Genomic DNA, 68,810 nt, shown 5'->3' with positions numbered 1-68,810 from the left:
ATTCTCGAGATCAGGCTGAATTAGTCCGGCGGTGCTCTGACTTTGAAGAAAAGTATTCTCAAAGTCAGACGGAACTAGCTCAGGTCTCTGCTGCCTTAGATGACGCCAATGCACTGAGCTCTTCCCTTCACGCTCAGCTTAACTCTGAAAAGGTGACTTATGAAACTGTACCTTGCCTTGTTGTGCTCCTATTACCTGCTTGATGTTTGAGGAAGTTGACTTTTGTTTGCAGGAAGAAAAACGTATCCTTGCTGCTTCTCGTGACAGTCTCGACAGATTGTATCGCGATTCTAGCAACTCGCTGACCATCTTGGAGAGGAGTCATCGCTTCACCATGGAAGAGTTAGACAACCAACGTTGTAAGCTGCAAGAATCTACGGATGAGGTGACCCGGCTCAAGCAGTTGATATCAGCGAAGGACGCCACTATCAAAGAACTCCGAGCTTCCAAGAAATCCATCGCCCAGGAGTTAGAAACTGCTCGACTGGCTGCCAAGGTTGCCAAAGACACTTCCGTTACTCTCAGAGCCCAGCGCGACAGAGCCATGGATAAGGCCATTCGGGCGGGGCAAATCTTGATGAGGAGACCCGGCGTGGTTGTTCCCGAAGATATAAGGGCTGACGTGAATGCTGCCCCTGATTCCTCGAGTCGCCCTTCCTCATCGATTGCTCCTGAAAAAAATATCACAAAATAGAGAAACATTTTGCGTGCTTTGAGCGCGCGGTTAGCATGGTCAGACATTTGTTAGAAGACATCATTTCAGTACTTGAACGACATTGTTATTCTCATATTGTTTCAGAATTCATCAGTTCGTAAATTTGCAGTAGTAAAATGATGTGCGATGGTTTTGAAACTTGTTTGCGGGATATAGAAGTCATCCCTATATGAATAATCATAAGCGCATCATATCGCCTTAAGTCGCTGCTGACTTAAGTCGATTGCTTCCGTTAATAGGGTGTAGTGGTCACCCTGTATTGCGTAGGCGCGAGCATGTTGCACTGGCTTAAGTCGCTGCTGACTTTAGCCAATCGCTCTGTTGGCAGGGCATAGTGGTCACCCCGAGTTAAGTAAGTGCGAGCATGTTGCACCGCCTTAAGTCGTTGCCGACTTAAGCCGATTGCTCCGTTAGCAGGGCATAGTGGTCACCCCGAGTTAAGTAAGCGCGAGCATGTTGCACCGCCTTAAGTCGTTGCCGACTTAAGCCAATTGCTCCGTTAGCATGGCATAGTGGTCACCCTGAGTTAAGTAAGCGTGAGCATGTTGCACCGCCTTAAGTCGTTGCCGACTTAAGCCGATTGCTCCGTTAGCAGGGCATAGTGGTCACCCCGAGTTAAGTAGGCGTGAGCATGTTGCTCCGCCTTAAGTCGTTGCCGACTTAAGCCGATTGCTCCGTTAGCAGGGCATAGTGGTCACCCCGAGTTAAGTAAGCGTGAGCATGTTGCACCGCCTTAAGTCGTTGCCGACTTAAGCTGATTGCTCCGTTAGTAGGGCATAGTGGTCACCCCGAGTTAAGTAGGCGTGAGCATGTTGCACCGCCTTAAGTCGTTGCCGACTTAAGCCGATTGCTCCGTTAGCAGGGCATAGTGGTCACCCCGAGTTAAGTAAGCGTGAGCATGTTGCACCGCCTTAAGTCGTTGCCGACTTAAGCCGATTGCTCCGTTAGTAGGGCATAGTGGTCACCCCGAGTTAAGTAAGCGTGAGCATGTTGCACCGCCTTAAGTCGTTGCCGACTTAAGCCGATTGCTCCGTTAGTAGGGCATAGTGGTCACCCCGAGTTAAGTAAGAATGCAAATCAATCATGAACAAACTGAGTATCTTTGAAGCCCTTTTTTATTGATGACATATTTCCATTTTACAGAGTACATCGTCGTCCCGATAGCTTTTGAAGTACAGCTAGGGATAAAATTTCCTGAGGTGTTCTATATTCCAGGAGTTCCCGACTTCTGTGCCGTCCATCTGAGTGAGACGATATGATCCTGGCCGAGTGACTTCTGCTACTATGAAGGGTCCTTCCCATAAGGGCGATAACTTGTGCCGTCCTTCCCCCGTTAGAATTCGGCGGAGGACGAGATCTCCTACTGAGAAGGATCGCTGCCGCACGGCCTTGTCGTGATAGCACCTTAGAGTCTGCTGGTATCGTGCTGATTGGATTACTGCATTCAGTCGTTCTTCCTCGAGTACATCAATGTCCTCCAGCCTGGTGGCTTCGACTTCTGTTATGTTTTCGAAGATCAACCTTGGCGCTCCGAACTTGAGGTCGGCTTGTAATACTGCCTCTGACCCATAGACCCTGAAGAAAGGAGTGTTTCCATGCAGAGCTCGGCTAGGCTGGGTTCTTAGGCTCCAGACGACATAGGGCAATTCTCTTATCCATTTTCCTGCGAACTTTTCATTCTTATCGAAGACCTTTTTCCTGAGTGCCTCCAGTATCATCCCGTTGGCTCGCTCAACCTGCCCGTTGGCTCTTGGATGTGCTACAGAAGCATACTTGATCTGAATGCTTTTTTGCTCGCAAAAGTCGAAGAACTCTGAACTTGTGAAGTTGGATCCTAGGTCAGTTATGATGCTGTTTGGTATCCCGAATCTGAATATTATGTCTTGTATGAATTCCACGGCCTTAGCTGAGGTCAAAGAGGCAATGGGTTTGAATTCTATCCATTTAGTGAATTTGTCGATTGCTACCAGTACATGAGTGTATCCTCCTTGAGCTTTCTTGAAGGGTCCAATCATATCCAGTCCCCAGCACGCAAATGGCCAAGTCACTGGTATGGTCTGCAGTTGTTGTGCTGGTAGATGTTGTTGCTTTGACAAGTACTGGCAAGCTTCGCACCTCTGAACTAACTCGGCTGCATCACTCTTCGTTGTTGGCCAATAGAATCCTGACCTGAAAACCTTCCCGACTAGTGTCTTGGACGCCGCATGTATTCCATATTGCCCGGCATGGACCTCCTCCAGAAGTCGCTTCCTAGTAGATGAGAGAATGCACTTCATGAGGACGCTTGATGCACCCCTTCTGTATAATGTCTCCCCAATGAGTGTGTAGTGAGCCGACTGTCTGGCAATGCGCTCAGCTGCATTTTTATCATCTGGTTCCTCTTCATTCTTTATATACCTGATGATTGGCCTTCACCAGTCATCAGAATCTGACTCGGGTTGACTTATAATATTACACTCTTCTGCTTGATCCATTGAGATGCTCGGCTGTAGTATTTCTTGTACAAAGACTCCAGGTAGGACCTGAGTTCGACTGGATCCTAGCTTGGACAACACATCGGCTGCCGTGTTCCGATATCTTTCTACATGATGAAATTCCAGACCCTCAAATTTATCTTCTAGCTTTCGGACGGCAGTGCAGTACTTTCCCATTGAATCGCTTGAACAATCCCACTCCTTGTTTATTTGGCTGATGACTACCAGAGAGTCTCCGTACACCATCAGTCTCTTGATGCCCAATGATATGGCGATGTTCAATCCATGGATCAGAGCTTCATACTCGGCTGCATTGTTGGAGGCCGGAAACAGCAACTGGAGGGCATATTTGATGTGCTCGCCTCCAGGTGCGGCGAAGAGAATTCCCGCTCCTGCTCCCTGTAGCTTCAGCGAGCCATCAAAATACATTCGCCATACTTCTGCAGTCTCTGGGTTATCTGGTACTTGCTGTTCAGTCCACTCTGATACGAAATCAACCAGTGCTTGAGTTTTGATGGCAGTGCGAGGTCGGAACTCGATGTCATGAGATCCCAGCTCGCAAGCCCACTTGGCTATTCGGCCAATGGCTTCCTTGTTGTGAAGAATATCCCCTATCGGAAAACCAGTGACTACTATGACTTTATGGTCATCAAAGTAGTGACGTAGCTTGCGGGCGGTTAGAAGTACTGCGTATAATAGCTTCTGAACTTGAGGATACTTTTTCTTCGAGGGACCCAAAACCTCACTGATGAAGTAAACAGGATGTTGCACTAGGTAGGCATGTCCTTCTTCTGCTCGCTCGACTACCAACGCGGTGCTTACCACGTGAGTCGTGCAAGAGATATACAGTAGCAGATCTTCAGCCGGTTGAGTCGACGTAGCTCGTCGTGGTGGCTTCAGCACTGGTGGTGTTGTCAAGAATTTCTTCAGTGCGTCTAGAGCTTCCTGTGCCTCTGAAGTCCACTGAAATTTATCCACCTTCTTGAGTAGCTTGTAAAATGGTAAACCTTTTTCCCCCAGCCTAGATATAAATCTGCTCAGAGCTGCCATACATCCAGTAAGTCGCTGAACCTTCTTTTGTGATCGAGGTGCTTCCATCTTCATGATAGCTTCAATCTTGTCCGGATTAGCCTCAATTCCCCGGTGGCTGACAATAAACTCGAGTAACTTTCCTGCTGGTACCCCAAAAACACATTTTTCGGGATTAAGCTTCCATCGATACCGCCTCAGACTGTTGAAAACCAGCTGTAAGTCTTCGATGAAGTTTTCCGAGTTCTCCGTTTTGATTACCACGTCATCCACGTAGGCCTCCACACGCTTGCCCCAGTGATCGGCTAAGCATGTTTGAATAGCTCTCTGATAAGTTGCTCCAGCGTTTTTGAGACCGAACGACATGGAGGTATAACAGAAAGCATCGAACGGAGTGATGAACGCTGTTTTTTCCTCGTCTTCCTTTGCCAAACTAATCTGATGGTATCCAGAATAGCAATCTAGGAAAGACAGCACAGAACATCCAGCGGTGGAGTCCACCACCTGATCTATCCTCGGGAGCCCGAAGGGATCCTTCGGACAGTGCTTGTTGAGATCAGTATAGTCGACGCACATGCGCCAATCCACTTTATTCTTTTTGAGTACAAGAACAGGGTTGGGTAACCACTCAGGGTGTAACACCTCTCTAATAAATCCAGCCGCGACCAAGCGAGCTAACTCGGCGCGAATGGCCTCTCTCTTGTCGGGCGTGAAGCGACGTAGTTTTTGCCGAATCGGCCTTGCCTGGGGATAGACCTTCAGTTTGTGCTCGGCCAGTTCTCTTGGGACTCCCGGCATATCCGCAGGTTGCCATGCGAATATATCTCGGTTATCTTGCAGAAACTGGACGAGCGCGCTTTCCTATTTGTCGTCCAGGCTGGAGCTGATGATGGCAGTCTTGCGTTCATCAGCGAACCCCAGGTTGATCCTTTTAGTTTCTTCAGTCGGCCGCATAGAGGTCGCGGCCTGAGCTTCGTTTGCCGGTACTGCAAGGTCCTCCTCAGGCTTAGAGTTCGCCTGTGTTGAAGAAATTGTCGACGGCTTGGTGGTGAGGGCTGCTTGGATGGCCACTCGGAAACACTCTGCGGCGCCTTGGAAGTCGGCGCACACAGTTATGATTCCTTGTGGTCCTGGCATCTTCAGTATCATGTACGTGTAATGAGGAATGGCCATGAATTTGGCCAATCCCGGCCTCCCGATGATGGCGTTGTACCCGCAATCGAAGTTCGCCACTTCGAACCTCAGGAACTCGGTTCTGTAGTTCTCCGGAGTTCCGAAGGTGATGGGCATGTAGATGTGGCCCAGCGGGTATTCCCCCTCAGTCGGCACGATGCCGAAGAAGGGAGTATCCGACTCGTGGAGCTCTTTGAGGTGAACTCCCAAGCCTTGGAGTGTCCGGGGGAAGGTGACGTTGATGCTGCTCCCCCCGTCCACCAACACCTTCTTCACCCTGCTCTCTCGGATCACCGGATCGACGAGGAGCGGGTATTTGCCTGGGTGGTCGAAGTTGAGCCATTGATCCGCCCGGGTGAAAGTGATCGGGTGCTCTGACCACCGGTACAGGGCGGGAGGACCGGTGGTCGCCACCAGTATCTGGCGATCGTTGAGCTTTTGTTGTCTTCTATTCTCCTGCGATCCGTGTCCGCCGAAGATGACGTTGACCTCCCTGTCAATGCGCGGGAAAGCTCCTCCCCCTCCCTCCTCCTGCTGCTGGGGTTGTCGTGGTTCTTCTGGTCCTCCCCTCGGCGGAGGAGGAGGTAGAGATTGGAAGGGTCGGCCGTGCCCGACGGAATGCTTGAAGTCTCGGCAGTTCCAAAGAGTGTGGCGCATGTCCTTGTGGTACAGGCACTGGGCGTCGAGGATGTCGTCCAGCGTGCGCTCGCCTCCGCGAGGTCCTCCCCGGGCGCGAGAGGCTGGTGGTCCGGCGGCGTGTACTTCTTCGCGAGGTCTCTTCTCCCAGCGTTTGTCGGGCTGCTGGTTCGCGTCGCGTCGTGGTGCTGCCGGTGTGGGCTTCGCTCCTCCGATGAGGTCCTGGGCTCGCTCGTCGGCGGTGATGTAGAGGTCGGCTTCCTGAAATAGCTCCTCGGAGGTAGTCGGCGCCTTCTGTAATATGGCTCGGACGAAAGCCGAGTCGTTGGATCCTCTGTAGAAGTCCTCGATCACGGCCGCCTCCGTGACCTCGGGGATACGATTTCTCATGGTCTGGAACCTTTTAAGGTACGACCGGAGAGTTTCGTCCCCCCGGCGCTTGATGGATTTGAGGTCCCATGGTTGCGCCGGTTTGTCGGAGAGGGACTGGAAGTTGGCGGTGAAGCGTCGACTGAAGTCGCCCCAGTCGTCGATGCAGTGTCGGGGTAGATGTCGCAGCCATTGCAGCGCGTCTTGCCCGAGGACAATGGGTAAGTACGCGGTCATCACGTCTTCGGACGCCCCGGCAGCTCGAGCAGCGGTGGTGTAGACGGCTAGCCAGCCCCCTAGATCCTGCTTAGGTTCATATTTGTCGACATTGGATACCTTGAAGTTAGGAGGCCATTGGATGGCCCTAAGGCGTGGAGTAAGAGCAGACACTCCACACGTGTCCTCCTGTCGTCGTGGATGATGTCTGTCCCAGGGAGGGGAGTAGTTGTTGTGGTTCCTCGACCGTCCCCGGGTGGTACCGCCAGTCGAGGCCGTTGCCGACTCAGTTCTGGTGGCCTGGCTCCAAGCTGGGATGCCATGATCCCTGTCGTACTCCTCCCAGCGGCGGATCTCGTTCTCGTGCCGTCGTTCACGCGAAGCATTGATGGAGCTTCGCGCGTCTCGGCGACTGTTGATGGCGTGTCGTAGATCATTCGGTGGGTGAGCAAGCGGTAGAAGATGGTTGGCTGCCTGGGTGAACAGTCGTCGGTAGCCCTCGGCGTCGGGAGTCCGAGGGAGTCCATCAGCTATCCGAGCTAGTACTCCTCCAACTTCGCTCGGCGTGTTCATGGCTCGGGCGAAGTCGGGATTCAGGTTGCGCCCAAAGAATGGATTCTCCCGGCGTTGCCTTGCATCTTGCTCGGCTTGCTCCTGAGCCCGACGGTGATCACGTCGTCGGGAGTTCCTTCGTTCTCTGAAGACTCGTTCCTCCGGAATTTCTCCTATCTCCGAGACCTCGTCCCGCGAGACAGGTTGCTCCGGATCCCGTTCTCCGGCCGCGTGATGTCGTCGAACGTTCCTGCACCGGTTTCTCCGTCGGCGGGATTCTCGTTGAGGTGGTTCTTCTCCGGGTGCGGTTGGCTCGTCGTCGGAGACGGGAGGTGACTCCACTCTCCCGATGAAGAGGACGTCGGGATAGAATGGTGCTGCTGTCGTGGCGACCTTCTTTTCATTCTCCTTTGAGGGGCGGAGGAATGGAAAGAACAATTTGCTTCCCCTTGGTCTCCTTCTTCCTCGCGATCTGTGTCCATTCTTTCGTCGGGGAAGTAGACAGTGGAGTTCTCCGGGTCAGCGGGCTCTCGGCCCCTGACTTTCTGAAGGCGATCTTTTCCCGGAGAACTTCTCCGATATCTTCGGAGTTTGTTGGAGGAGACTTCTTTTCCGGCGGATCTGCAATGCGGTGTAGAGTTCCCTCTTCATCTGCTACGGATGAGATTGTTCCGAAGCAGAATACAGATCCGGGACGGAGGGTGATCTTGCTGTGGAAGGTGACGGCCATTGAGCTAGCTTGGATCGTCGACACACCCCCTACCTAGCACGTCAGCTGTCGGTGTTTTGGGTCCGACCGCACACCCGGGGTTGCCCCTCAAGGTGTTTTTAGGAGTAGGACGGTGTCGACGACTGTAGCAAAATGGTTCGTGCCAGATGCACGAGGGACAGTGGACAATGTTTACAGGTTCGGGCCGCTTAGAGACGCGTAATACCCTACGTCCTGGTGAGTATGCTTGGTGGATGAGGTTACAAGGTGGGTGGCTGAGTAATAGGGTCGATCGTTCTGAAGGGGTGCCCCCTAGGCCTTATATACTCGACTGTGGGGCGATACACGTGGATATGATAACAATGTGTAGCTAAAAGATAGTGAACTGTTTTAGTTTATCTCCCTATAGTTCTGCCGACCTATCCTCGCATGGCTCCGTTGCATGGGGGCTCCAGCGCGGGAAAGTCGGATCTCTGTTGTGGTCGCTCGCTCGACGTTGTGGGCCGTCCGGGCTTGCACTAATCCGGCCTCATGTCGATCTGCTTTGCTGATTGTCCCTCCCCAGGCCCACGAAAGAATGACCTTACGATTTATTGGGCCCTTGGGCCTTTTGTGAGGTCTTTTACTTCATCTAGTGGACCCGGGGGATATCTGTCCCCCACACAAGTACAATTAATTCGTGGTGATCCTAGATATAAGCTAATGTCTCCCGAGGAAGTTATAGGAAAATTTGTGAGCTTTGAATTGATGATCAAAGGCTCCAAGAAGATCATCGAGCAGGGCGCCACCTCAACACCCAAGGTGCAACCCGTCGCCTTCAAGGCAACGGAGGAGAAGAAAGAAGACTCTACACCTAGTAGGGTCCCCATCGACGCCTCCAAGCTCGACAATGAGGAGATGACGCTCATCATCAAGAGCTTTTGCCAAATCCTCAAGCAAAAGAGGGGGAAAGACTACAAGTCCCGCTCCAAGAAGGTTTGCTACAAATGTGGTAAGCCCGGTCATTTTATCGCTAAATGCCCTTTGTCTAGTGATAGTGACAGGGATAACGATAAGAAGGGAAAGAGGAGAGAAAAAGAAGAGGTACTACAAGAAGGGCGGCGATGCCCATGTTTGCCGGGAGTGGGACTTCGACGAGAGCTCCACTGACTCCTCCTCCGACGAGGACGCCACCAACATCGCCGTCACCAAAGGACTCCTCTTCCCCAACGTCGGCCACAAGTGCCTCATGGCAAAGGACGACAAAAGGAAGAAGGTAAAATCTAGAGCTTCCACTAAATATGCAACTTCTAGTGATGAGGCTAGCTCTAGTGATGATGAGGATGATTTGCTCACCCTTTTGCCAACTTGAACATGCAACAAAAAGAAAAATTAAATGAGTTGATTAGTGTTATTCATCAAAAGGATGAACTCTTGGATAGCCAACAGGATTTCCTTATTAAGGTAAATAAAAAGCATGTTAAGACTAAAAATGCTTATGCTCAGGAAGTAGAAAATGTGAAAAATTGTCTAGTGAGCTAAGCACTTACCATGATGTTATTTTCAACCTTAGAAATGAAAATGCCAAACTAATTGCTAAGGTTGAGAAGTCAAATATTTGTGATGATTCAATTGTTAGTCTTAGAAATGATAATGCTAGTCTAACTACTAAGATTGACAATTTGAATGCATCGCTTTCTAGCCTTAAATTTGAGAATGATAAATTAATTGCTAAGGCTAAGGAATTAGATGTTTGCAATGTTTCTATTTCCAATCTTAGAGATGAGAATGACATTTTACATGCTAAGATTGTTGAACTAAATTCTTGCAAACCCTCTACATCCACCGTTGAGCATGTTACTATTTGCACTAGATGTAGAGATGTTAACATTGATGCTATTCATGATCACATTGCTATGATTAAACGACAAAATGATCATATAGCAAAATTAGATGCTAAAATTGTCGAGCATAAGTTAGAAAATGGATAATTTAAATTTGCTCGTAGTATGCTCTATAGTGGGAGACGCCCTGGCATTAAGGATGGCATTGGCTTCCAACAGGGAGACAATGTCAAGCTTAATGCCCCTCCTAAAAGATTGTCTAATTTTGTTAAGGGCAAAGCTCCCATGCCTCAGGATAACGAGGGTTACATTTTATACCCTGTCGGTTATCCCGAGCACAAAATTAGGATAATTCACTCTAGGAAGTCTCACTCTGGCTCTAATCATGCTTTTATGTATAAGAGTGAGGCATCTAGTTCTAGGCAATCAACCCGTGCTAAATTGCCTAAGAAGAAAACTCCTATTGCATCAAATAAACCTAATATTTCATTTAAGACTTTTGATGCTTCCTATGTGCTAACTAACAAATCAGGCAAAGTAGTTGCCAAATATGTTGGGGGCAAACACAAGGGGTCAAAGACTTGTGTTTGGGTACCCAAGGTGCTTGTTTCTAATGTGAAAGGACCCAAGACCGTTTGGGTACCTAAGAAGAAGGCCTAAATTTGTTTTGTAGGTTTATGCATCCGGGGGCTCAAGTTGGATCATCAATAGCGGGTGCACAAACCACATGACAGGGGAGAAGAAGATGTTCTCCTCCTACGAGAAAAACCATGATCCCCAAAGAGCTATCACATTTGGGGATGGAAATCAAGGTTTGGTCAAAGGACTTGGTAAAATTGCTATATCTCCTGACCACTCTATTTCCAATATTTTTCTTGTAGATTCTTTAGATTACAATTTGCTTTCTGTTTCTCAATTATGCAAGATGGGCTACAACTGTCTTTTTACGGATATATGTGTTACTGTCTTTAGAAGAAGTGATGATTCAGTAGCATTTAAGGGAGTGTTAGAGGGTCAGCTATACTTAGTAGATTTTGATAGAGCTGAACTCGACACTTGCTTAATCGCTAAGACTAACATGGGTTGGCTATGGCACCACCGACTAGCACATGTTGGGATGAAGAATCTTCATAAGCTTCTAAAGGGAGAACACATTTTGGGACTAACCAATGTTCATTTTGAGAAAGACAAGGTTTGTAGCGCATGTCAAGCAGGAAAGCAAGTTGGTGTTCATCATCCACACAAGAACATCATGACGACTGACAGACCACTGGAGCTACTCCACATGGATCTATTCGGCCCGATAGCTTACATAAGCATCGGCAGGAGTAAGTACTGTCTAGTTATTGTGGATGATTATTCTCGCTTCACTTGGGTATTCTTTTTGCAGGAAAAATCTCAAACCCAAGAGACCTTAAAGGGGTTCTTGAGAAGGGCTCAAAATGAGTTCGGCTTGAGAATCAAGAAAATAAGAAGCGGCAACGGGACGGAGTTCAAGAACTCACAAATCGAAGGCTTTCTTGAGGAGGAGGGCATCAAGCATGAGTTCTCTTCTCCCTACACGCCACAACAAAATGGTGTAGTGGAGAGGAAGAATAGAACTCTATTGGACATGGCAAGAACCATGCTTGATGAGTACAAGACTTCAGATCGGTTTTGGGCCGAGACGGTCAACACCGCTTGCTACGCCATCAACCGGTTATATCTACATCGAATCCTCAAGAAGACCTCCTATGAATCCTAACCGATAAAAAGCCCAATGTTTCATATTTTAGAGTATTTGGTAGCAAATGTTTTATTCTTGTTAAAAGAGGTAGAAAATCTAAATTTGCTCCTAAGGCTGTAGAAGGCTTTTTACTTGGTTATGATTCAAACACAAGGGCATATAGAGTCTTTAACAAGTCCTCTGGACTAGTTGAAGTTTCTTGTGACATTGTGTTTGATGAGACTAACGACTCTCAAGTAGAGCAAGTTGATCTTGATAAGCTAGATGATGAAGAGGCTCCGTGCGTTGCACTAAGGAACATGTTCATTGGGGATGTGTGTCCTAAGGAATCCGAAGAGCCTCCACAAGCACAAGATCAACCATCTTCCTCCATGCAAGCATCTCCACCAACTCAAGATAAGGATCAAGCTCAAGATGATGATGATGATGAAGATCAAGAGGAGCCACCTCAAGAGGAGGACAATGATCAAGGGGGAGATGCTAATGAAGATAAGGAAGATGATGAGGATCCAAGACCGCCACACCCAAGAGTCCACCAAGCAATACAACGAGATCACCCCGTGAACACCATCCTCGGCGATATTCAAAAGTGGGTAACCACTCGATCTCGTGTTGCTCATTTTTGTGAACATTACTCCTTTGTGTCTTCTATTGAGCCATACAGGGTAGAAGATGCATTAAGGGATTCGGATTGGGTGTTGGCGATGCAAGAGGAGCTCAACAACTTCAAGAGGAATGAGGTATGACATTTAGTTCCACGTCCTAACCAAAATGTTGTAGGAACTAAGTGGGTCTTCCGCAACAAGCAAGATGAGCATGGTGTGGTGACAAGGAACAAAGCCCGACTTGTGGCCAAGGGATATTCACAAGTCGAAGGTTTGGATTTTGGCGAAACCTATGCACCTGTAGCTAGTCTTGAGTCAATTCGCATTTTACTTGCCTATGCTACTTACCATGGCTTCAAGCTTTATCAAATGGACGTGAAGAGTGCCTTCCTAAATGGACCAATCAAGGAGGAGGTCTATGTTGAGCAACCTCCCGGCTTTGAAGATAGTGAGTACCCTAACCATGTGTATAAACTCTCAAAGGCGCTTTATGGGCTAAAGCAAGCCCCAAGAGCATGGTATGAATGCCTAAGAGATTTTCTTATCGCTAATGGCTTTAAAGTCGGAAAAGCCGACCCTACTCTCTTTACAAAAACACTTGCGAATGATTTGTTTGTATGCCAAATTTATGTTGATGATATCATATTTGGGTCTACTAACGAATCTACATGTGAAGAGTTTAGTAGGATCATGACTCAAAAATTCGAGATGTCTATGATGGGGGAGTTGAAGTATTTTCTAGGATTTCAAGTGAAGCAACTCCAAGAGGACACCTTCATTGGCCAAACAAAGTACATTCAAGACATACTCACCAAGTTTGGGATGAAGGATACCAAGCCCATCAAGACACCCATGGGAACCAATGGGCATCTCGACCTCGATACGGGAGGTAAATCCATAGATCAAAAGGTATACCGATTGATGATAGGTTCTTTACTCTATTTTATGTGCCTCACGACCGGATATTATGCTTTCCGTATGCATGTGTGCAAGATTCCAAGCCGATCCTAAGGAAGTTCACCTTAGGGCCGTAAAACGAATCTTGAGATATTTAGTTTATACTCCTAAGTTTGGCCTTTAGTACCCCAGGAGATCCACTTTTGATTTAATTGGTTATTTAGATGCTGATTGGGCAGGGTGTAAAATTAATAGAAAGAGCACATCAGGGACTTGCCAGTTCTTGGGAAGATCTCTGGTGTCTTGGGCTTCAAAGAAGCAAAATTCTATCGCTCTTTCTACCGCCGAAGCCGAGTACATTGCCGCAGGCCATTGTTGCGCGCAATTGCTTTGGATGAGGCAAACCCTTAGGGACTATGGTTACAAATTAACCAAAGTTCCTCTTCTATGTGATAATGAGAGTGCAATCCACATGGCGGATAATCCCGTTGAACATAGCCGCACTAAACACATAGCCATTCAGTATCACTTTTTGAGGGATCACCAACAAAAGGGGGATATCGAGATTTCTTATATTAACACCAAAGAACAATTAGCCGATATCTTTACCAAACCATTAGATGAGCAAACATTTACCAAACTTAGGCATGAGCTAAATATTCTTGATTCTAGGAATTTTGATTGATATTTTGCACACATAGCATATTTATATACCTTTGATCATATCTCTTTCATGTGCTATGACTAATGTGGTTTCAAGTGCATTTCATGCTAAGTCATAGATTGAAAGGGAAATAGAGTCTTCGGCGAAGACAAGGCTTCCACTCCACTCCATCGAATTATTCATCCTTCGCCGTCGCTCCGCACCGCTCTCCAATTTGGTATAATCTTCACTCATATATTATTTGCCAAAGGGGGAGAAAGTATGAAAAAGGGATTATATTTCACTCACAAGTATCCGTTTTTGGCGATTCATGCCAAAGGGGGAGAAAGTATTAGCCCAAAGCAAAAGGACCGCACCACCACCAATATCAAAAAATGAGGTTTTCAAACTTGGTTAAGAAAAGATTTTTCAATTGGTATCTTATTTTTGATATAATTTCAAATTGGTATACCCTCTTCAAAATTAATATCTAAAACCCTCTTGAACACTAAGAGGAGGATTTCATTAAGGGGGAGTTTTGTTTAGTCAAAGGAAAAACATTTAAAACAGGGGGAGAAAATTTCAAATCTTGAAAATGCTTCTCAAAATCTTATTCATATACCTTTGACTATTTGCAAAAGATTTTAAAAAAAGAATTTCCAAAACATTGCAAAACAAAACAAGTGGTGCAAGCGTGGTCCAAAATTTTAAATAAGAAGAAAGCCATCCATGCATATCTAGTAGAAATAACTATTGGTTTCATTCCAAGCAACCTTTGCACTTATCTTATGCAAACTAGTTCAATTCTGCACTTTTATATTTGCTTTGGTTTGTATTGGCATCAATCACCAAAAAGGGAGAGATTAAAAGGGAAATATGCTTACACCTTTTCCTAATTGATTTTGGTGGTTGAATTGCCCAACACAAATAATTGGACTAACTAGTTTGCTCTAGATTATAAGTTTTACAGGTGCCAAATGTTCACAACAAACCAATAATCCCGTTGAACATAGCCGCACTAAACACATAGCCATTCAGTATCACTTTTTGAGGGATCACCAACAAAAGGGGGATATCGAGATTTCTTATATTAACACCAAAGAACAATTAGCCGATATCTTTACCAAGCCATTAGATGAGCAAACATTTACCAAACTTAGGCATGAGCTAAATATTCTCGATTCTAGGAATTTTGATTGATATTTTGCACACATAGCATATTTATATACCTTTGATCATATCTTTTTCATGTGCTACGACTAATGTGGTTTCAAGTGCATTTCATGCTAAGTCATAGATTGAAAGGGAATTGGAGTCTTCGGCGAAGACAAGGCTTCCACTCCACTCCATCGAATTATTCATCCTTCGCTGTCGCTCCACACCGCTCTCCAATTTGGTATAATCTTCACTCATATATTATTTGCCAAAGGGGGAGAAAGTATGAAAAGAGGCTTATATTTCACTCACAAGTATCCGTTTTTGGCGATTCATGCCAAAGGTGGAGAAAGTATTAGCCCAAAGCAAAAGGACCGCACCACCACCAATATCAAAAAATGAGGTTTTCAAATCTGGTTAAGAAAAGATTTTTCAATTAGTATCTTATTTTTTATATAATTTCAAATTGGTATACCCTCTTCAAAATTAATATCTAAAACCCTCTTGAACACTAAGAGGAGTATTTCATTAAGGGGGAGTTTTGTTTAGTCAAAGGAAAAGCATTTAAAACAGGGGGAGAAAATTTCAAATCTTGAAAATGCTTCTCAAAATCTTATTAATATACCTTTAACTATTTGCAAAAGATTAAAAAAAAAGAATTTCCAAACATTGCAAAACAAAACAAGTGGTGCAAGCGTGTTCCAAAATTTTAAAAAAGAAGAAAGCCATCCATGCATATCTAGTAGAAATAACTATTGGTTTCATTGCAAGCAACCTTTGCACTTATCTTATGCAAATTAGTTCAATTTTGCACTTTTATATTTGCTTTGGTTTGTATTGGCATCAATCACCAAAAAGGGGGAGATTGAAAGGGAAATAGACTTACACCTTTTCCTAATTGATTTTGGTGGTTGAATTGCCCAACACAAATAATTGGACTAACTAGTTTGCTCTAGATTATAAGTTTTACATGTGCCAAAGGTTCACAACAAACCAATAAAAAGACCAAGAAATGGTTCAAATAAAGAGAGCAAAAGACAACCGAAGTGTGCCCTGGTCTGGCGCACCGGACAGTGTCCGGTGCACAAGGGAACTTGACTCCGAACTTGCCACCTTCGAGAATTCTGGGAGCCGCTCCGCTATAATTCACCAGACTGTCCGGTGTGCCAGTGGAGTAACGGCTACACAGCGCCAACAGTCGTCTACAATGAGCAGTTAATGCGCTACAGTGCGTGCAGAAGTCAGAGCAGAGCCAGAAGGCGCACCGGACTGTCCGGTGGCCCAGTTGTCAGAAGCTCCAACGGTCGGAACCCAACGACCTGGTGACGTGGCTGGCGCACCGGACAGTGTCCGGTGGCGCACCGGACTGTCCGGTGCGTCATACGACAGACGCCCTCACCAACGGTTCTTTTGGTGGTTGGGGCTATAAATACCCCCAACCACCACACTTCAATGCATCTAAGTTTTCAGCCTTCACACCTCATACAAGAGCTATACCATTCAATACAAGACACAAACAAAGAGATCAAATCCTCTCCCGAGTCCGAGATCATTCCAATCAAATAGTGACTAGTGAGAGAGATACTTGTGTTCATTTGAGCTCTTGCGCTTGGATTGCTTTTCTTCTTCCTCTATTCTTGTGTTCAACTCACTTGTAATCAAAACAAGAGACATCAAGTTGTGGTGGTCCTTGTAGTGGACTTAGTGTCCCATCTGATTGAAGAGAAAGGCTCACCCGGTATAGGTGACCGTTTGAGAGAGGGAAATGGTTGAAAGAGACCCGGTCTTTGTGACCACCTCAAAGGGGAGTAGGTTTGCAAGAACCGAACCTCGGTAAAACAAATCACTGTGTCATCCGCTCGCTTGTGATTTGTTTTTCGCCCTCTCTCGAACTCATTTATATTTCTAACGCTAACTCCGGCTTGTAGTGTGTGCTTAAAGTGTAAATTTCAGATTTGCCTATTCACCCTCATTAGGTGACTTTCAGTTGGGTATAAATATTAAATTATAAGAGTTTGTTTTATTGAGTTGTGTATGTGAAAAAAACTGTTATAGGTTGTGTGTTGTGAGAAAAGCTGATGTGAGTTTATAAAGCTAAAAACCGTTTGACAGAAACCACTAAACTCGTTAAATATTTTTCATATATATTTTCACAATTACACTCGAAAGGCACTAAAAACATGTTGAAAAATGCTTTCAGTTTTATACTGCGAGAAAGACGGTTTTTATAAAAAGCTGCTTTCTAGATCTAGCCAATGATTTAATTTTTAAGAGATAAAAGCCAAATATAAAAGTAAAATCAAACGCACCCTAAAACTAACTAGGGAGCTACAGTGATGTTCTTTTCATAAATAAATGTTATTTTGTCTGAATTGCGTACCCATCGCTGCATTGGTATTAACGGACCCGTCTGAAAAAACCGAACGAACACACACGAGCGTCCTCCAAAGGCGAGGCGGCGACGGCGCACGTGCGTATAAAATGAAGCGAGCCCAGACCCCAGAGTCCCGAGTCCGCTACTGCCTGCGCTTGCTATTTTTGCACCCAATCGCCCCCGCGTCGCATCCGCGCCTAGAGAGGAGAGCCGCCATTCCCCGGGCCCCATCCGCAGCGACCCGCCGCGCCCGAACCCGCGATTGGTCGACGCCGGTTCCTCCTTCACCGCGTCGCTCGCAGCAGGCCCCCGCCCCGACAAATTCCCCCATTCCCAAATCGCCCGCGAACTCCCCGCCGCCCGCCCCGCATCATCGACCTGGTCCCGCCGCCGCCGCCGCCGCTCGCCGCCGTACGGAATCTCAGGTACCCCGTCGCCGCGCCCGCGCCCGCCACCCTCCTGGCGTGGTCCTGCCGGGCTTCTAGGGTTTCGGGCGGGCCGACCCTAGGGGGTCTGCAATTCGCGGGCCGGGCTCCACGCCCCGCGGCTCCCCCCCGCGCCTCGGTCGCCGATCGCCGCCATCTGCCCCCGCGCGGCCCTGGGCGGAGCTTCCACACGCTGGCCTGCCTACTACATGCGGCAGCTGCCACACTGCTGCTCCTGCTCGATCGGGACTCGCCCCGCCTCGGATTCCGCGCAGGATAGACCGTTTCCTACTACCGCGGTGTGTGGTGTGTGCTGGAACAAAGCTTGCTCCTTTCGTGTTTGTTACTTGTTTTTCTCCTCACTTCATTCTCCCACACGCGCCCAGCTGCCGCACGTGGGATGACCTGACCCTCCGCCTGCCCCCAAGATGAATGTGGGACATGCTGCCCACCTGTCCGGGCAGACAGCGCACATGAATCAAGTTCCTGGCTCCGGTGTTGGCATTGGTGTTGGCGGCTCAGACGGGCTACCGCAGCACCAGCCAATGCAGGAGATGGCGGCGCTCTCAGGAATGGACCAGCAGTTTGTCATGCTTCGGACCGCTATGCGCGACAAGATGTATGTTTTCGCTACTGTTGACTTAAACTTAATAGTCCATCTGTTGTCAGGCATTCAATGCACTGAGTTAGTGAGCCTCGGCTGGCTGAACGTCCGCATGTCTCATGATACCAAGTGGCTGATCCAAACTATCTATATGCCCCAACAAAAATATTACCTTATCATACGTTATGCTTATAAATTTATTTCCTTGCCATAATTACGAATGCGACAATGGATGCATTGTTTGTGTCCAAATTGTCTTTCCTTGGACCCTTTTGAGAATTGTTGATTTCCCTCCCTATAATCGCCTATAATATAGTTTGGTGACATATTTTTCTTCAACCCGATAGAAGGTATGTGACATTTTTTTTTTTACTATTCTTGCAGATCTGACTATATAGGAAGAAAACAGTCACCGGGTGATTGGCGGAAACGGTTGCCTGAACTGGCAAAACGGCTTGAGGAGATCTTGTACAGAAAATTCCCAAACAAGGTATCACCATCCTGTTCCGTTCATCTTTTGCAAGGCTTTGTTGGTATACTAGAGATCAAGTATATTTCTGGGGAGCAAAAATAAATTCTTGCTGCTTCATCACCATTCTGTTCTTTTTGGTTCCTGTACTGTTTGAGCAGCATGAGTACTACAATATGATGAAGGGACCAGTTGAGCCACAATTGCAATTTGCTATCAAGACCTTGAGTGCTCAGAACCAACACAATCAACAAAACCCACAAATGACAAGGCAAATATCATCGTCCTCTAGCTATGGTGCTATGATTCCTACCCCTGGTATGACGCAAGGCACCAGTGCAGGTTCTAGGACTCCTTATGTCACGGAGACCAATGCTCTTTCATCGTCTGGTGCATGCATGGTTCCTCAGAATGCTAACATGGGTACCTCAATGCAAGGTGCATATATGTTTACTAGTCTTTTGGCCTGTTTTCTGTTACCTGAAGTTCTCTAGCGGTCTGGCCCTGATCTAGTGCCTGCGTGCTGAAAAAGGAGTACCTCTTTGAGGGCCTCACTCTCACATATCTGTCTTTATTATACTAAAATTGCTGTTGTTAATCTGTAAACAGGAAGCATGCCTTTTGACATCTGTTGTTTTGAAATTGGTTTGGTCATTTTACCAAGAAGTCAATAAGCTGAACTTATGCAGTGCCTAACTGGCCCACCACAAATTCTTAGTTTTATTTTGCCAGTCTCTTTATATGCTCTGCTCACTCTTAATTCCTTCATGCAGGTCCAATGTCTAACGGGTACCAGCATTTAAATACCAACATTTCACAAAATTCTACCACAAATAATGTCGAATCTACAATGGGTTCAGTTGGCGTTCAGCGACAACTATCTCATATGATCCCAACTCCAGGATTCAGTAATCAACAGAATGTACCTTCAAATCCTGACTATTCAAATGGAACTGGATACTTCAACGGTGAGTCAGCTGTGGCGCCACATATGCAGCACCAGAAACAATTTCCTAGCAACCACAATAGCAATCAAATTCAACATATTGGGGGACACAATAATTCTGGGATACATTCAAGCTTGCTGGACAACTCATCTGCCTATGGTTTATCAGATGGCCACATGAATGGTGGCATAGGAGTGCATGGGTCAAATATGCAGCTAACAAACAGGACTACTGCCCCAGAAGCATATATGAACATATCCTCTTATGGCAATTCGCCCAAACCTATGCAGCAGCAATTCAATCAGCACCCTCAGCAGAGAATACCGAGTAAGCTTGCTGCCTTTTGGCGTAGTGTTCTCTCTTTCACTGCCATCTTATGGGTGTTTCGTCCTATAAGCTATAACACGAGGTTTTGTTTGCAAAGGATACCATCAGTAAGTCTCAATAATTCTATAGTTGAAGCTTAAACCTGTATATTATGCATATCATATATACATAAAATCTAGTGTCACCCAAACTAACTAGTTCGATTAATATTTAACAGGTAGCAAACACAGAAAAGTAAAACCTCCAGCTTCTTATAGTTCCTTGCTGCCAGAATTGCCAGTCTTATAAGAAATGCATTGCCTGTCTTGAGGGAGGAGGGTGGTGATGCTTTTTACCAATAGTATCTTAGCACCAGCCTGGATATCTCCAGATGGAGCCTTGTAGGCATGTATGGTTTTGCTGTTGATAGTTCAACAATTATAGATGATATGTTATTAATGAATAATGTTTCTAAATAGTGGCAACATGACACACACCTCTTCTTTCTGCAGTACATAATTGAGGGGTGTAAAGTTCTCTTAAGCATACACCTATATGATCTTTGCTTTGGGAGGCGGTACAACTCATTTTGTAAAGTTGTCATGTTACTGTTTCTAGTTGACTGATTTCTCATGCATTTAGTTCTCTTCACAGAATTTAAAAAATGTGGCATTGTAATGAAATGAATTCAATTTCTTTTTGTGTGTAGCATCAGTTGATATGGCTGGTTCCGGCAGCTTTTATGCTATTGGCTCTACCCCTTTAACCACAGCAAATAGTCAGAGCATGAATGTTGCAAATTTACAATCTAGATCAAGCATGAATCAGATGTTGGTTTCCAATCAGCTAAACATTCAGTCCGTCCAGCAACAGTCCCAGATAAAAAATGGGCCTTTGGATCAAACAGAGAAGGTGAATTTTCAGTCAACACAGCTGACTCATGATCAACTACTACACCAGCACCCAATGTCGCAGCATCAGGTGCAACCTAATTCCCAGTTTATTCAAAATCAGTATCATATAAATCAGCAGCAGCCAAATTCACAGCATCAGCAGGCTATGTTAAGGAACAATTCCCTTAAACAGTCTCAAATGGCTTCCAACCATTCAATGCAACTGCCAGAACAGGGGACTCTGCCACACACTGAACTAGTTTCTTCACAAGCTAGTGATCCTGCTGACCTTCCAAACTTCCAGGGTCAATACCAGCAAAGAAATGCTCTTGACAATGTTAAAGGAGGGCAGATGCTTGGTCATCTATCTAGCTCTCAAAATTTTCTTCCTTCTGCCTCACATGGTTCTCAGCAATTGTTGCCCTCTAATCCGCAGCTTGATAACGGTTCAAATGCTGTAAGTTATGTGCTGAAAGGATCACAGACAGAGCAAATGCTGCTTTCTCAATGGCAGCCACAAACAATGGAAAAGGCTCCTGTCGCTACTAATTCATCACTCGAAAAACAAGTACAAGAAGATTGTTGTCAAAGAATAATGTCACAAGATGGAGTACAGCAACCATTTTCATCAGATTGGTGTCTTTCTAATGGCACTCTCGCTTCTGTTGATCCTGCAGTGCCAAAACCCACAGCTGGAGGGTTTGGGCAGGTCAAGAGAAATATTCATTACCTCCGTCAGATAAAGTGGTTGCTGTTGCTGTTTCATGCAAAAACATGCACATACCCTGTTGGAAGTTGTAAGTTCAATGGTTGTGTTCAGGTGCAGGAGCTTTTGAACCATTTTCAGAATTGTCAAAGGAAAGATTGTTCGTACAGGAGTTGCACTAAGTCAAAAGCAATGTCTCACCATTATAAAACTTGTGTCGATGAGCAATGTCCTGTGTGCAGCGTTGTAAGGAAGTTTTTGCGCCAATCAACTGAACAGGCATCTAAGCAAAAAACTCTTGAGTCTAGAAAACTTGCTCAACAAAATGTGCCTCAGAGAATCATGAACGGGATAGAAGGTGATAGAATGGATGTTGATCCAATGTCAGCTGAAGCGTTCGAGGATCAACCATCTGTTCCAAAACGTTTAAAGATGCATCTTCCATCACTCAGTGGCCCAGAAAATGATATCTCTGTAGTCTCCAATCATCATGTAAACCCAGGCTTTCTATTGCAGGAAGCACAGCCTGAGCAGCTTGAGCACAATAATAGGACAACATATCTGAAACGAGAGGTAGATGCAAAGGCTGACATTCGGGCTCCTCAAAAGCCCATAAAAATAAGTTATGACATTGATGAAAATGTGACTACATCAAGGCATAATGTGATTCCTGGTGTTCCCAGTGAGATGGACTCTCATATCAAGCAAGAAAACTTGTCAGTTAACAAAGAGACAAGTGAAACTGCCCTTGAGGTTAAAAATGAAACAAATGATCTAACTGATGCGACTGTGACTAAATCAGGAAAACCAAAAATAAAAGGTGTTTCTATGATTGAATTGTTCTATCCAGATGAAGTAGATGTACATATTGACAGTCTAAAGCTGTGGGTTGGTCAGGTATGATTTTCTTAACTGGAAGTACCCACATGCATTTCATTTCCTTTGACTAAATCGCTGGACCAATAATAAACTGTAGGCTATAGGGTTATAGATAACTGAGATTTGCCACTAGAAAGATGTGGTTCATGCTTGCCTGTTAGCAATTGGGGTAGGTTTAGAGGTGAAACCCAACATGATCCCTGGTTATGAAAGGCTTTCACCAATGAGCAGCAATTTGTCTCCCCCTTGTGCCTTTTCTACTTTATTAACTAGACTATAATATATAATATAATTAAACAATGGGGTTACAATGTAGTATTGCCAAGCTCTATTTTGTAACTTTAGGGAAAACTCTTTTCCTGCCATGGATTAAATGATATTTTAGTCCACTCCTTGTTTTCTGATATGGATGGGACTGGCAGGAATTTATTCTTAGCTTCTAAGACATCGTAATGTGTGTTACCGTATCTTAACAAATGAAGTATTTTGCTCTCTCTTTGTCAGAAGTTAGGAATGATCTTTACCCTGTTCCGTTTTGCAAATACAACAGTTTTTAGCTAAAACTGCTCTTCATACTTCTGTTTTGTAAACTGTAATAATGCTCCTGGTGGAACTTGTGCATTAACTGTACAATGTATTTTTGAGAGGAGCTAACTTTTGCGTCCATCGTTTGACAGAGTAAGGCTAAAGCTGAAAAGAATCAAGCTATTGGTCATTCTGAGAATGAGAACTCTTGCCAGCTCTGTAGAGTAGAGAAACTTACTTTTGAACCTCCACCAATGTATTGTTCTCCTTGTGGAGCTCGGATAAAGCGAAACGCACCATACTACGCTGTAGGTACTGGTGATACACGCCACTATTTATGTATCCCTTGCTACAACGAGTCTCGTGGTGAGACTATTGAGGTTGAAGGTCAAACATTTCCGAAGGCAAAGTTAGAGAAAAAAAGAAATGAGGAGGAAACGGAAGAATGGGTATGTTTTGCAGTTCCATTGATACACATAAAAGCTCAAAAGTTTCTAATATTTTTCTTTGGTGCTAAACATTTTCAAATCATGCATTCTGCAGTGGGTTCAATGTGACAAATGTCAATGCTGGCAACATCAAATTTGTGCTCTATTTAATGGAAGAAGGAACGGTGGAGGACAAGCTGAATATACTTGCCCCCATTGCTACGTTGAGGAGGTCAAATGTGGGCTGCGCAAACCTTTACCACAGAGTGCTGTTCTTGGGGCAAAAGATTTGCCAAGAACTGTTCTTAGTGATCATATAGAAGATCGGTTATTTAAACGACTTAAGCAGGAGAAACAGGACCGTGCAGCTGCTGCTGGCAAAAGTATTGATGAGGTTAGTGATACTATATCTTCTTTGAGGAAACGGTGCCAAATAAATCAACCTGAACCTATGACCCATATGTTTATGACTATTCTGTAAAAAACTCACCACAGGGGGGAGATGCCCCCCTGAATTTGCCTTAGGACTGATTTGGTGGATAGAGATCACGAGAGGATCTATGGTGGAGGAATCCCCTTACTATTTAATTTTGAATAGCAAGGGGATTCCTCCCCCATGGATCCCCTCGTGATCCTGTCCACCAAATCAGCCGGATTGGAGGGGATTGAGGGAGAAATTAGTTCATTTCCCCCTCAATCCTCTCCAATCCTGCCGTGATCACCTTGTCACCAAATCAACCCTAAGAGGATGTATCAGGGACTTAGGGTTCGAACACAGACTGGTAAGGGGAGAACCCCATGAGCACGTCTCTTACCGGCATAACTTGCAAGAAGTTGGTGTTTATTCTGCGAGTTGTCTTCGATTTGTAATATGAAGGATTAGAAGATTGACACTAAATTAACAAGCAGTTTCTTTGTTGTAGTTTGGATACTCAAGCACAATGAGCTTTGTTTATTTACCTGATTTTGAGTTCTTGGCGAAACATATTATGACACGGCAGTTTCCTTAGTGTAGTTGGGAGATTCAAGCACAATGGGATTTGCTCATTAAGATAAAAAGGTTTACTAATCAAGAATTCATTACTTTTATATTTTTGTCAGTACAATATTTCTCTTTATCTACAGCAACAACAACAAAGCCTTTTTGTCCCAAGCACGTTGGGTAGGCTAGAGATGAAACCCCATATGAAAACCTAAGAGCTCAACCCCTAAAGAAAAGAAAAGGGAGACAAAGGCAAAGGAGAACCGAAAAACGACGAAACGGGGAAACACATAAAAAGAGATAAAACCTACAAGAACCAGCAAGATCTAAAGGGGCATAAGAAAAGGTCAAACAATTAAGGAGGAAAAGCGAAACTACAAATCAGGGTTCTGGCACGTGAATTGCACACTTCCACCCCTTCTTATCCACGGCGAGCTCTTTATCAATATTCCACTCCTTTAGGTCCCTCTTCACAGCCTCTGTCCACGTCAAGGTTAGTCGACCTCTACCTCTCTTCACATTCTCGGGACACCTAATTATTCCGATATGCACTGGTGCCTCTTCAGGTCTTCGTTGGATATGTTATGTCCAAACCATCTCAAACGATGTTGCATAAGCTTCTCCTCAATTGGCGCCACTCCTACTCTCTCTCGTATATCATCATTCCAGACTCGGATCTCTCCTTGTGTGGCCACATATCCAGCGCAACATACGCATCTCTGCCACACTTAGTTGTTGGACATGTCGTCTTTTAGTGGACCAACATTCTGCTCCATACAACATAGCCGGCCGGATAAGACACCCGCAGCTTGCCGCCACTTCAACCATCCAGCTTTAATTCTATGACTGACATCCTCATCGATGTCTCCCTCCTTCTGAAGCATTGATCCTAAGTAACGAAAAGTGTCTTTCTTGGGTACCACTTGCCCATCAAGACTATCATCGCCATCCTCATACCCCATTGGCACTGAAATCACACTTCATATACTCTGTTTTAGATCTACTAAGCCTAAAACCTTTTGCTTCCAGCGTTTGCCTCCATAATTCCAACTTTTGCGAAACGCCACTCCTACTCTCCTCAATAAGTACCACATCATCGGCAAAAAGCATACACCACGGTATATCTCCTTGTATGTCCCTTGTGACCTCATCTATCACCAAAGCGAAAAGATAAGGGCTCAAAGCCGACCCTTGATGTAGTCCTATATTAATTGGAAAGTAATCGGTGTCTCCATCACTTGTTCGGACACTTGTCACAACATTAGTGTACATATCTTTAATAAGATTAATGTACTTTGTTGATACTTTGTGTTTTTCCAAGGCCCACCACATTACAGTATTTCTCTTTATCTACAAAGATAGTAATAGCCTTTTGTTGGGAGGTGGGATTGCTGCCTATCAATAGGAGAATATAGGTGAACTGCAGATAGCAAATAGGCTGGTGGCTTCCAACATCACCATAGGTGAAGTGGACAAGAACCATTGCACATAGCAGGTTTCCTCTATTGATGCAGAGCATGGTTTCATGAAGTGGTTGGATTTCTTATTTGGGTAAATAGGATGACACAGTAGATAGCAGTCAAAGTTGTCTTGTTAAACAATTATTTATTTATTTACTTTTGTGCTAGATTTCCTTGTATACATACTATTAGGTACTTTTTTCCGTGTACGAACTACGAAGCATTATGCTGCACTTATTCTTTTTGCCATCAAATTTGATTCCTGGTATGATGTCCTTTCACTCCATCAAGTCCACTTCTAATTATGCCTTACTTGGTAGATTCCTGGAGCGGAAGGACTTGTGGTCAGAGTTGTTTCATCAGTGGATAAAAAGCTGGAGGTTAAACCACGTTTTTTGGAAATTTTTCAAGAAGACAACTACCCTACAGAGTTCCCTTACAAGTCCAAGGTAAGAATTCATTCTTGTCATTTGAAGCATGAATCGTAGTTACACTCACTAATTTCTGCAACACTATTTTTTATGAAATGTTGGACAGGCTGTTCTCTTGTTCCAGAGAATAGAAGGTGTGGAAGTATGTCTATTTGGCATGTATGTTCAAGAATTTGGTGCAGAATGCTCTTCCCCGAACCAGCGCCGTGTTTATTTGTCATACTTGGATTCTGTTAAGTACTTTAGACCTGAGATTAAAACAGTATCCGGAGAGGCCTTGCGTACATATGTATACCATGAAATTCTGGTAATTTACCATCCATGCTGACTTTTTGTTGCTAGTACAAATTTATTGCCTTACCAGGTTTTGATCAAAACTGTCTACGAGACCATACAACAGGAAACCTTTTTTCTTCTTCTTTTTAGCTAGCATTTGTTCTGGGTCTAATCTGCCCTCACCGTGTACAGATAGGATATCTTGAATACTGTAAGCTGCGGGGGTTCACAAGTTGTTACATATGGGCTTGCCCACCTTTGAAGGGTGAAGATTACATCTTATATTGCCATCCTGAGATTCAAAAGACTCCGAAATCTGACAAACTGCGTGAGTGGTAAGCCTTAGGTGTCCAATTGGTCTTGTTGCTTTTAGATCCTCCACCATTTCTAATGTCTTTTACTCTTATCCACCCAGGTACTTATCGATGCTTCGGAAAGCTTCTAAGGAGGAAATTGTTGTTGAGCTGACAAATCTATATGACCATTTCTTCATCACTATGGGGGGATGCAAGGCTAAGGTGACTGCTTCTCGCTTGCCATACTTTGATGGAGATTATTGGCCAGGAGCTGCAGAAGATATGATCAATCAACTCCGACAAGAAGAAGATGACCGTAAACTTCAGAAAAAGAGTAAGACAAAGAAGATTATTACAAAAAGAGCTCTTAAAGCTGCTGGCCACACCGATCTCAGCGGGAATGCTTCCAAGGATGCTATGTTGATGCAAAAGGTAAGCTTCTTTGATTTCTGTGTACTTCCTGCTCTCATAAATACTCTAAAGTATACTCCTGTTCTTCTCTCCCACCCTAAGTCTCTTTTTTACATACTTGAATTTTATATTAATTGGGTAACACATTTTAATTTTGTGCATGCAGCTTGGTGAAACCATATATCCTATGAAGGAAGATTTCATTATGGTCCATTTGCAGTATTCATGTAGTCACTGCTGTACCCTTATGGTGTCTGGAAGACGTTGGGTTTGTCATCAATGCAGAAGTTTTTACATCTGTGACAAGTAAGTTTATTTCTTTGGCAAAAATTGGACCATGCTGCACTGCACATGTTTGATTTATGATTTATTAATCCTGCTATATATTTTCCACCAGTTTACAATTATCTTCTTTTGGCACATGATCACTACATATGTGACTTGGCTCCAATAATTTAATCATGATTCCATGGAACATTTTATTTTCATCTGGACACTTCTGTCTTTCTCCTGCGCTATTTTAGACCTTATTATCTCCTTCTTAATATATTTAAGGCGCAGTTCCCCTGCGCTTTCGAGAAAAAAAACTTCTGTCTTTCTCATAAAATTCTTTTATTGTTTGTAAATTTACTATTGGTGCTTAAATAATCTTCGTTTCATCAAAATGTTTTTCTTGAACAGTTCTGGTGATTAGAAAAGTTTCTATTTTTTGGTTAGAACTTTTTCTTTCTCAGACCATGTCTCTTTCGTTGGAGCATTTTCCTAGTGCTTAGAACACTTTATTTTTTCATCGAAACAGTTTTTGCTTTGCTCAGATCAATGTCTTGGTGCTTACAACAATTTCTGCTTCGGGTGTACAGATTATTGTTTGAGGTGTAAAATTTTCTATTCCACATGTGCAAACTCCAAAGTTCAAACCAATATATTATTTGTTCTGCTTGCAAAATGTTCTTGTTTCAGGTTTATATATTTTTGTTCAGTTTTTTTGTTTCATGAGTTTATAAGTGCATTCTTTGTTTGAAATTCGAAGTGTACAAACCTTGTTTCAGCTAACAAAATTTTCTTCACAATGACCTTTTCCAAACAGCTTGACATTTAATGATTTAACCATATTTGTTTTTTAATATTGTATTTTATATAGATATTTTAGTGTTCATTATTTTTGTTACTCTTCATTGGCACAAAGTCTTAGCAAATAGAGTAAATGACCAGACACCCTAAGTCAATGTCTTCCAAAAATTGGACCACAACTGTATTTAGGGCTGGATAACGATCCAGCTTGCCTCTGCCCGTTTAGCTCATGAGCTAGGCAGTAGAATTCACAGAAAACATAATTTGTACATTTATCTAAAACTTAGGAATAACAGTAATGCAAATTTGCAAAAACAACTCATCCATAAGCCTTAAATCAAACAAATAGATTAAAACATACCGACATATATGAATACAACAATGCACTAAATATTACACCGTAAATTCATGGTTCATACTCTACCATAGATGATGTATCCATTAATAATTATCCATGTATCCATTTAAAACAAAGTGATAGCATCGTAGTAAGTACATATCTCCAAGGTCCAGGTCCAGCTTGTCTTGTATAGAGTTTTTCAGGATGGATAAGCTATATAATTTTTGTTTGTGTTCTTCTGGTGAAATTGAATATTTTGTTGGTCCACCAGGTGTTATGACGCAGAACAGCAACTTGAAGACAGGGAGAGGCACCCGTGTAATAGTAGAGACACGCATATGCTCCATCCGGTACTATACCCTTTTCATTCTCAGTATAGAGCTGGAGCAAATAGACTCTCAAGATATGTCTTGATTCTCTCTTTTCTAGGTTGATATTGTTGGGGTGCCCAAAGATACCAAAGATAGAGATGACATCTTAGAAAGCGAGTTCTTTGACACCAGGCAGGCATTCCTTAGCCTTTGCCAAGGAAATCATTATCAGTACGACACGCTTCGCCGCGCAAAGCATTCGTCAATTATGGTGCTATACCACCTGCACAATCCAACTGCGCCAGCATTTGTCACTACGTGCAATGCCTGCTGCCATGATATCGAAACTGGTCAAAGCTGGCGGTGTGAGATCTGTCCAGATTTTGACGTGTGCAACGCTTGTTTCCAAAAAGGAGCGGTTACTCATCCTCACAAGTTAACGAACCATCCATCAGCTGCTGACCGTGACGCTCAGAACGCAGAAGCTCGGCAAATGCGTGTTCAGCAGGTAAGCCTTGTAGTTGTTTGCCCACCCACTAGCATCATGCCCTTGTTCCACCATTGCTAAAAGACGTGGTTTAAATTTGGTTATTTGTCGCGGTGAACCGTTCCAAGTAAACAGTATATACCTAAACCGGATTTCCTTTTTCATGATGGTGCTGCAGCTAAGAAAGATGCTCGATCTCCTGGTACATGCGTCGATGTGCCGCTCCGGCAGTTGCCAGTATCCCCACTGCCGAAAAGTAAAGGGACTATTCCGTCACGGGATGCAGTGCAAAACCCGTGCTTCGGGAGGATGCGTCCTCTGCAAGAAGATGTGGTACATGCTCCAACTCCACGCCCGGGCTTGCAAAGATTCAGAGTGCAAAGTGCCACGGTGCAGGTTTGTCCACGCCCTCCATCCCATCTCATCCTCTTGTGTCTCTGCGGTTTACTACTCAGTGTAGCATTGCCATCTGCGATGTAACCTGATCCCGCCTGTGGTAAACTATGCACAGGGATCTGAAGGAGCATCTCAGAAGGTTGCAGCAGCAGTCTGATTCCCGGAGGAGGGCTGCTGTGAATGAGATGATGAGGCAGAGAGCGGCGGAAGTGGCCGCAAACTGAGTAGCTGCCTCTGTACAGGGGTATATATCTTTGTGGAAAGAGGATAGGAAGTACGCAGGGCAACAAGAAAGATTGGGGCGGTTGAATTTGAAGGGGGGGATTGGTTGGTGAAGACGAAGCGCTTCAACGTGGATTTCTTATCCTCTGCCCCGTCGTCCTCCAAAGAGCTCAAGAAGGCACACCATTACTGATGTTAGGCAGTGCTAACCAGCCACACCCTGCTCACGTTGTCTCCTCAACCCTTGGGGGTGTGGTGAATTCTTTGATTTGACCTGGTGGTGCTAGCTGGGCTGAAGTGAGCTGATCTCCTCGTCGCCGGGTGTCTCTGGACAGTGCCAGCCGTGTAGTTCTGCTGAGACATTTGGTTAGCCGCTGATCTTCCCCCTCACCACTCTCCTCTCGTCTCGGTCCAGGATAGATAGGAGGGTATAGGTTAATAAAAGAAAAAAAAGGGTAAATAGGGACGGGCGTTTATTTGTTTATTTCTGCCCCCTTCTCCCATCCATTTTGTAGGACTCAACCTTGATAAAAGTGTAAAGCAAAGTAATCTCTCCATGTCTTCTCTTGTTCCAGTGCTGCTCCATAGATCGTTGTTGAAAGTGCAGGTGGCCCAGGAGGGACAGATTTCTGTGTGGTATCTCGGAAGCATGAATCATGTGGACTATCTATAGGATTCATGCTTCCAGGTAGTGTGATGCTTTGTGCCCACATTCCTGGCAAAGGAGATTTTTTTTTGGGAAACAGACTACTTGGCTACGTAACAAATATTTTTGGTTTCACTTAACTAAAGTTTACGTCACATTGAATATTTGAATGATAATTATATATATTAAATATTGTTTAATTATAAAACTAATCATAAATTATATATATTAAATATTGTTTAATTATAAAACTAATCATACAAATGATGAATAAAAGACAAGATAAATTTATTAAACATAATTAAGTTTATATTTAATATTTATAACAATCATTTAATATATCATAAATTAAACTTTAGCCAGAATAACTAAACATCATTTCATGAAACACCACTTTTTCAATACTACCGATATTTTTTTATACTAAAGTGGTGTTTCAATACAAACATTTAATATATCATAAATTAAACTTTAGCCAGAATAACTAAACATCATTTCATGACTTTTATACTACCGATATTTTTTTGCTGAAAATAGTCATGCACGGTTGTTTTTTCAATACCCAAGGCGAACACCAAAAGATTTTTTACGAAAAAATGGTCTCCACCAAAAGTCTAATAAGGTGATCTATGGCTAGTAAACATATGTGGGGTAAGGAATAGGAGAATCTCATCGGATATTGATGAACATACAACTGATAGTTTTGGCTGAAAAAGCAATGATCGACTGTTTTGGCAACACCAAAGGTTAAAACCTATTGATTTTTAAGAAGAATTAGTCTACATAAAAAATTCAACAATGTGAATTATGACAAAGACATATGTGTGGGGTAAGGAATACGAATCTCTCGTCCAAGATCGATGAGCATACGACCATTATTTTTGGCGAAAAGGCCATAACTGACATTTTGAGTAATATCGAAGGTTAATACATATGGATTTTTCATGAATAAACTGTATCCAACAAAAGTCCAATAATGTGATTTATGATAAGAAAATATGAATATGTTAAAGAATAGGAGCCTCTAATTGATAATTGAGGTGCATACGACCGATATTTTTGGCTGAAAAGAGATATAAACTACCATTTTAGCAATATCGAAGGCTATCACTTATGATTTTTCACAAAAATGGTCCACACGAAAAGTCTAAGAATACGATTTATGGCAAGGAAACATCTATGGGATAAATAATATGAGCCCTTTGTTGAAGATCGATGGGCCTACGACACACATTTTTTACCAAAGACTGACATAAATGATCGTTTATGGTAATACCGAATGTTAACGTCTAAGAATTTTTCCAGAAAAAATGGCTCCACAAGAAATCCAAGAATGTGATTTATGGCAAGGACACATGTGTGGGGTTATGGCAATAGCCTCTCGTCGAAGATCGATAGGCCTGTGGCCGATATTTTTTGCACAAAAAAGGTCATCAACTACATTTTTTTTTGAAAAATACCATAAATGATATTTTTCGGAAATACCAAAGGCTAACATCTAAGGTTTTTATCAAAAAATTGTCTCTACCAAAACTACAAGAATGTGATTATGGCAAGAAAACACATGTGGATAAGAAATAGGAGCCTCTCACTAATGATCAATAGGCACTCGACCTGTATTTCTAGCGAAAAAACTATAAATGGTCGTTTACGACAATACCGAAGGCTAACACCTTTTCATTTTTCACCAAAAATCTAAAAATGTGATTCATAGCAAGAAAACATGTGTATGTTAAGGAAACACTTTTAGGAAATTTTTACCATCCTTTTAGAGTTGTTCTTAGGATCGTTTGGGCTCGTAACTTACCATCCAATGCGTTTGCTCGCAGCCTGAGGCCTACCAATGGGCCTTTCTCTGTACAGCCCACTACTGGCTTAGTGGGTCAAAGTGAGGCCCACATGGAGAAGAAAAAGTACGAGGCGAGGCTCGGAGCTCGGACCTCCAACTAGAGATAGCAATGGGTATCTGTGACCCGATATCCGATGGGTATTTACTCCATTAAAGTATGTATGTGAGCTAAATATTCTATCCGTGGGTCTGTTATTGGGTAAAAATCTTCACCCAATGGGTAAACGGATATTAGAACGTTTTACCTTCACCCATACCCGTCATTTGTATAATATAATATTTTAATTAAATGTTTATTTTTTATGGGTACGGTGACCTATACCCACATGAGTAGTATGTGGGTAACTCCATATCCACCTGTGTATATGGGTGACTCAATGAGGTTATTTTTGTGTCGTGAGTATGAGTATGGGGTAGTAATACCCGGTGAATATTTACCTATTGTCATCTCTACCTCATGTCGTGGGTCCCATTTTTGCTTAAAAAAAGAAGATCGTGGGTCCCACTGCCACCTGTCGTGGAGAACCGACGCACGAATCTCGCAGCCAAATTTCCAATTATTTTCTTGTCCAGCCATTGCCACAACTCGCAAGGAAGCCCTTTTTCTCATGGCGGCGGCGGCGGCGGCGGCGGGTGGAGAGGGAGATGTAGGAGGAGGCAACAGCGCGGGCGCCCTACTGCGCATCTTCGTGGGCGGGCTGGCGGAGAGCGTGGGCGCGGCCGACCTGGAGGCCCTGTTCGCCTCCGCTGGGCGCGTCGCCGGCGTCGAGTTCGTGCGCACAAACGGGCGCAGCTTCGCCTATGTCGACTTCCACTGCCCCAACGACAAGGCCCTCGCCAGGCTCTTTTCCACCGTACCCACCCCGACTACCCTCTTCCCTTTCTCTATATTTCGGCTGCTCCTGTGTTCAGATGAATGCGCGTTTTCTTTATCCAAAAAAAAAAACAGACAAGTTCAGTAGAGAATAGATAGTCGGAGGTTTTGGTGTCTGCTACCCGTTTGTTGCTCTGAGGCTGTCTGAGGCTTATGGCATTTTGTGTGCAGTATAATGGGTGCAAATGGAAAGGAGGGAAGCTCAGGCTGGAGAAGGCCAAAGAGCACTACCTCACTCGCCTTAAACGAGAATGGGAGCAGGATGCGGCTGCAGCGGCGTCAAAGGAGGCTGCGCTGAAAGATAATGCAGAGAACCAGAAGCCGAAACTGGATAAGGCTGCTTTGGAGGGCTTGAAGATTAACATCTACTTCCCAAAGCTGAGGAAGGTGAGCAGTTCTTTGTGTCATACACTAATGCTAGGTTTTTAAGAAACTGGTTTATAGAAATTGAGGTAGTTCCAAACCTGCCAGTTTATACCTCAGTTTATAGAAATTGAGGTAGTTCCAAACCTGCCAGTTTATACCTCAGTTTATAGAAATTAGATTCTCAGTTTCTTAAAAACCAAGAAGCTGGCCTCTCCTAGCTAAAAAATAAAAACTGATTAAGGCCATGTTTGGTTTCTTTAGTCTAGGGACTAAAGTTTAGTTAGGGGACTAAAGTTTAGTCCCTAACATGTTTGGTTCTAGGGGCTAAAAATAGTAAGAATATACTAAATGACTCATAAGAAGACTAACGTGACCTTTAACATTCTCCTGCTATTAGTACAATTGAACTAAATGAGGGGTAAATGTGGAATTAATATGGTTTAGTCCCTTTTAGCACATATGTGAAGGACTAAAGACTAAATCATTTTAGTCCATATTTTAGTCCTAGTGTTTGGCAAAAAAGGGACTAAATGAGACTAAAAACTAGAGACTAATCTTTAGTCCCTCTAACCAAACACCCCCTAAACTGTATTGTTTCATACAGGACCTTAGTCAGTACATGGAATTAAATAGGAGTGTTAGGCCCTGTTTGGAACCCATAGAGCTAATAGTTAGTCATCCAATAAATTATTAGCTGGGTTGAGCCTGCTAATGAACTAATTGTTAATTGTGAGGTAGCTAACAATTAGCTATGGTATTAGCTGATGATGTTTGGAACCCAACAACAAATTTTTAATAGCTAACTATTAGTTCTTAGAGGTTCCAAACAAGGCCTTAGACTATCGATTTGTATAGTGTTCCTCAATATGGCTTGATTTTTGAATTGCTCAATTGCACGGAGTTTTCTATATCACATTTGATTGTTGAGTACTCGATTAGTGCCTCTAGTTATACCCTCTTCCAAAAAGGGAAAAAGCACAAATTTTAGGTTACACATGCAGTCATGTTTGCAATTTCACATTAACATCAGGTCATCGTACCTGTATCATTTCGTAGTGTGTGAACTGGCTCTCTAGCACTGTTCTTTTCCTTATTAAAATGTGTTAAAATATAGGCAGGTCTAACTTATAAGAGTGGGTATTTCTTAAAAACCGAATAAATCTTTGCACCAGGACTGAGACAAAGATATTAACAAAAAGTATTAGTTGCCTAAATCTAAATAAATGTTATGATTGCATTTTGTAATACATAGATCAAAGTGGATGGCATGCATTTTTTCTATTTAAATGGTTATTTAGTATGCCAAAAAGAATTAGACATGAATTCTCTTTAATCAGTTATATGCTTTTACAGGTGAAAGCTTTGCCACTGAAAGGCACAGGAAAACATAAATACAGTTTCCGACATATTGAAGTTCCTTCTTATCCAATTCATTTCTGTGACTGTGAGGAGCACTGTGGACCTCCTGAGGAAGCTAATAATGAATATGCTTCTGTTCTCAATGCTGCTGCATATGAGAAGGAACGTAACATTATGAATTCTGTGATGAACAAGCTTTTTGAGAAGGAAAATGAACATTTTGATTCAGGTGCAATGGAGAAATGTGATGACCGTACTGATACCATTGAACCCTCCAATACTGTGAATGGCATGCAAATTGAAGAGACGGAAGATGCTCCAGAGGACTTGGATGACTTGCAAATGGAAGAAACGGAAGAGTCTTCAGATGAAGATTTAGATGATGACCTTGTGATTAACATTGCTCCCCGCAAGTCCAATAAGCCAGCAGTTCGAGAGAACATAAAGCAGGAAGTGAATAAGGTAACCATATTTTAAATACTTATTGAGCAATTTGCACATGGTTTTTAAATCTATGAGCAATTATATGTGTAAGCATGATCATCATATTTCATTTATATGCAGGACTCACAGTTACAAAAGCGTCCAAGGATTGAAGAGACTTCCCTGCCAAAGAAGAGGCAGAAATCTGAAGCCTCATCTGAACCTATAAAAAGGAATGGAGAACAACATGTTTCAGTTACTCTAGACACTAGAACCGCAGGCAAGACTTTGCCTGCAAAATCAGAAGCCAGCCAAAATGAACAGAAGTCTCTGGATTTGAAAGGAAAAAGAACATATGAGTTCTCTTCGGCACTCCCAAAAGACAAAAGCTCTGCAGATCCTCAAGGCATTACGGCTCTAGCAAGTTCTTCTATCAAAACTGGAAGTGCACAAAACACTGGTTCTATTGAACCGAAAAGAGGTTATTCATGGATTCAGAAATCAGCCTGGAGAGATCTGGTAGGGGGCACGGGGAGCGCATCTTTCAGCATATCGCAGGTGTTGCCTAACAACAATCCAGCACCAGCAGTGTTTTCAAATGTTGCTGGGAGCGAGAGGTCTTCGAAATCCTCGGAAGCTACAGCACAACTCTTGAGTTCCGTGGGAACGCTGTCTACCAGCACTGCAGATGAGTCGACAGACCATGCCATTGGTGGCGAGCCTAAGGAGAGCAATAAGCCGCAGAAGGTGCGGGTGGTCCCGAAGATCACCATTAGTGAAGTTTGCCCTTTCATGAGAAACACGGAGTCGCAAAAGCAATGGGCAAAGGCGAAGAAAGCTGTAACTGGGTTCGCCAAGAAGAGAAACGAGAGCAGCACAGGAAAGGGAAAGCCATCCAATAAGCAATAAAACTATTTTGAAGATGACCGTAGCTGTTGTATTACGATGACTATCACATACCAGTGGCGTTTTTTTTCCTTGTATAAGAGCAATCCAAATTTCATGTTTCTGTCTGCGTGTTGTGAACACTTTCTTGCAACACGATCGACCTCTAAACTCAAGTATTATTAATTATGATATGATCTATATAGTTCTGATAATGTCATAAATTCAGTGTCCTGGGCACCACCGCTTGTTTTTGTATTTTTTGTATATATAGTAGGAAGGGTTTGTGTTCTTTTGGTACAGCTTCTAAGCTGTTTATGACCAAAATAAGTTGAAACTTGAGGCCAAGCGACAGATTGGGCTAAAGTAAGCTAAAAAATTTAGGCCAAAATAAGCTGAAATTAGAAGCTAAACGCTTTACTTTTTTTCTGGCCATGCTCCCAGTCCTATTTAACACTCCTATTAGTTCTCAAGTGCTGCTCATAAAGGACCTAATCATCTTGGTTTTTTAGATACTTAGTGTTGTGGCAGGATGGATGATGGGACAGCCAATGGACTTGAATTCCCATCTGTTTTAAACCACCAGCCTCTTACTGAAATAATATATAACACATTTGAGGAACAGTGTTCCACTCTTGCAAGACTTGTTTGTTTAAATTTTCTTGTTAACAATATAGGTTGGGACTTCGAATTGTTTCAAAGGGCTGATGTTAATTCTCTGCTACCTGATAGTAGCTGCCAGTTTTTATGTATATGCTGATCCAAAATATTGATGGTAGGATCCTCTCCTAGACTAAATTGTTGTTTCTGCAACCGATAGGCATGCACTTGTATCTTTTTCTGTGTTCCTCACATGAAGAGGTCACTCAAGCACACCCACTGTTGTAGATGTAGATATGCAGAAAATTGTACAGGAATTTCAACCGAAATCTCCAGTTTGTGTAGGCAACAGTTTTGCTCTTATGATACACAGAAATTATAGAACAGAATCAAATTTTTTTATATAAACAGATGTCGTGATTTAGAGGCAATTATAAATTTAATAATACATAAAACAGATGAATGACCATCTTTTTTTGTTGCATTTTCATCTGAAAATGAATCATATATAGTAGCTAGAACTCTTTCACTGCGGATCATGATACAAAAAAAAGCATCAGGCAAAAATGCCAAGATTTGGAACATGCGGGCATGTGCATTGGTGCATGCATGCATGGATCCTCATCTCTGTGCGAGAAAAATGGAGGTGATGAAATGGTTGGCCTGTTCTGGCGGAGACTAACTATCCTGTTGTTTGTGTGGGGACAAAGGTTTTGCTGTTGATTCAGGCGTCAGCGTACTGAGCTCCAAATAAATCAAAATATGGCCCTGTTTGGCATAGCTGCTGCTTGTTGAAAAAACAGCTTATTAGAGAAGCTGGTGAACAGCAGCTTCTGCTTGTTGGCTGCTTAGTGTATTCTGAGAAGCAGCTGAACTGATAAGCTGCTGCAGAAGCTGACAGAACTTTTGCTTAAATTTATGAAGAAGCTGAAAATAAGCTGTGCCAAACAGAGCCTATATCCATACCATTCATGCAAAAACATCTTGAATTCCTTTTACTATCACATGCTGAAAATGAGGGATACCAAGAGAACAGTTCGTACGTGCTCATCTTGACAAGTGTATTACACCAGTACACATACAGTCTCAGCTTTGAGAGCGTTGCGACACACACATCACAGCTAGCACGGCGGTGCCAACTGCCAAGTCACTTGCCTAGCACTGCGAACTCTTGCTAATACTCGCTATCTACCTTTGAGCTCTTCTTCAAACATGCGCATTTTCTCCTGGATCGGCGCCAAAAAGGACTTGAGATCCTTGCAGATCCGTGTTCTATCATCAGAGGCGAGGCCCTTGTCATCGCCGAGCCTTACTTGTACCTGAAACCACAGGCAGAGAAGAAATATGTCATGCCAATATGCCATGCCTTCCAGTATTGTGTTGGTACTGATATCTCTCAGTAGAGAATAACGACAGCTTTACCTCCAAGTCATCGATCTCGCCGAATGAAAACTCGGGAATGTCTAGATGCCCTTTGATCTTCTTGTTTTCTTCTTTGATTAACCATTCACCTGATAAGCGCCACCATGAGTTACACGGCAGTAATAACAGTAATAAAAGAGGAGACGGTCTTGAGTGAGCGATATGATGTGATGCCTACCGCTAAATCTCAAGCTTAGTTCATAGTTATATCCTACTCTCTTCTTGTTGCGGACAATGACCTGAAATGCCTGCAAAGCAACCAATGGTTTATACTCGGAAGTTGAATCATCACAGTACAGAACTACGGAGATACTTAAAAGAAATATAAATGGCTATCACAAACAGATCCCATCCACGGTAACACAGCTAGGCCCGGCACGAGGGATACCAGTCCAAGCCCGTCACAGTTCAGTATCATACTGGGTCGAGCCGGGCCGTAGGCTGACTAACGATGTCCAAGCCCAAAACAGTTATTCTTACACGGGCCGTGCCGGGCTAGAGGCACGACGAACCCGTCGCGCCGTGTCGAGCCCGGACCCATAAACAAAAAACACTCCAAAATTCAGAATTTAAAAAGCAATATTCAAATTTATTTTAGATCCAATTAATTATATTTATAGTTTCAGATACATACTTAGACAAAGAATTTCATATACATATAAACATATATCACAATCCTCTCATATAATAACAGAATCATCAGTATTATAGCTAAAAACAAACTGAATGTTACATATTGTAGCTAAAAAACAAACTTAATTTTACAAAACCAACCCCTTAAACAGATCGTTATCGTGCCTACCCTTCAACCGAGCCGAGCCCATGCCTGCACCGTGGGCTAGACGGTCGGCCCAAGACCAGGACAGCTACCAGATCGAGCCTGGCACACTTCTAGGCTTCACTTCTAGCCGGGCCAAGCCGTGCTCGTGCTAGGCCACAACCATGCTAGGTCACAAGCCCACTGACGGGCCGACCCATTTGAAGCCTGACACACTTCTAGGCTTCATTTCTAGTCGGGCCAAGCCGTGCTCGTGCTAGGCCACAACCATGCCGGGTCACGGGCCCACTGACGGGCCGACCCATTTGAACATGTGTAAGCTTAACACAACCATCCTCTGCCAAGGCTAGTCGGCTAGACTTGCTATGTTGACACAACATAGGTTGAGTTTCACAAGAGAGATAAATGGAGGAAAAGGATATTTGACGAAACAAGAAACATTTGCAAGACAAGAAATTTTACTGCTACAACTATCAAAATCGAGTAGGCAACGTTGGAGGTCAAGCACCTTTCAGATAGCAACGCGTTACAGATCCTTTGATCTGCTCCTCCAGGCAGAAACCAGTAGCACCCGGCTCAAATAGAACTGGACCGGTGGACCCTATCATCTCTCTGTTTTTTTTTCTTCTCTGTTACAACACAAAGCGACCATCTTGATTGCCTTACTAGTTACTATAGACCAACCCAATAGGACCGGCCATTGCTGTTGTGGATCGGCGACAGGGTCGGTGTAGTCACAGCCCACTCGTACCACACCTGCAGCAGATGAGGATGAGATGGTAGAAGAAACTCTAGCATCCCATAATCGACAGGCCATGACATATGCTTACCTTTGTGGGGGCACAGCACCGCCAGAAGTGCACTTCTATAGGAGACCCTTCCGGCACATAGATGGGTTTTCTCAATGGGAAGAAGATGGGGAACCTGACAGTGTTACGGCATGAAGATACAGTTATTGATGTCGAGGTTTGAGAGATTCTATTTCCAGCTTTTGTAAAGATCAGGTTGCAGGTTACCAGCTAAACATGTTTGGTGTAGCTGTGTTTGGCTCGATTCCAAGATGAACATCTTTATAAAGTACAGAGTCAAAATAACCAGCAAATCCTGCCAAATTGATGCGGGATAGTCGTGTGAGGGACAACTTATTTATCTATGGTAATAAACAATATGAATAATAAATTGCAAGTAGAGTATGGTTGCATACCATGCACAAGGCATGAACCCATATCTGGCAGCATTTCAAATTGCAACTTGGTGTACCTTTGGTTGCTAGCATTTGGTGAGAAATTTGGATGGGTGAAAGTAAAAACCTACACAAGTAAGGTGATCACCAAATTTCATGTCACAAATAGCGAATGGAATATGGCAGTGTGTAAAACTGTGATATGATCTGAACCGATGAAACACACACGGCGGTCTGATCTCTCACCTGTTGTGGAGGTGCAAGTGTCGCTATGCGGTGTAGTTTGACAACATATGCGGTTTCAAAATGTGCAATGTCTTTGTGTGCTTTGATCTGCAGAAATCAAGTCACTCAGGTTTATACAGAAATGTCACAAGCTATAGCTGGTATTTTTAGACACCTACATCGTTGTGCAATTTTGATGCTGTTATTGGTTGGATGAAGCTGGTGTATCTACAAAGAAACATAAGCAAACAATCAAATGATATTATTTAACATATTTTTGACATCAGGAATTAAGGAAATATATGTATAAGAAAAGGTTCAGTACGATGAAGGAATGGAAATCCCATCAGGCTTCAAGAATCTCTGAGCACCATCAAGACACTCAGGAGATAGTTCATTGTCACCAAAGGACCCAAGCAATTCACTGACCTGATTCATATAGGTTTGTAAGAGGTTTTTAAAATCTAACAGGTTGGAAAGGTATAGCATGACCATTTCCAAGAAAGAAATATCACCGTACCAAAACATCTGCCTTTTCAGGGGCGTCCCAACACCGCATGTCACTAGAAATTACAGTAACCAGGCTTTCCCAACCCTCCAATTTGATCAAACTCTGTTTCATCACCCAAAATAGACCAAATCAAAATATTTGTCAACACTTATATGGTACAAGATGTCAGCAGTAGATAGTAAAAGAACAAGTAAATGATTGTATCAGCAATCATTGCATTGCCAAACTTTAGTAATTCAGTACCAAACTAATGGACATGCATGATTGAAGAAATATGAGACAGAACAGCCACTCAATAACTTACATGAAGAGTAATAACAGCGTTAGGATTTTTTTCAACAGCATATACTTTTAATTTGCGACCAGTTTCTTCAGCGGCCTGCAATGTCAAAGTTTTATTTAGATCCACTGAAGAGAGAGAGAGAGATTTTAAAAAATAGCTTGTGTTACAGTTGTACTATCATGACAGCTAATTAAGCAAGATCCTCTTTTCTTTGAAGCTCATAAGCTTCGAGAGAAGTGATGCTGACCTGCAATGAAGCTCGTACTAGAGGTCCCCGTCCTGCTCCCACAACCATCAGCACCTTTGTTTGTTGAATAGTGAATACATAATTAGACTCAAGGAAAAAAAACAGAATTTGGAATGAAGCCAGTGAGCCAGTGAGTAGATTTATTTACGGGATGCAGGAAATTAAAAGGCAAAAAAAGAGTTGTTCAACTGGCAATGATCTAGAAACATATAGGAAAAACAATATTTAATTTTCTGTCACATCAGCAGAAAATAAAGCCTCTAATCTTATTTAGAGTTACACCATTACTTCATTTCCTAGATTTTTTCGCTATTCTAAAGTTTTACAGAAAATAAGGTTTGCATGCATCAAATTTAGGTGGAAAGACACATTAAAGTTTAAGGCCTAATCCTACCGTCCTAGTTGTGGAGACTGCATCATCAGCAACCCTATCAACCAAGGCCTTAGCAACTGCTCTTCGATACTGCTCACAAGATGTAAAACAAAGAATCAACAAACACAGGTACTGGACTTAATAATAAGCAAATATGAAGTCACAGGGAAAAGGCATAGCATTCTGTTCATACAATATGTGTTTTCTTTTGCCAAATGAGGATCATCAGCTCCTTCAAGGAAACTAAAATTTCAAGAACAGCCATATAATGTGATGCTTAATGAAATCATGGTGGAAATAGTTAAGAAGTTCAATTCAGATTTTAAATTTTTACATTCATATTATTCAAATAAATGTGAAAAAAGGAGCTACTTCACAAGGTATAATATATAAAACAAAAGGCATATTCACGTCATATAGCAGTAACCTGAGTGTACTTCACAACATCCTTCTCAAATGTCTCATAAGTTTGAGCTTCCAAATTGTCCATTAGAGGCTGTACCAGAAGGAAAGTCATGGTCATGAGTATACGAAGAGTAATGGAGGGCAAAGTATTTCTGTACTAGCTTGGAAGGAAAAAAAACTCAGGGGTGTCAGGTTGTCAGCGGAATAAGTGAATACCCTGTGAACTAGGAAAAAAATCCTTCCCAGAAAGATTGTTTGAATTAGAATGAAGTGGGCATCATCTGCCTTAGCCTACGAATGTGTTTAACCTATTTAAAAGGCTGTAGCAGCAAAATGGTGAGATCATGGGTTCAAATTCCAAACATCCATAACTTCATTTCTCTTCCTTGAAGTAGTGAGGCCTACCGGTCACTCGGTCAGCAAAAGTAAATTTTGAAAAAGCTCGCTGAATATAAGTCCAACCTGGACATCCTCTAGACATTCGAGATGCTAGGCTATGGACTTGGCTCGTTATATTATGGAGGCATAAAAATGAAATCTGAACGACCAAAAATGCACTTTTACATGTGTGACTAAAATAGCTGACTTTTGTGAAATTCCTGTGGACTCACCGATACTGAAACAACTGATAATGGTTTTGGGGGTAATATAAATAACCTAGCTCATGACCCAAGAAAGAATTAGTTTTAGGTACTATAGAATCAATGGGAGGGACTGGCTTGGTGCAGTGGTGAGAAACCTTTCCACCGGAGCCAAAGGTCCTAGGTTCGATGCAACCTCTCTGCAAAAATGCAGGGGTTAGGCTTGCCTCAGTTATTCTTTACCTAGATCCAAATCATGTGGGAGCCACCAACATTGGATCTGTCCTTACTATAGAATCAATGGGAAGGGCAGGTCTGATGCAGTGGTGAGAGTTCTTACACTCAGTCACCAGGTCACTGGTTTAAAGCAGCCTCTCCGCATTTGTGGGGGGAAACTTGCCTTGGTTTATCCCTTCCCCAGACCCCACCCATGTGGGAGCTTCCGGCACTAAGTCTGCCCTACTATAGAATCAAGGGCAAATACAACAGGAATTACCTGCAGAGGAGACTGCAAAAAGTCCCTGTAATTAATCTGAATCAAATAAATAACACAAAGTCAATGAATATCCCAGTCAAGCAACTAAATTCTGGGCCACGACGTGTCTGCTAGAATGAATACCTCAATGCGTTCCTGCTCAGGAAGCGGATCCATCTTCCGATATAGGTACGCAATGTATTCAAGGTAAGGAGTTAATGCATGTCGAACACGGGAATCTAAAACAACAACAACAAATCCTTTTAGTCCCTAGCAAGTTGGAATCTAAAAAGAAGTAAAGAACAGTTTGTTTCAATGGTAGTTAACAATTAAGTCAACTACTGAGTCATGCTAAGAAATGTAAGTTTACAGTGAGACCAATGTTTACAAGTCGGGCGACCAGCTGGTCGAGTGAGAGGGGCGACCAGGCGACTAATCGCGATTAGGGCGACGATTAGTCGACCTAATCGGTCCTGGTCGACCTCTGGTCGTCCGTTAGTCGTCCTATAGATTTAAGGACATATGTATATGTATATAACTATATATTAACTATATAAACACTGCATTTCTGCAATAATATAGGCATAATTAGTAGCATACTAGCAGTAATTCAGTAAAAGTGTAAAACTGAATCCATCCAAAGTCCAAACTGAAAGTAATATTGGCATAATTACTTGCAGTAATTCAGTAAAAACTAAAAAGTACTGCATAGTCTGCATTACCTGCTGGCTGCTACCTAGAGCAGATCAGCATCCAAACAAAATTATCTGCTGGCTGCTACCTAGAGCACTGACGCCGCTGGACGGCTGGAGCACTTGGAGGCTGGACCGCTGGAGCAGAGACGTCGGCAAGGACAGATGAGAGGAGAGGAGTAGGGTTTTCTGGCGGCTGGGAAATGTACTGGCGGCTGGAAGGGTCCTGGCGGCTGGGAGGGTTTTTGAAGGGGCGGCTACTGTAGATGGGCCAAAAACCAGAGGGAAGCCCAGTACCAAAAGTCCAAAACTGCAACGACCAAAAACGACCAGACAGTGCTCGACCAGACGACTAATCGCCCAGGTCGACGACTAGGACGACTAGAAACCCTAATCGCGTCGTCTTCCTAATCGCCCACTTCCAGGCGACCAGCCCGACTAATCGCGATTAATCGCGATTAGTCGGACGACTTGTAAACACTGAGTGAGACCAAGAATCAAATGATTAGCTAACACATAGGACAGTATAGTCATAGAAATGCTCATGTTGCTATCATGATGAAGTGGAGCTTAGAGGTTTAAACATTTGAAGTTAAGAAATCTTGTTTTTTCCGAGTTGACAGGAGTATTAAAAATACTGAAGTGTAATGTGTGCAGTGAACTATATCCATTCATCAATATATGCCGTATTTGTTTTGAAAAGTCAAAAGGAGGGGCAAACCTAGTGCCGGAGGCTCCCACGTTAGGGGGGTCTGGGGAAGGGTGTAACGTGGGCAATGAACTATTTCCATCCATCAATGTCTGACATATTTGTTTTGAAAAGTCAAAAAAACAAAGGGGGGCTGACCCAATGGCAAAGGCTCCCACATGAGTGGGATCTGAGGAAGGGATAAGCCAAGTCGAGCCTTCCGCCCATAAATACAGAGAGGCTACTTTGAACCCGCGACCTGGTGACTCAAGTGAATAGCTCTCACAACTACAACGGGCTTGCCCTTCAAGGGTCAAAGTTTACAAATTTTGAATAACAGTTAGTTAAATACTTAAATTATATGCATGTTCGGTGTAGAGAAGATGCATCTCTAGATTTATATTTGAAATAATTTTATGACTTTATGAATGATAATCAATTGTCAATTAGGGTTTAGAGCCCAAACTTTACTACTCAAATGAGAGGCAGAGGTCAATACAAAATTCTAAAGGCGGGGAAGGCCTATATTTGGTGGTTCCAATATGAACCATTCTGTTTAAGAACAATCATGTGTGGTTAAAGCGCACCACAGAATAATGTGCCACACAGTATGCATAACTAACCTTCTGCGTAGCTCTCGTCACCTGAGAGCACTCCTTCAGATACTGGGAAAACATTGTGATTTGATCTTCCAGATATTATCACCTAAATAGGACAAAAAAGAACTCAAGAACAATGCCCACCACAATTACCTCAATTGAAGCACAAAATTGAATATATATTAAAAAAACAAGTTAAAAGAAGCATACAACATTGGATCATTGACTCTGAAGATATGAAAATACAAAGGTTGACTAAGCGTAAGCATAAAAGCAATAAAAATAACAAACCTGAACAGAATGTTTAAAAAATCCAGTTAGCAGACTCTGATGGCGCTTTGATAAACAAGGATATCCTTTTGCATTTGTAAGAAAAGCCTGTGAGGCAAAAAAACAAGCGGTGACCTGAGTTATCATTGGCTGACACATAAACATGAATTTTTAGATCAAAAAATTTGTGTGATTACCTCGGTTTGCAGAATAGCAGCCCTTACAGGCTCTCCAAACCACCTTGCTAATGAGTTTATTGATGGCAGAGTGCTCCTGATAGAAGAATGAATCTTTGTGAACACCAATACTATTGCATTATAGATTAAAATAATAAATAGCTGCAAAAGTACTGGTATGGGCAGGTATGACACTTACAAAATATCAAGTGCCACACATAGTTGGCTACTATGGTCACATAGCAATCTGAATGAATTCCATAATTCCCATGAGTCTACAATTTCACTCTGTAACTAAAGAAAACACATAAACATGTGCATTGTGTATAATGCTAAAATACTTTTATATCATGTTCCAGGCACACTCAATTGTCAAAAAAAAATACCGTGTGGCTGTTATTCTTTATTTTATCAAGATCATCATCCATAGGCTCGGACTTCTCCAGAGGCAACCTGAGCCACAACTTGAGAAAAAACAGAAGAAAAAATACCATTCAGGTATAAGCATATCTAGAACACAGATAAAACTGACAGAATGAGGAGTGGGAGAAGGAGGGTAATACATGCATATTGGTCAGGCCTTGCAAAATTTGATTCACGACTCTGGCATAATTGCCACAAAAAGATCTCCTGGGGGCAGGAAGAACACATGCCTGCAAGGACATGCACCAAAATTCAAAATCCTAATATTTTCAGCCACCATCAAAATCCTAAGATTTTGTATTGGAATGGAAATGCCCTTGTTTCTAGAATCTAGAGCTTGCGGGATGGTGAAAAACTGAGATGGTTCGCAGTTTAACACACACAAAATGCCGGAAAGAATTATTATGCTATGTCAATTGAATGCTGTTATTACTCATAACAGAATACAATTGTCAATTGAATGCTCTTGGAAGATGAAAAATGTTAAGAGTGAAAGCTAACGTGAACCAACCAGCAGCCAGTTACCGGCTCCTGGCAAAATTAGGAGTTGTGTCCTCATTATACAGTTGTTTTTCAAATCCTGAAGGCAATGTATTGCCCAATTAAGTCTTCAAATTTGAAACAACCATTGGTTGGTTCCAAACTAACGGGTGAATGGATAACGAACGGTGAAACGAGACGAGTGGACCTGCAACGAGACGTGAGACGCCCACGCAATCTCCTGCTTCAGCGTGAGCTCGGAGTCAAGGCGGAGCCGCTCGTCCTCAGAGTCCAAATCAATCCACTCGCTGATCTTCCCGACGACGTGGTTGCTCCACTGGGCCGGGCCAAGGATGAGGTCCGACGCCGACACGGGCAGAACGGAGCCGGGCGCCGGCCGGTAGTTGGGGTCAACCTGCGGCGCGCAGCAGAGCAGGGCATCTCAGAGGCGAGGGGGGGACGTTGAAGAAGGCATACGACGGCAAAAGAGCGGTAGTGTGCCCACCAGAGGGACGAGGATGAAGTCGAAGGCGGAGGCGAGGGAGTGGTTGAGAACGGCGGGGAGGTCCTCGCCGGCAGGGAAGTCGAGCACCTCCACCCCGCAGTAGCGGGCGTCACTCTTGTCCCCCGGACGCTGCCCCAGCGGCATCTCCGCCAGATGGGTGTAAACGGCGCTTCTTCGCCGTACGATGCTGGTTGCTAGTGACCGCTCGCTGCCGGAGCCGCCGAAGGAGGGAATAGGGCGCTGGTGCGGCTAGGGTTTAGGGGTTTGAGCGGCGGGCCGCGGGCGCCGGGCGGGGAGCAGGGGACTTTGGCCCTTTGACGACTGCTTCTGGTTACTCTTGGGTGGCTCGTCTTTTTCGCTTTTGCTGATGGATGGCTCACTGACATGTGGGATCCGAAACATTTAAAGCACCAGCTGAGGCTTAACGGAAATGACGAATAATGCCTTGCATGTGAGAATATTCATATGAATTGTTGGAGATCATTACTGGTTCAGCCAGCGCAAATCTGTAGCGAATCAGTTTGAGGCTTTCTTACTCACAGCTTACTCATCTATATTATTATTATATATCTAATTTCAAAATCCACACTATAATAGTGTTGTCTACAATGCAAAATAATCTTTTGTAAAGCCATATGTACGATCATAGATAAAAGTTTGCCGATGTTTTTGTGCAGTGATTCCCCTACTATATAATAACCTAGACATGCTATGAGACCGCATAACATGATATTACTTTTCCCACAAGTCCCAACAAACACACTTCAAAGCCTAAACTCCCTTAGCTTTCCGCCTTCACTTGCAGTGTATCTGAATCTGCCTCCTGACCGTTTCCAGCGTCGTCACTGGTCTCCACCGGTGCGTCCTGAGTAGCTCCTTTCTGGGCAAGCACCTCCTTCAATCTAGTCAGCTCTAGATCCTTAGCTTCTAACTCCTCTTGCAGGATGGACACCTGGGAAAAAATGCGAGCTCAAAATATAGCGACCGGAAAAAGCAACAGAGCAATAGAACACAGCAGTAACAATGGTGACGCTTACCAGTTCGTTTGATCTCTCCACATCATTTGTTACACCATCCATGTGTTTGTACAAAACTGACAACAAATGGAAATTGTCAGACCTACATATATATACTCCATAGTCAGCGATAGAACAACTTATTCTACTTCCTCCGTCCTTTTTTATTTGTTGCGTTTTAGTTAAAAATGAACTAGCAGACCACAAATATTCGAGAACGGAGATAGTACGACCACTTTGAATTAACATAGGGATTGTATTAGTTTGCAAGATTACTTATAATCCCTTCTAAATCATTTACCATAAATTCATCGTCAGTTACAATAACATGTGTCGTAAATATGTGGCCATTTTATTGTAAATATCATCTTGAAAAAAGGAATATATGTAAAGATTAAGCCTTAAAGAGTGCATGAAAAACAGCTATTATATATGTGCCTGAACCTTGACTTTGTCGCTTGTATTGGGTGTGGTTTTTATTGGGTTTCAACTCTAGATTATCCAAATTGCTTCTAAAAGACTTTTTGTGTTGTTGTAAAGTGTGGTGACCATTAGTTTTGGCCAAGCACTAATCACTGAGAAGCTTAAAAAAATACTCGTATTATAAAGGAAGCAGCTCATATAGACTAGAGTATCACTAACCATCAAATTGATTCCTGAGCTCATTGTTCTGAGACTTCAGAACTGCAATTTTCATTCCAAGCTCATGGATCTGTAACGAAGATAATTGTTAGAAGTTCATTGAAGATAATTGTTAGAAGTTCATTGAAGATACATTGTTAGAAGTTCATCTCCTTTTACATGGGCATATTAGCGTCTTAGGAAGTCAAAATTTATGCATACATAGTGTAGTGAAGTTGTATGAATATTTATATTTCACATATCTTTTAACTTAACATTAATTTTGTAGTAATTCTAAATATAATGTCTTTTAAATACTTCTCCAAACCAGCATCCTACAAAATGAAAGAAGGGGGTACCATAGGAATAAGAGCATATCTAACTTTTGTTATGAAGTATGTTGTTTCAAAAGAAAATGACCAAGGACACTTTCTGTATCAATGATCTTAAAAACAACCAGAAAGCATATCCAAATATATACGGTTGCAAAGTTAAGCAGGAGTCTGCAAAACGGCTTACTTTTCCTTCTGATGCCATCGTCCCAATCTCTTCATTTTCCTCTTGCAATGTTCTACATTTAGCCATTAGCATTTTCCCCAGTTTGCTGGATGGAGTAAAATTGACAGCAGCAACATTGTCCTGTAGCTCCTTTATTTTTTTCTCTTTCTCCTCCACAAGATTCTGGCACAAAAGCAGACTTAAGATTTAGAATGCATGAATAAATAATCTGAGCCTCAAGATGTGGCAGTTATAGCTTCCATAGGCAACTAAATAAAAGATGAGTTTTAAATTCTGATTGATCATGTGTATTATTTCTGAGACCAATATTTGGCAAACAGTAAGAAGATAAATCATAAACCTTTGCTATGTTCCTTATAGGAATCAAACAAAAAATAGCAAAGTGCTTTTAATTGAAAGAAATACTGATTGGGACCCATTCATCACAAGCATCACCAAGCCGACCGATCACCTGCTGCCTAGCTCTGTCATCAACAAGAGGACAAATGAGCCTGGTACCTTGGCATAGCAGGTGTGTGGCTGGTGCTCATCAGGGCCTGTGTCGGTGTGTCCTCTGATGCATCACAGCTATGCCCTCGATCCTCCATGGATACATATCCAGTCTGTATTCTAAACTTTCAATATGTGGTACTTGATTGGATACCAGTCCCCACGTATGGGCCAAAGTGGATACAGCCCAAATAAGTAAAATGGCCAAACCGTGGATTGAAGGAAAAAATACAGAAAACTATTTTGCATGTTCTAAACATATAGTGTAAGATGATACAATAAAATAAGAACCATCTGATTCAGGGAATGTAATAACTTGCCTTTAAACGTGTAAATTCCTCATGAATTGCTGGATCAAGCAATAATCTCCTTGTCTGTTAACCATACAAAAGGATGAACTAAATTAAGCTAACCAGAATATCAACCAGTTAAACAAAATTAAGGTAAGTACTGAAGACACAGTATATAGTAGAATTCAAGTAATGTTTTACATGGGACAATGGCATTCTTACACCTAGTTCAACTCTGGTAATTTTACCCCACTTTTCATCGATGTACCCCTCTTATCCCAAACTGAAGGTTTTTGTTTACCCTCATCCCATTAAGAGCAGTTAATGGAACATTTGGTTTCAGGGATGAGACGATGTGTGGGAATCAAACTTTCGTGGGTTACGACAAGCATGGACTAAGAAGAGTAGTGTGGGTGGGTTTCGCAGACACGAACGTTGTAGCCTTGTAGGCGTATTCAGGCGGGGTTGGATAGGATAAGGCCAGCCAAGGGCAAGTCGAGCAACACCGCGTGTGGGAGAAGGAGAAAGGAAGAAACAAGAACGAGGCTGACAGGTGAGACCGACGTGTCTGATGTCTCATCCTCAGTGTTCCAGGCATACCCAGTTCGCCTTAAGTGGGGCCTTGTCACCTAGGCGCTGCTCAGGCGGACCCAGAACTCGCCTGGACGTCTGGTCACCCTTTAAAAACTGCTCATCCTACTGTCCTATCCTTCCAACCAGACACAAAATTGGCAACAGCAGCAGAGAAGAGGAAGCAGACAAAGAAGCTCACCAAGCCCAAGCACATGCATGCTGCCAGCCATCCACCCTTGTGGAGGGCATTGGTATAAACATAATGGGTTCATCTGTGCGAGAGAGATTTGTTATTGAGGGAGAACAGAATTTACAAAGGGAACTTTCATCCTTTCCCATGTGTTTATATCGTTTTTCTCCTTTTTCTAATATGTTTAATCCAGCCAAAGTTAACAGGTTAGAAAAGATGGGTAAAAACACCATTAGCCTCTACAACAAGGGCAAGAACACCAAAATCCCAAACTTTTATTTGGGTGTGGGTTGTTGAATTAGTCATTAATGATTAACCCCATAACATAAACAAAAGAGTCCATTTTGATACATGAACATTTCACATAAATAATAACATAAGAAGCATCATGTTTACCTGCATTGATGGTGGCCTTAATTGTGTTTTTAAATCTCTAACTGCAGACTGTGAATTAATACACACAAAAATTGAACAATCAACATGAGAATGAGAAACACAAAATGAACAAAACAGCAGCAAGAATTACAAATATTTCCATCAAATATATAAAGTATGGTTGGCATCGTGAACTGTATACTAGAGATTAAGAAATTATAACAAAATACTAAACATATTTAGCCATATTTTAATGTCCCATCTCATAGAAAAATGAGGATTCAAGAACCGAGAGGGCACCTTCAGTTCTGCAATCTCCTGCTCTCGTTTTGCAAATGTTACTATAAAAGCTGCCTCCCTTTTCTTTGCTTTCTCCAGCTGAGTATGTAACAATAAAAATAAAATTGAATCAAAGGAAGAAGCATTTTAATAGTCCCTCATATTAAGACAAAAAAATAACCTGCTCCTTCAATGATTCCTCTGATGACTTCAGGGTACTGAGGTAAGACACCACTGAAACAGGATCTACATTTGAGATAATTTAGTATATTTGGTGAATTTGGTTAGGAAATACAAAATATTAATATGGACTTGTATTCAAATCACAAACCTGGAATGGTACCAGAAGGTACAGCTGGAATGCTCTGAAATGCTGAATGCCACTTCTCGATTTCTGATTTTGCAGCTTCCAGTTCCACCTGTTGTTACAATAGTCCAAATAATTTATGTCAAAAGGGTCATAATTTTATCTAGGTAGAGCAGATCTTGCAGCCTCTGGATTCTGGAATGGAGTGGAAATAACAGTTGACCAACTAACTGTACAGAACTATATTACTTAATCCACCAAAATCTTATATTCCTTTTTTCCTACCTAAATCTTCAACAGGAGCTTATCACTTCAGTAATGCAATTCTATTTATGTCAGTTTTTCACCAAGCTTTTTAGTTGACAATTTTGTTTTGCCAACATATATCAGCAGAAATGCAGATCCAATTATATGGTAACCATGGATCGGAGAGGGAATATAATGATATAGACTGCCCTCACCAATAAGGCTTGGTTCTGCTGCCAGGGATGCAGGGGGGGTCTGATCATGGCCAGTTCATGAATACTGTGCACATGAAAGACCTTCACAATACTAGCCATGGATGAAGTGTGTATCACGCAAAGCAGTGTCCTCTGTCCTTGGGAGATATTTTAGGCTTGTGCCACTCAAACAAAGAACTCCCGAAATACAGACTAACTTTAAATTATTTTTATAAAATACCTAGTAAAACTTGTTTTGTCAGCTGGTTTTTATTTAGGAGATCCAGAAAACCACCAAGTAAATGTGATTTATAGTGAACAAGTTATACCAAAATTCTAGAATAAATAACATATTATCCAACCAGATAACGTAGCAGTATTTTAATGCTCTAGTAAATGAGAACATCAGAAAAAGTGAATGGTATGAAACCTGGCAAGATGCAAGGCTTTGTTTACAGTCCTGTAAACTACAGGAGAAGAATGTTAGTCCTATGTCCATTTATAACAATACAAATGAAGTTATCAGCTAATAAGAAATTCATGCATAAAATGTGATGTACCTTTCACGAAGAGACAAAATCACTCCTGTTGCAGCTCCTGGTGCATTTTCCTCAACCTTTATCTTTCCCTGCACCACGGTGGATATCAAACTAGAAAGATTTAGTTGAAATCTAAATATTCTGACTAAGTATCATATAAACTATAATCTAGAAGTAACTTCCAACTTGAAAAGTTGAGCTAAACCTAACCGAAGTATGGTTAACATATGTTCCGCATTGACTAATTATAGTATTAGGAGATAAACGAGAACAATCAGACCATTATTTAAAGTGAGCTTATCAGCTTACAATATGCATTTTTCAGCCCCAGCTCTCAGTCATGCCAGACTCACAGAATCTCAAGTCTTCTACAGTAATTATGTCACAAAAGACTTATATGAATGCCAGGAGAGCGACCCTCAGAAACACACAGAAAGCCGCTCGGTCGCCTCCTGCTGGGCGACACGGGCGGCCGAAACCCTAGCGCCGCCGCCCCCTCCCTCCACTCCATCCCACCTCGCCGTCACCAGAGGGCGCCGCCGGATGTCCGCGCGGCCCCAAGGAAGGTGGCGGCGGGGCGATTTTTCTCTGGTTTGGTCGCGTCTGCCCGGATCTAGTTGGGTTACCAGGTGGTGGCAGCGGCGTGAGTGGGACGGCGACCCTTCGCCGGCGTGGCTCGGCCTCGGCGGCTTCCTGGTGGCAGTGAGCGCAGCGTTCGTTTGGCACTTCCGGCCGTTGCGGGTCCTGGCTCGGTGTCCGCGCAGCAGGGGGGCTTGCGGCCGGCCGTGGGTCGCAGCCCCTAGGGCAGGGAGCGGTGCCGCGCGTGGAGGTCTGGATTCTGGTGCGCGTGGGGTTCGCGGCCTCCGCGTGCCAGCCTTCGGGGGCGCCGGCAGGCTGGTCCTGGGCATGTGCCGGGGTGGTGTTCGGCATTGGTGCATCGGTGGGCCTGCGCAGTCGGCCGGAATGGCGGTGGCGGGACCTCCACTCGTCTGCGTCAGCGATGAGGTGGTCGGCGTCCTGATACGCGTTGGGATGGTCGGATCCGCGGGCTGGCTGCCTGGATCTGGGGGGCTGGTCGCCATCCGCCGCTCCTCCCTGTTGCTGGCATGGGCGGGTGGCCTTGCGGCTGCTGCGGCCGTGGTGGCAGCGGCGGTGCCCGCGCGCTCGCGTGGCCGTGGCTGGCCAGCGGCGTCGGCACCCACGCGTGCGGCTGGCCCGCTATCTCGTGTGGGGTGTGCGAGGCTTGGCAACGATGGCGTGCCGTGATCTTATTCCTTGCGTCGGTGTCTGGTTTTAGGCGTCGTCGAGTTGCTTTGGCAGTGTGCGGCTCGTCTTGGGGAGTCGGAGCTGCTCGTCCCTTGTGTTTGAGCTTGGCAACGATGACTCTAGATGTGTTTGTGTGTGAGAGGTTGTCGTTGTCTAGGTGGTTTGTTAGGGCCTTCGCCGGTTTTTCTACCGTGCGCCCTGTGTAGGTTTTGGGTCTGGTTTTCCTTAAAACTGGATCAATTCTATTCTTCTTAATTGAGAGGCAGAGCTCCTGCCATTATGTTCAAAAAAAAATTATGTCACAAATATAATAAAGGGCTAAAGAATGTGCAATTTCTTGATTACGACATCACTTGGATGCCAGCTCCTCTTCCCTATATTAAAGTCATTCCACCACCTACTTAAATTATCATGAACACATCTACTGACAAGATAATAAACTTCAGATCCTACCAAAAATGCTAATGCTTTGCAAAAAAAATGATAGATGGTTATCAGTTCAGGGCATGCTTGTTTTTTAGCCTTGACCTACCTAGCGAGTGGAAAGGAATTGAAAGATTGTGGAGCAATGTTTTCAAGTCGTCTGATTAATCGCAATTAATCGTCCAAGTCGGTTTGCACCAATCGCGATTAATCGCCAAGTCGTCCGACTAATCTTGGTTAATTGCGATTAATAGCCCAAGTCGGTCAGCCAGAACGACCAGCAAGTCGTCTGACTTGAAAACATTGTTGTGGAGTAGATCCAATCTTGCTTGCCTTCAAATATTGTTAAATACTTAAACCAGAAAAGGCTAGGTAACAAGAGCAACAGTGAGCTTGAAGCCCTGTTTTCAAGTCGTCGACTAGTCGGTGACAAGTCGTCCGATCGGTCTTGGGAGCTCGACTTGGGGTGCCGGATCGACTTTTCTGGCAAGTCGGCCGACTTGTCAACGACTGGAAATTCTCAGTCGACTAGTCGTCGACTTGGTCTGGCAAGTCGGCCGACTTGTGCCCCAGTTCGGCCCAAGCAGCCCAAAGGCCCATTACACAACATAAACCCTAACCCCCAACACCTGAAGCCGCCTCCGGCCATTCTGCACGCCGCCGGCCGCCCCTCCTCTGCACGCCGACCGCAAGGCAACGAGGGCAATGAACAAGATGATGAAGAGTACATGCCTAATGATGATGAAGAAGTGGATGACTTTGGTGAATCCCCACATAGCAGTGCAACTCAAGCTGGTGTTGGTGGTGAAGAAAATGCAATGGATGATCTTGATTTGGGAGATATTTAAGATATCTAGTATCTATCTAGCTGCTGCAGCAGTTTAGCTATCTAATGGAGCTTATTTCCTTTCAAGTTTGAACTATATTTTCTTGCTATTTGTTTTCCAATTTGAACTATATGGTTGTTATGACTTATCACTTATGTGGCTGATTTGGTTCAGTTTGAGGCTTCAAATGAGGTAAGACTTGCTGTTTATTTCAGTTTCGTTCAATTTCAGGCTTCAAATGAAGTAAAACATGCTATTTCTTCATATATATAAATGCTATATTGTCTATATGAAGCCATTATATAGGCAAACAACCACTATATTGGCAAGTCGACGACTAGTCACCAAGTCAGTACCTTGTCGACTCGACTTATCGACTTGAAAACATTGGTTTGAAGAGTAGTGATCATTCTATCACTATATGATGCATTATCTAGAGTCATGCAAATAATTTTACTCAACTTTCCATTTAAAGGCACATGTGCACTTCATCAGCAATAGAAACCATATCAAGTGGTGGGTGCAATTTATTGAACCATATGGTCCTCTTATGCAATTTCCATTTAGCGTCAATATAATGAGCATTAATGCAAAATAATTGTACTTCTGACAATGTGACAATCTGATTTCCAATTATCTGAGGTGAAACTAACTCTGGCAGGACTATTGGTAATATCTTCAATGACTTTTTATAGTAAAAACATAGTCATGACATCCCTTTTCATAGTATAACGACCAGACCCATCATATTTGTTCACTTCAGCTATAGTAGTTGGAAGTTATTTTTTAACATGCATCAACATAGATGACCTTCTATTCTTACTGTCAGTGACAAACTTCTTGCAAGGTAAGCACTCGGGTTGACCTTCTGGTGAACTTGAAATCTTTCCATACCTCAGATTTACGAGAATTTGATGGATTAGTAGATGAACTGGACACTGATCTTGCACGTTTCATTCCGGTCTCTTGTGCTCTTGCATCAGCTGTCAACTCCTGCTGCTGCCCATCACCCTGCCGCAGCTGCTCACCAACCTGCTGCTCCTCGGCACCAAGCTCTTGTATCTCTTCGTCTTCCTCAATACTCAGAGGGCTCCACGGACTGGACATGGTACCAGCAAAACACCAATCTGAATCTGCCATGGTGACAAAACAAGAAAAAAGTTCACAGCGGATTAATGTACAGGGAGAACTTGAGAGGGGCAGTGAGGTGGCGGGCCCAAGATTTTGGGGCTGGGTATTCGAAATATATAGGGTTTTAAAAAATTCACAACCAAAAGGCTAATATTTGATATGCCACATTATTGAAATTGCATAATATATATAGGAAATATATACAACACACATATATATATTGAAATTGCAAAACGTCATCAAATCAGTAGTACTGTAATACCTTGATACATAAAATTAAATCAGGATAGTAAGCAATTTGGGGACAAAGCCAAGCTAAGCATTTCAAAAATTGCTATTCCCAAAAAAAAAATGAAACTGAATTTAAACTTACAGAACTTAGAGCTGCTGGGCTGCGTGCTCCACTGCTGCCGCCTGACGCCCGGCCCTGACCGCCGCCTGGCCGCGTTGACGCTAGGGCTCGGCGTTCGGGAAAAGGACAACGAGTAGTTGGTCGACAGCGTCCGCGTGCGGGAGCCGCGACGGGAGCACGCGGCAGCGATCCATACACTCTGGTGTCCTCAATGGGCCTGCGGTAGGCAATATGGGCCTAGTTCCTCCTTGAGGGCAGGGGCAGCGGAGAAAAAGATAGCAACTTTTTTCTAGGACGGCACAGCTGGACTTTATACGAATCCGAAATAAAATGAGACTAGACCCGTTTGGCAAAGCTCCAGTTCCTGCTTCTTTAGCTTCAGATTCTGATCCTCGTGAGAAGTTGATCCTCCTGATTCTTCTAAAGAATCAGAATCATTTTTAAAACCGTTTGGCAAGTAAACTGATTCTTGTCCTCTGAAAGTTGGTGGTCTGTGGTGATTGTCTGTTTTACCCTTTGCAGTTCAATTTTGTTACAAACCAATAAGTAGGATGCATATACGGAAAAAATTATGAAACAATAACATATAAAATATTCTCATCATAGTAGTGCATAAAATGGTCTCAAATGTTTAATCCATAAATTGGCTCATTATGTTTTTGTCCAATGGCAATTGCGGGTAATTTCGATCAAAATTTAAGGTGAGGTCCATATTTGGTTGGTTGAGGAGCTGTTTTAAGGGAGGGTGGAGCAGGTTTTTTTAGATACCACATTTCTTCACAAAAACAACTCCCGATCTTTCGGCTCCACACGAGAATCAGTTTAAAAAAAATACCCGTTTGGCACGACTCCTCCAGATCCTCGCTTAGTATCAGGAGCTGGAGCTGTGCCAAACGGGGAAAATTATCCGCGGGACCTTACCCGAATCCGAATGGAAATGGGACTAAAATTATTAGATTATTGGCTTTATTTAATTTGTATCGACTTCTATATTTTCTACGGTGTTTTGTCTCTATGGTTTATAGCTGTAGCAGTCCGAACAACTAACTTTAATCGAAAGCGGACAATATGTTCCTTGTGATCCAGATAAAAGCAAATATCATTTTTTTTTAGTTTTTTTCTATGATTGTGAGCTATGTAAATCTATGTTTTTTGTACCTTTGAGATTGTAAAGTTCAATATAAAGTAAACCTCAAATTTATCATATATCTTAACAAATAATAGATGTAAAATTCAGATACCGATATGAATATATCCTAAATTATGAATTCCACACTATCCTCGTGCGGCTAAGGAAGGACAAATCCAACAAATCGCCTCATTATGACCCCATATAAAAAAATGCTAAATTTCACTCGTTAACCTTAACTCTCATTTTCTTCCCTCTTTTGACGCTCGCCCATGTGATAAAAATGGCGTGTAGAGCAACTGTAAACCCAACAAACATTGATCATGCTACGACGCGTCGCCGCTGTTAATAAACGTAGACGTAAATCAGCTGCAATGCACACTACCATATATATACTCTATAGTTGCAACTCTCGTGCGTATACCATTCTTTTAATATACAGGATAAAGCACACAAACGCATGTAGGTTACACAACACAGGAACTAGACTCGTAGTTTCGTGGTGTGTGTATGTTGGCTTCTGCTGACGACGAACTGTATTTTGGATGCGCACACCATCTGGGGCTCTGGGCACACGAGAGACGGACGCACACAAGCAGAACAAAGTTGCTGACTGGTTATTAATGCGACGGAATCTCGCTACGGCTACGACGAAACGATCGTTGGTCACATTGACACGACTCCTAAGTTAAGCTGCGAACAATACTTTATTCTGGCTCCTCTCAATCTTTTTTTTTTGGGGGGGGGGCTCAGCTACTAGAGGCAGTCAAATAAGATTGCTAAAAAAAAGTATTGTATATTTTGGGACGAACCGAGTAGTTGTTAGCTAAAGCACGGGCGATCGGCAGGGTGGTGATGGTGATGGGCTGATGATGATGGCGCGCGGGTGGGGTTGTTAACCTCGGCGGTTGGGCCCACTAATCCAGGACCACGAGCAGCGCACGCACATGCGGCTCCGCTCCTCCAGCTCCAGGGCCAGGGCCAGGAACGGAATCTATTGCGCGTCGTCTTGCGTCCAACCAACCTGTCTTGTCGGGCACCGAGGTTGGCGCACATGCGCGGCCGCGGCAGTCGGGCCACCGACATGGCCGCCCCGCCGGGACAGGGCGCACGGCGGGAGGCTGCAGCAACAGACGTACTAAGCGAGACGAGATGCCGCCCACCTTGGTGCATGCAGTGCAGCGCGCTGAAGAGGAGTCATCTCATGCGTCGTCCGCCCGTCGCCGTCGCTGGCAAGTGGCCAAACAACTAGGCTGTGTCAACTGCCAAGTTCCTTCTGCTGCTAAGTGCTACCACTACCCAAATCGACACCGCGATGCGATCCAGTCCAGCCACCGCGACAGGGGAACTTGCACACTCGTTGTGCACGACAATGGCCGACCAGACCTGACAAAGCATCGCAGGAAAAAAAAAATCCAGAAATGGGTGAGGTCGGAGATGACCTAATCATAAGTCTCATGGTCCTTGCTAGAGTTCTTTACATCTTGGCATCCATCCACACACTGATACACACATGACTACATGAGTAACCAATAATCACAAAAAAAAAGGGTTGCTGTATACTAGTACAAATTAACAGATCGACATCTGTGCTAGATTCAGCTGGCCCTGCTCTCTCTCTCTCTCACTGTATACATTTTTTTTTATTTTTTTTTTAAAAGCGACAGCTTGGTCTTCTTGCTTTGCTTGCTCATCGTTTTCCCATGAGGTTCCTTATGTAGCAGTAATAACACAGCAAAACAATGGAGGGATCGAAAGAATCTTGCTAGTTAAAAAAAAGGAAGGAAAAAAAGGAAGGAAGATTAAGCTAGTTTGAGCATGCAGCGGGGACGACAGATTTAGATACACCAACCTATCTACCTCCAGACCGGACGGTTGGGCGGTTGGAGCTGACGGCGGCCGCCGGCCGGTCATGGAGACGGCAACCGGGCCATGACCTCCCGCAGCGTGGCCCTGAACCTGTCGAGATCCATCCGGATGTTCTGCTTGTCCAGATACGCCGTCTTGAGCGCGTCCCACCCCTGCCGGTGCACGGCGTAGGGGTCGGTGAGCACCTGGTGGCCCCTCGGGTACTGGTCCACCAGCGAGCTCTCCTCCAGCCGCACGTGGTAGTCCATGTAGCTCACCTCCATGTCCGCCGCGGGCTCCTTGAACGTGACGCCCGTCAGCCACTCCAGCCCGCCGAACGGCACCACCTGGACCAGCACGGCGCCGCGGGGCAGGAACACCATGTTGGTCAGCCCGGCGCCGTGCACGCCCACCATGGCGTCCGCGGAGTTCACCAGCGCCGCGAACGCCGCCATGTCCGTGCGCTGGTCGGGCTCCGCCACCCGCACCTCGAACCCGGCGTCGCCCGCGGCGACCGCCATCTCCCGCGAGTTCAGGAACCGGCGCGACCCACGCCGGGAGATGATGAGCAGCCGCGGTTTCCCGTCCCCCGTGGCGCCGCCGCCGCCGCCGCGGGACGCCGCCTCGCGCTTCAGCCCGAAGGCGGCGCGCAGGGCGCGCTTGAAGTCCACCGCGGAGACGTGGCCCGGCGCGCGCCGCGGGTCCACGCCCATGTCCCTGTGGAAGGTGGCGCCCACCACGATCCGCGGGAAGCAGTGCACCTCCCCGTCCTTGTCCACGTCGATCACGTCGTGCCGCGTGAGCTGCCGGAAGAAGGGCGTGAACTTGCCCACCCACCACGGCTTCATCCCGCTCACCAGGAACTGCACGCGCCCACGGAACTGGTGCGTGCTGATGAACAGCGGCACCAGCACGTCCGTGTAGTCGTGGTACAGGTTGCCGGAGAACCCGCCGTTGGAGAAGAGGAAGCCGGGGACGCTGTGGTTCCTGGTGCACGCGGGCGCCGCCGCCGCCCCCGGCTCCGGGAGCGCCTTCAGCGTGTACTCGCGGACGTGGGCCATGGCCACGGGGTCGTGGTAGCGCGCGTACGGCTTCGTCCTCCACTCCCTCTCTATCCCGCCGACGTAGATGGTGGAGCGGTTCCCGTCCACCCGGATGTCGCCGGACGCGTCGCACCGCTCCGACCGCTTGCTCGTCATGTAGCACGTCGGCTTGCCCTTGCCCTTCTTCTTCTTGCTGCCCCTGTTAGCCGTGACGGCCGGCGGCGGAGGCGGCGGCTTGGTCACCACATTCTCTTCTTCCGCTTCCTGCTCGTCCTCCTCCTCTGATAGACCGCCGGAAGAGAAGTAATTTGTCAGCGCTGACCGTCGTGAGGCTGAATTCCCGAGAGATTATAAACCCTGGAGCTCGATCCGATTCGATTTGATTCGGGTACAAGAGCAGAGCATGGCAGAAGAAAGACAGACCTCCGGGCGTCCTGGCCGGCGACGACTCCTCCGGCTCCATCCGGATGCTGGCGTTCATCTGCTCCTCGAGCTGGTCCTCGGCCTTGCCTGCACGAACCATAGCAGCGTCAGCGAAGGCAGCTCCGCACGCAGTCCCCACCATCTCCACTTCTCCTGACAGACGGAGGAAAGGTGACGCACGCAACGCAACGCAACGCGAGTACGCGACGCACCGAGGGGGGTGGCGCAGTATCTGGCCTTGACGAAACTGAGGACGCAGAGGGACAGCAGCATGGCGCCGATGATGACGCCGTTGCTGACCCGCCGCGACTCCTGCCGGCTTCTCAGCGACGACTTCATCCCGCCCTCCGCCCGCCGGCCCAGATCTGGGGGCCGCACCACGCCCAGAGCAGCCCCCCTCTACTCCCGAGGAGGTGGTCGAGAGAGGGGGAGGAGAGCGGGCGAGGTGGCAGGGAACGGGAACGCCAGGCGAAGAAACAAGGAAGGGACAAGGGACAAGGGAGGGAGGAAGCAGAGGGAGACTGGTCTTAAGCTGCCGTGCCGAGCTGGATCTATAGGTGCTGGTATAGTTGGTGGGGAGGGAAGGGGAGCACGAGCGCGGAGCGGTTGACCGGCGCGCGGACGGCGATGCCGAAGGGCCAACCAGCTACACGGGTGCCGGGAGGGTCGCCGGCGGCCGTCGCGGCAGGAGCGAGCAGCAGCAGGCGAGGCAAGAAGAGACGCGGGTAGGGCCCGTTGATTATGCACTGAGCAGGTGGGGGACAAAGGACTGACGGCCGATTAGTTGGGCCCTGCGGCTGCGGGACTCTTGGACCGCGTCTCGTGTCTGACCACGGCCGCTCACGCAGTCACGCTGACCCTCCTATCATCTTCTGCTGCTTCCTATTGTTGGGACTTGAGTGTGACCGCTGCTGCGGGTGTGAGAAGAGCATTTGTATTTGTGTATCTCTATGTCTAACTCTATCTCTTAACTAATACTCCCTCCATTTCGTTTTAGTTATAGCTAGATAGTGTAAAATTGAACTATCCAGCGACAACTAAAAAGAAACGGGGGAGTATATTAGATAGTGTTTGGTTGGATAGCCAAGTAGAACGGAGTCGTTCTGTCCCAGTTTTGTTGTTGTTTGGTTACAAAGTAAATAGAACGGAATGGCTCCAATTAGGGAATTTTTTCCTCAGATTCGGAACCATCTCGCTCCAAAAAATCAATCGGACGGAGCCGCTCCATTCTCAGCCCGCTCGCACAGTCACGCTCAGTTCCGTTCACTCTGCAACCAAACAAAAAATAGAGCCGCTCCGTTCCAGATTACCAAACACAGAACAGAGCGGCTCCGTTCCTAGAATCAGGGATGGAACGGCTCCGTTCTACTTGGCTCCTCAACCAAACAGTACCTTAAAGCATCTACGATCGTCGTGCGTCATATTTTTACAAATAATTTCTTGTATTCCTTCAAAATCAATCTGTCGTCTTAAATCATATCACATCTCTATTTTATTTAGTCGACTATAATAAAACACCAGTTTCAACGATCGTCCCACGTCATTTGTTCACACAACAGTGTTATCGTGGTTGTCGCTCTAGCAACAAACCTCATCCATTTTCCAACAACCGTCTCCCGCTTCTTCCGCCGTTGCACATTGAATTTTAAGTGAAACCAACTATGCAATTGAAAATGAGTATAAGGCTCTGTAAAAGCGGAAGATGTTTTTATTGTTTGATATGATACTGTAAAGCCAAGAGCATGTATGTATTTCAGTAAGCATGTTAAGTATTAGATGATAAATTTGTTGTATTTGATATTTCAGGAATGATCTTGTTGACGTATTTGTGCTTTTCTATGTCTTACTAAATTTGGAAAAATTTGTTAAGCCATCACCATAAATGAATTTGCATGTGTTACCTATAGAATTTCAATCATGATTTTGTTTAGGCCATCAGATCTACGCCATCTTCTCGCTCCCAAGTCCTAAGCCAAAACATTATGTATAATTTAATTTGAGTATAGAGGCTTTTTTCAACTCATTTTTAGTCTTTTGGCTAAGATCAAGTCTAATATTTGTTTTACCGGTTCAATGTATGGTATATGGATAATATGTTCGCTTTGATATTGAATTCATTTACTATGGTGTTTTTATGTGGATGGTACATAAAAACTCTCATATGTCGCTTAGTCACCCAGTCAATATCATCAAATATGGTTGAGTACTGTCGCGACGAACGGGTATTAGACTAGTTTTTATATATACACTAAAAAACATGTATCGAAATAAAAAAGAAAATACTTTATAATTTATATAAACGGAGTACTATATTTGAGAAAAGTGTAATCATCTTTTGCGTCTGTAAATTCTGTGTAGGTCTCTTTGAAACAGGTGTAATCTTTCAGAAAAATAAGTTTTCCTTTCTAATTAAAGTAAAAAAATACCACTGAAATATCCAAATTATAAATAAAAATAATGAAAGTAAAGGATGTGTTGTAACCTAAAACGAACATCTTTGTTTTTTTTATTTCTAACTCGTATTTATGAGATAATAAAACATTACGAACGTTATACGGTCTCCTTCCTCCTGATAGCATATCTAACATACAGATGTACTCTTATTTGGATTCTTATTTGGATGTAAGTATATTATATGACGTGACTTTACATATTAAATTTATTAAAAATATTTATCCTAAATAATAGGGACGGAGACGAGCCAAGTCGAACTAGACGCAGAGCCGGCTCTGGCCATAGGCCAGAAGGGCCATCGCCTAGGGCCCAGCAAACTAAGTGGTCCAATATTATATCTCTACTAACTATTAAGAGGTTAGTGTAGACTGCACCCGCCTCGAGCAGCCCTCACGACCGCCCGCACGACGCGAATCCCATCCCACGACGCCCGCCGCACGAACCGCCCGCCCACGTCGCGAATCCCCTCGCGCAACCCGGCCTCCCTCCCCGTGCGCATCGCCGCATGCGCAGCATGCTCAACGCACAGCCACCCCCATCCTCGCGTGAATCTCTCGCCACCACCAGCCGAGGTAGCTCTGTCGTCCCCATCTCTCAACCGTCCACGCCACCCTCTCCTCCACCACCTCTCTCTCGGACGAATCCGCCCACCCGCCGCCTCCACCCTATTTCGATGCCACCAAGACCATGCTTCACTCCCAGTATGCCTCGCAGACGTCCAAACAGAACCCGGGCACTAACCAGCAGCTGGAGATCGAGATGACCGCTGAGAAGTCTCGCCGCCTCATCACATCTGATTGTGGAGGCGGAGGTGCCGATGCCAAGCCAGAGGCTCCGGTCTCCGAAGGAGTGGTCAATGGGGACAAGTGGCCACGTTTTGCTGATCTCGGCGGGATGGAGCAGGTGTTAGATCAGCTTCTGGTAGAAGTGTTGGTCCCCCTGCGTCGTCTGGAGCTGCCGAATTACCTTGGGGTTAGGCCTGTTGCTGGGCTACTGTTGTACGGACCGCCAGGTTGCGGGAAGACCACCCTTGCACATGCCATTGCCAATGAGACTGGTGTGCCGTTCTACAAGATCTCAGCCCCAGATATCGTCTCTAGAGTATCTGGTATGTTTTCTGACACTTGCATCACAGTTGAAAAATTCTGACGCTCTGTATTTGGACAAATAAGTCCCATATCATTTGCATTGTGAATTTGTGATGAATAGTATCATGAAATCATTATCTTTCTGAATAGCTGCTGAAGGATATGCAGTTTTTGTACCTCAACTTGTGTCCATGGTCCGATGCTCCTGATAGATAAAGTTGTGTGTCAGGATTCATGCAGAAGACATCACACAATGCTTGTGTACTTGCAGGAGGTTCTGAAGAAAACATCAGGGGCTTATTTCAGAAGGCATATAGGACTGCTCCCTCAATTGTATTCATAGATGAGATAGATGCAATTGCATCCAAGAGGGAGAATCGAGAGATGGAGCGACGAATAGTTACTCAGCTGATGACATGCATGGATGAATTCCACCAGAATATTGGTGGTGATGGTTCTGATGTCGATTCATCTAAAAAGAAACCAGGTTATGTTATTGTCATTGGAGCTACAAATAGGCCTGATGCTGTGGATCAAGCTCTTCGAAGGCCAGGAAGATTTAATCGAGATATATATCTTGGGGTTCCAGATGTGAATTTAAGGAAACAGATACTGATGATCAGGGGCGGATATGGGCCCTGGGCCACCTGGGCCGTGGCCCGGGTCGTAGCAAAAAAATGCAATAGAGATTTTAGCCCAAATAAAATCAAACCCTAACTGTACAGGTGTGAGCGTTCGTATTCTACGTCCGTGCTGGCTGGCGGCTGCCGCTGCCTCCCTGGTCGTGCCGTCGTGCGTCCAGCGGCGTCCCGTCCGCCCGCTCGTGACTCCTCCCGTCGTCCGCGCCCAGCCAGTTGACCAGGCGTCCAGTCCAGCCGTCCACGCCCAGCCAAGCCAGTTTTCTCCCCATCCAGCAGTGCGTCTAGCAGCCGCGTCCAGAGGCCAGAGCGGTAGAGCCTCTCCGTCCGGCCATGCGTGACGACATGTCACATGCGTCCAGCGGTTCCAGCACGGTCTCCAGCCAGCTAGCCAGGCGTCCAGACCTCCAGCCGCTAGCCAATCTTAGTTACGGTAAGGACTTCTCATTTTCTTATTTTTTCACTAGAACAACAAACTAAATACTAAATTGTTAAATATTTATGTGATGGTAGATTGATCTCAAAACAAGAGAATGAAGAGAACAAAAACATTGAGATTGTTTATTGTCTGGCTCCTACATTGTTTGATACGAACTGATTCATCAACACCAAACCAACCGTCTATTATTTCCTTTTATTGTCCATAGATTCCTTTTATTGCAAACACTTGTTTTTCGTGGACATGGTGAATCCTCTACCTCAAGCAATAAGGGAAACTTATACAATATGACCATTTCAAGAATTAGCTAAGATTTATTCTGCAGACTTCTCTCAATATGACCATTTTCAAGAATTGAAGAGTCCAATGAAAAAGCTACCTCCACAAAGTTCAAATGGTATATTTTTGTACTCACTTATATATTTTTGCATTCATTAGTTATATTGTCATGTTTTATCTCTTATTTTATACAAATATTTGACTTGCAATGTGTAGGTTCAAATTCAGGTGCTAACGTTGATGAAGTTATTAGAGGGGGACCAAATCGTCTCTAATTAGGTACTTTGTATATTTTTAATCAAGTTTATTGTATTTTTAGAAGCTGAATTGAAGTAAATACTATCTTAGTCTATTTTTGTTGTATATTTTATTTTAGCGGTATGTTTAGCCGTACAATATATTTGAGGATATTTAAAGTAAGTATAGGGTGGCCCGGGGCGTTAATTTTATAGAGCTCCGCCACTGCTGATGATGCTTGCTTGGAAGCTTCGACTTGAAGGGCAATTTGACTTTTTAAAGATAGCAAGGGCCACACCAGGTTTTGTTGGTGCTGACTTGAAAGCATTAGTCAATAATGCAGGGTATCTGGCAATGAAGAGATTAATTAATAAAAGAAGAGCTCAGTATTGTTCTGAGGTAAAGGTAAAATGGTGGAAGCAGCTGTCTTGGGATGCAGGCGAGATGGAGAGTGTACATGTTACCATGAACGACTTTGAGGTATACCTTTTTCATATAGAGCTCACGACAAGATTCCTGTTTTAATTTACCCATTTTAAGCTGGATTTAGATTGTAGCTTGATCTGTTTCCATAAAAATCTCGGTAATTTCCCCGCTATTAACTTTCTGTTGTTTAAGATGCTAAATTTTGCAATATTGCAACAGATTGATACCCTTTCCTTCCTAGCTGCGTTCATGTATTGTAGGCACCCGTTTCTCACCTACTTTCTTATGCTACTGGAATTTTTATAGATTACTGTGGACTATACAATTTAAATATGCATTTTCAATTCTCATGCTTTTCTTTTCTCTCTCTGACTTGATTCACACTGGCGCCGACCTAGCATCACTGGTAATTTGTTTGATATCGTGTCAGATAGACCTCTGTTTGAATTTGCCCACAGGGTGCATTAGTGAAGTTTATTAAATGCAGATTCTTTTTGGCTCTGAGGAATGCATTCTGACTTATACTGTAATAATTGCAGCACTCTTTTGTGTGATGACAATTGATGATTTTAAAACATGCAAGAAATGAAACTAACATTATTTTTCATCAGGTGGATGAGGCAGCCATGTTAGCTTTGGAAGATAGATGGAGGTACCTTGATAGCGGGACATCAATGAGTCCACCTTTTCTGATTGAGCCATCACACTTTGAACAAGCCTTATCAAAGGTGAAGCCATCAGTATCCAAAAAGGTATGTGCAGGATGACATGCTACTTCTTGCTAATCTCTGTTTACCATTGTGACATGTCAGCTGATTTCATCCATGGCTCTTTCCTTTTGATTACAGCAAAGGAAACATTACGAGACAATGTGAAGTGCTGAGCGTCTCGTGGGCGTGCTCGTCGTCGTGGTGGTCGAGCCAGCACTCGAGCGACTGTCCGGAGGCGACGCGCGCGGCGGTAACAGATCCGACCCAAGTCAAGGTGAGCCCCCCTCCCCTGATCCAACACGAAGTGATGAGCGTCTTGTGGGCGTGCTCGTCGTCGTGGAGGTCGAGCCAGCACTCGAGCGGCCGTCTGGACTACAGTCTGAGCTGCTCAGAGCTCTCCTCGCGCGGGACTGTGCCCATTAGCATTTCATCGAGCACATGAATGCTTATGGTCGCTTAACTGCTCTGATTTGTAGGTTGTGGTCCATATCCGGCCGCTTAGCAGCACTAAGGTGTCGCTGCAGGGGAAGACGGGGTGCGTTAGATATGAATAGAATCAGATCCTTACCTAGATTGGACACGTTAGCCCTGATTCACTTTCGACCTTGACACGGACGAACATGTCACGCAGGTCCTCTTGTTACTCTCGCTTCTCAGTTTAGCATTCGCCCTTTTTTGTGTTAACTGTGAAAAAATGTGCAACTTCTCCTTTTCGTGTTGTTCAGGATGATGGACTTAATTGGGAGATTATTTGACGGACTCAAAATTCAATCAAGTTTATGTGAGCAGTTTAGTATCTGGATTTTTAGCAAGGATAACCATTAGGATGGCATGTTCAAGGTTGTCGCGGTGCCCTTGGTGGAGAACTGCATAGTTAGCTATAACGCCGCATTCTTGCTTACGGCCAACTAAACTGCAGGTTTAAGTTGCTGATCGCTGTTGTAAATACTCAAAGTTATAATATTGCATTGTCATGGGTTTACCTTTCAATTAATTACAAATTTGTCTACTTCTGCTAGACAGTAAGCGAAAAATTACAATGCTTGGTGACATAGAAAATGGAACACGGAGGAACAACACACTAGACATCATCTACTTAGCGCATATTATAGTGATGTTTGTCGTTTCATATCTATGTTTCATACAAATTTTTTACTTCCGTCGCAACGCACGGGTACAT

At 44.1% G+C, this 68,810-nt stretch overlaps 6 protein-coding genes across 13 annotated transcripts; 3 read left to right on the top strand and 3 right to left on the bottom strand.

The window, feature by feature from the left end:
- Nucleotides 1-17,231: 17,231 nt before the first annotated feature.
- On the top strand, nt 17,232-30,535 carry LOC103654967 (probable histone acetyltransferase HAC-like 1). Of its 4 annotated transcripts, none has more exons than XM_035967579.1 (17): nt 17,232-17,820; nt 17,908-18,140; nt 18,510-18,615; nt 18,756-19,032; nt 19,368-19,868; nt 20,563-22,343; nt 23,003-23,299; nt 23,394-23,672; nt 26,041-26,169; nt 26,258-26,458; nt 26,620-26,762; nt 26,843-27,155; nt 27,301-27,440; nt 28,817-28,895; nt 28,975-29,364; nt 29,522-29,739; nt 29,855-30,535. In XM_035967579.1, exons 2-17 carry the CDS (start codon nt 17,950-17,952, stop codon nt 29,961-29,963), a joined length of 5,154 nt encoding a protein of 1,717 aa, XP_035823472.1. In that variant the 5' UTR covers nt 17,232-17,820; nt 17,908-17,949; the 3' UTR covers nt 29,964-30,535. The 4 variants fall into 4 exon arrangements, with proteins under 4 accessions (XP_035823472.1, XP_008680003.1, XP_008680004.1 ...); XM_008681781.3 differs by having other exon boundaries at nt 20,557-22,343; XM_008681782.4 differs by having other exon boundaries at nt 17,232-17,827.
- A 2,508-nt stretch (nt 30,536-33,043) lies between these two features.
- Nucleotides 33,044-36,584, top strand: LOC100273064 (RNA-binding (RRM/RBD/RNP motifs) family protein). Its single transcript, NM_001147513.1, has 4 exons — nt 33,044-33,310; nt 33,502-33,717; nt 35,050-35,517; nt 35,620-36,584. Exons 1-4 carry the CDS (start codon nt 33,065-33,067, stop codon nt 36,385-36,387), a joined length of 1,698 nt encoding a protein of 565 aa, NP_001140985.1. The 5' UTR covers nt 33,044-33,064; the 3' UTR covers nt 36,388-36,584.
- Nucleotides 36,585-37,897: 1,313 nt separating this feature from the next.
- LOC100383756 (Protein arginine N-methyltransferase 1.5) lies at nt 37,898-47,702 on the bottom strand. 3 transcript variants are annotated; one of them, XR_004857607.1, is made up of 25 exons: nt 47,280-47,702; nt 46,983-47,189; nt 46,435-46,524; nt 46,258-46,335; nt 46,071-46,165; nt 45,893-45,968; nt 45,717-45,803; nt 45,450-45,531; nt 43,591-43,685; nt 43,468-43,503; nt 42,413-42,481; nt 42,007-42,075; nt 41,613-41,666; nt 41,387-41,461; nt 41,092-41,184; nt 40,897-41,000; nt 40,751-40,799; nt 40,593-40,679; nt 40,368-40,473; nt 40,180-40,267; nt 39,994-40,087; nt 39,672-39,919; nt 38,564-38,633; nt 38,386-38,474; nt 37,898-38,282 (listed from the first exon to the last, which is right to left on the bottom strand). XR_004857607.1 is itself a non-coding variant. In XM_020551691.2 (22 exons), exons 1-22 carry the CDS (start codon nt 47,421-47,423, stop codon nt 39,836-39,838), a joined length of 1,962 nt encoding a protein of 653 aa, XP_020407280.1. In that variant the 5' UTR covers nt 47,424-47,702; the 3' UTR covers nt 39,604-39,835. The 3 variants fall into 3 exon arrangements, 2 of the variants coding, with proteins under 2 accessions (XP_020407280.1, NP_001349061.1); XM_020551691.2 differs by lacking the exons at nt 37,898-38,282; nt 38,386-38,474; nt 38,564-38,633 and having other exon boundaries at nt 39,604-39,919; NM_001362132.1 differs by lacking the exons at nt 37,898-38,282; nt 38,386-38,474; nt 38,564-38,633 and having other exon boundaries at nt 39,604-39,919; nt 46,071-46,159; nt 47,280-47,571.
- A 105-nt stretch (nt 47,703-47,807) lies between these two features.
- LOC100382461 (uncharacterized) lies at nt 47,808-57,011 on the bottom strand. 2 transcript variants are annotated; one of them, NM_001175202.1, is made up of 13 exons: nt 56,938-57,011; nt 56,328-56,566; nt 52,939-53,006; nt 52,809-52,845; nt 51,963-52,050; nt 51,813-51,877; nt 51,653-51,730; nt 51,374-51,421; nt 50,245-50,298; nt 49,436-49,597; nt 48,938-49,007; nt 48,317-48,372; nt 47,834-48,231 (listed from the first exon to the last, which is right to left on the bottom strand). In NM_001175202.1, exons 2-13 carry the CDS (start codon nt 56,538-56,540, stop codon nt 48,061-48,063), a joined length of 1,110 nt encoding a protein of 369 aa, NP_001168673.1. In that variant the 5' UTR covers nt 56,541-56,566; nt 56,938-57,011; the 3' UTR covers nt 47,834-48,060. The 2 variants fall into 2 exon arrangements, with proteins under 2 accessions (XP_008677557.1, NP_001168673.1); XM_008679335.3 differs by lacking the exon at nt 56,938-57,011 and having other exon boundaries at nt 47,808-48,231; nt 56,328-56,573.
- A 2,456-nt stretch (nt 57,012-59,467) lies between these two features.
- Nucleotides 59,468-62,269, bottom strand: LOC100501509 (Glycosyltransferase family 61 protein). Of its 2 annotated transcripts, XM_008679491.4 has the most exons (3): nt 61,572-62,269; nt 61,360-61,446; nt 59,468-61,217 (listed from the first exon to the last, which is right to left on the bottom strand). In XM_008679491.4, exons 1-3 carry the CDS (start codon nt 61,696-61,698, stop codon nt 59,956-59,958), a joined length of 1,476 nt encoding a protein of 491 aa, XP_008677713.1. In that variant the 5' UTR covers nt 61,699-62,269; the 3' UTR covers nt 59,468-59,955. The 2 variants fall into 2 exon arrangements, with proteins under 2 accessions (XP_008677713.1, NP_001183140.1); NM_001196211.1 differs by having other exon boundaries at nt 59,951-61,855.
- Nucleotides 62,270-64,421: 2,152 nt separating this feature from the next.
- On the top strand, nt 64,422-65,618 carry LOC103656042 (cell division control protein 48 homolog C). The gene is made up of 2 exons (XM_008682690.2): nt 64,422-64,921; nt 65,173-65,618. The coding sequence occupies exons 1-2, from the start codon at nt 64,501-64,503 to the stop codon at nt 65,616-65,618; spliced, it is 867 nt and encodes a 288-aa protein (XP_008680912.2). The 5' UTR covers nt 64,422-64,500.
- Nucleotides 65,619-68,810: the final 3,192 nt, after the last annotated feature.

This window comes from Zea mays, chromosome 4 (assembly GCF_902167145.1).
Source record: "Zea mays cultivar B73 chromosome 4, Zm-B73-REFERENCE-NAM-5.0, whole genome shotgun sequence".
NCBI classification, from domain to species: domain Eukaryota; kingdom Viridiplantae; phylum Streptophyta; class Magnoliopsida; order Poales; family Poaceae; genus Zea; species Zea mays.
Note: the sequence above shows the minus strand (reverse complement) of the source record. Positions and strands in the feature narration are given on the sequence as shown.

Bases quoted from the DNA above. Each gene is read 5' to 3' on its own strand.
- LOC103654967 (XM_008681781.3), top strand. From the start codon at position 17,950: ATGAATGTGGGACATGCTGCCCACCTGTCCGGGCAGACAGCGCACATG. The intron at 18,141-18,509 runs GTATGTTTTCGC...CTATTCTTGCAG, and splicing joins ACCGCTATGCGCGACAAGAT to ATCTGACTATATAGGAAGAA. The intron at 23,673-26,040 runs GTTAGTGATACT...CTTACTTGGTAG, and splicing joins CTGGCAAAAGTATTGATGAG to ATTCCTGGAGCGGAAGGACT.
- LOC100273064 (NM_001147513.1), top strand. From the start codon at position 33,065: ATGGCGGCGGCGGCGGCGGCGGCGGGTGGAGAGGGAGATGTAGGAGGA. The intron at 33,311-33,501 runs GTACCCACCCCG...TTTTGTGTGCAG, and splicing joins TCGCCAGGCTCTTTTCCACC to TATAATGGGTGCAAATGGAA. The intron at 35,518-35,619 runs GTAACCATATTT...ATTTATATGCAG, and splicing joins TAAAGCAGGAAGTGAATAAG to GACTCACAGTTACAAAAGCG.
- LOC100383756 (XM_020551691.2), bottom strand. From the start codon at position 47,423: ATGCCGCTGGGGCAGCGTCCGGGGGACAAGAGTGACGCCCGCTACTGC. The intron at 46,166-46,257 runs GTATTTTTTTTT...TGTTTTCTTTAG, and splicing joins TAAAGAATAACAGCCACACG to TTACAGAGTGAAATTGTAGA. The intron at 41,185-41,386 runs GTAAGTTATTGA...GTGATGAAACAG, and splicing joins ACGCTGTTATTACTCTTCAT to AGTTTGATCAAATTGGAGGG.
- LOC100382461 (XM_008679335.3), bottom strand. From the start codon at position 56,573: ATGGCAGATTCAGATTGGTGTTTTGCTGGTACCATGTCCAGTCCGTGG. The intron at 52,051-52,808 runs GTTTCATACCAT...TTGTAACAACAG, and splicing joins AAAGCCTTGCATCTTGCCAG to GTGGAACTGGAAGCTGCAAA. The intron at 51,422-51,652 runs GTGCCCTCTCGG...ATTAATTCACAG, and splicing joins AGGAGATTGCAGAACTGAAG to TCTGCAGTTAGAGATTTAAA.
- LOC100501509 (XM_008679491.4), bottom strand. From the start codon at position 61,698: ATGAAGTCGTCGCTGAGAAGCCGGCAGGAGTCGCGGCGGGTCAGCAAC. The intron at 61,447-61,571 runs GTGCGTCGCGTA...TGGTTCGTGCAG, and splicing joins ATACTGCGCCACCCCCCTCG to GCAAGGCCGAGGACCAGCTC. The intron at 61,218-61,359 runs GTCTGTCTTTCT...GCGGTCTATCAG, and splicing joins GCCGGCCAGGACGCCCGGAG to AGGAGGAGGACGAGCAGGAA.
- LOC103656042 (XM_008682690.2), top strand. From the start codon at position 64,501: ATGCTTCACTCCCAGTATGCCTCGCAGACGTCCAAACAGAACCCGGGC. The intron at 64,922-65,172 runs GTATGTTTTCTG...GTGTACTTGCAG, and splicing joins TATCGTCTCTAGAGTATCTG to GAGGTTCTGAAGAAAACATC.